Source organism: Nicotiana sylvestris, chromosome 1 (genome assembly GCF_000393655.2).
Source record: "Nicotiana sylvestris chromosome 1, ASM39365v2, whole genome shotgun sequence".
Classification (NCBI taxonomy): domain Eukaryota; kingdom Viridiplantae; phylum Streptophyta; class Magnoliopsida; order Solanales; family Solanaceae; genus Nicotiana; species Nicotiana sylvestris.
The window spans coordinates 179,502,548-179,565,826 of record NC_091057.1 but is presented as its reverse complement, the minus strand read 5'-3'; the positions used below and the strand labels follow the sequence as shown (position 1 = coordinate 179,565,826).

At 38.5% G+C, this 63,279-nt stretch overlaps 5 protein-coding genes across 5 annotated transcripts; 1 reads left to right on the top strand and 4 right to left on the bottom strand.

Moving 5' to 3' along the window:
* Positions 1-18,734: 18,734 nt before the first annotated feature.
* On the bottom strand, positions 18,735-22,926 carry LOC104220213 (B3 domain-containing transcription factor VRN1-like). Its single transcript, XM_009771040.2, has 4 exons — positions 22,774-22,926; positions 19,742-20,674; positions 19,196-19,599; positions 18,735-19,114 (listed from the first exon to the last, which is right to left on the bottom strand). The coding sequence occupies exons 1-4, from the start codon at positions 22,921-22,923 to the stop codon at positions 19,051-19,053; spliced, it is 1,551 nt and encodes a 516-aa protein (XP_009769342.1). The 5' UTR covers positions 22,924-22,926; the 3' UTR covers positions 18,735-19,050.
* A 2,375-nt stretch (positions 22,927-25,301) lies between these two features.
* On the top strand, positions 25,302-25,889 carry LOC138877462 (uncharacterized). Its single transcript, XM_070157075.1, has one exon. It carries the CDS (start codon positions 25,302-25,304, stop codon positions 25,887-25,889), a length of 588 nt encoding a protein of 195 aa, XP_070013176.1.
* A 9,345-nt stretch (positions 25,890-35,234) lies between these two features.
* Positions 35,235-37,593, bottom strand: LOC104220217 (B3 domain-containing protein Os01g0723500-like). Its single transcript, XM_009771043.1, has 2 exons — positions 37,504-37,593; positions 35,235-35,486 (listed from the first exon to the last, which is right to left on the bottom strand). The coding sequence occupies exons 1-2, from the start codon at positions 37,591-37,593 to the stop codon at positions 35,235-35,237; spliced, it is 342 nt and encodes a 113-aa protein (XP_009769345.1).
* Positions 37,594-38,513: 920 nt separating this feature from the next.
* On the bottom strand, positions 38,514-44,377 carry LOC104220218 (B3 domain-containing protein Os03g0212300-like). The gene is made up of 7 exons (XM_070157060.1): positions 44,228-44,377; positions 43,101-43,104; positions 42,915-42,941; positions 42,704-42,777; positions 41,677-42,040; positions 41,472-41,590; positions 38,514-38,907 (listed from the first exon to the last, which is right to left on the bottom strand). Exons 1-7 carry the CDS (start codon positions 44,375-44,377, stop codon positions 38,641-38,643), a joined length of 1,005 nt encoding a protein of 334 aa, XP_070013161.1. The 3' UTR covers positions 38,514-38,640.
* Positions 44,378-45,106: 729 nt separating this feature from the next.
* LOC104220214 (uncharacterized) lies at positions 45,107-56,421 on the bottom strand. The gene is made up of 15 exons (XM_009771041.2): positions 55,955-56,421; positions 54,131-54,533; positions 53,415-53,592; positions 53,193-53,332; positions 50,825-51,698; positions 50,535-50,635; positions 50,197-50,341; positions 50,048-50,116; positions 49,906-49,951; positions 48,431-48,882; positions 48,205-48,284; positions 47,393-47,528; positions 46,280-46,460; positions 45,759-45,841; positions 45,107-45,674 (listed from the first exon to the last, which is right to left on the bottom strand). Exons 1-15 carry the CDS (start codon positions 56,052-56,054, stop codon positions 45,552-45,554), a joined length of 3,111 nt encoding a protein of 1,036 aa, XP_009769343.1. The 5' UTR covers positions 56,055-56,421; the 3' UTR covers positions 45,107-45,551.
* Between the last annotated feature and the right edge of the window lie 6,858 nt (positions 56,422-63,279).

Here is a 63,279-nt window from a genome sequence, read left to right as displayed (position 1 = left end):
AACTCAGGACCTAGACCAAGTGAGGTGCATAAAAGATGATGAAGGCAAAGTTTTGATGGGAGATGACCAGATTAAGAGGAGGTGGCAGACCTACTTTCATAAACTTTTAAGTGAAGAAGGGAATTAGGATATTATACTTGGGGAATTGAGGAATGCCGACAGTCACCATGAATTAAGTAATTGTAGGGACATTGAGATCGATGAAGTCATGGAGGCAATGCGTAAGATGAGAAGGGGCAGAGCTACCGGGCCAGACGAAATTCCGGTTGAACTGTGGAGGTGTGTGGGTAGAGCAGGCTTGGAATGGCTTACTGCATTGTTTAGTGTTATATTCAAGACTAATAGGATGCCTGAAGAGTGGAGGTGGAGTACAATGGTCCCGTTGTATAAGAACAAAGGTGATGTCCAGAGCTGTAACAACTATAGGGGCATCAAATTACTAAGTCATACCATGAAAGTTTGGGAGAGAGTGGTAGAAATGAGAGTGCGAAGGACGGTGTCTATTTCAGACAACCAGTTCGGGTTCATGCCGGGGCGATCTACCATAGAAGCTATCCACCTTATTAGGAGGATGGTGGAACAGTACAGGGATAGGAAGAAGGATCTCCACATGGTGTTTATTGATCTGGAGAAAGCGTACGATAGGGTTCCTAGGAAGGTCTTATAGAGCTTCTTAGAGGATAAAGCGGTCCCGGTTAACTATATTAGGGTGATTAAAGACATGTATGCTGGAGCTAAGACTCGGGTTAGGACAGTAGGAGGCGACTCTGAACACTTTCCAGTTATTACGGGGTTGCACCAAGGGTCTGCGCTCAGCCCATTCCTATTTGCCCTGGTGATGGATGCACTGACTCATCATATTCAAGGGGAGGTGCCATGGTGCATGCTATTTGCTGATGACATTATTCTAATTGACGAGACACGAGGCGGCGTCAACGAGAGGCTAGAGATTTGGAGACATGCTCTTGAGTCTAAAGGTTTCAAGTTGAGCAGGACGAAGACGGAATACCTCGAGTGCAAATTTGGAGTTGAGCCGACGGAAGCGGGAGTTGAAGTGAGGCTTGACTCTCAAGTCATTCCCAAGAGGGGTAGTTTCAAGTACCTTGGATCGGTTATTCAGGGGATCGGGGAGATTGACGAGGATGTCACACACCGTATAGGGGTGGGGTGGATGAAGTGGAGGTTAGCGTCGGGAGTCTTGTGTGACAAGAAAGTGCCACCGTTACTAAAAGGTAAGTTTTATAGAGCAGTGGTTAGGCCTGCCATGTTATATGGAACTGAATGTTGGCCGGTAAAGAACTCACACATCCAGAAGATGAAAGTAGCAGAGATGAGGATGTTGAGGTGGATGTGCGGGCATACAAGGATGGATAAGATTAGGAATGAAGATATTCGAGAGAAGGTGGGTGTGGCCCCCATGGAGGACAAGATGCGGGAAGTAAGACTCAGATGGTTCGGGCACATTCAGAGGAGGAGCACTGATGCACCGGTGAGGAGGTGTGAGCGACTGGCTGTAGTGGGCACGCGGAGAGGTAGAGGGCGACCTAAGAAGTATTGGGGAGAGGTGATCAGACAGGACATGGCGCGACTTAGGATTACTGAGGACATGGCCCTTGACAGGGAATTATGGAGGTCGAGCATTAAGGTTGTAGGTTAGGGGAAAGTTGTGAATATTTCTACAGCACAATAGAGTGAGACTAGCCAGTTAGGAGTTAGACTAAGAATGTCATTGGTCATCTATTGATGCAAGGCTTTACCTGCTAGTTTTACTATACCAGCCATTTATTTCGCATTTCGTATGGTACTAATATATCGGCTCCTGTTGCTTTTTTTTGAGCTGAGGGCCTCCTGGAAACATCCTCTCTACCCTTCAAGGGTAGGGGTAAGGTATGCATACATATTACCCTCCCCAGACCCCACTTGTGGGATTATACTGGGTCGTTGTTGTTGTTGTTATTGTTATAAATTACTTCGAAAAGAATTTTATTCAGAAAATTATAAAGTCTAGTTATTAAATGTTTTATGCAGCTGATAATTTAAAAGTTAAAAGCTGAAAGATAAGCATCCACAAATCACAGGGATTAGTCGTCCTGAATTAGATAAGTCATGACCAGAAGAATTATGCGAAATAAGTGAATATATCAGACGACATATTCTTGATTGATTTAAGAAAAATAATTCCCTCAATACAACTTAATTCCGTCAAGTATGTACGAGGAAGTATAGAGAACCTTGGTTGGTTGTTGACTAACGGAAAGAATGAGAGAAAAAAGATGCACAAACAAAAAGGGGAAGAAAGAACATCAAGAAAATAACCTCTGGATTTCTATTATGGACATGTCAACAACCAGATTTATAAGGCTACAATTGGAAAAAAGAGGAAGAAGACCATAAACAGAAATGACAGATAGAGAGTATTTGTTTAGATAGCTACAAGTGTGTCAATTTGTTGATATTTCTTCCGCGTAGCACGAAATTTATGCACCTTCAACATAAGTTCATCTGCCTGAATGCCATTGATCAACCCAAAGTGTGACGACCCAAAGGGTCATCACCGTAATTCTTCCTTGTTCCATGCTTCTGAGGCCTTGAAAACCTCGCTTTTAGTTGCCTCGATATTTCTTGCACAGTCCGGGTGCGTAGCCGGAAAGCTTATATGTTAGAATATGTAAATTATGTGAAAAATTTGATGGATTTTGATATTAATACGCATAATATTGACTTCGGTCAACATTTTGGGTAAACAGACACGAACCTGGGATTCGACGGTCCCGAAGGGTCCGTAGAAAAATATGGAACTTGAGCGTGTGCCCGAAATTAAATTCTGAGGTCCCAAGCCCGAGAAATGAATTTTTGTGTGAAATTGTTTTCTGAAATTAATTAAGGAAAATGAAGAAGAAAATTGATCGGAAAACTGTGGTATCGGGTTCGTATTTTGGTTCCGACGCCCGATACGAGTCTTAAATATCTTTTAAGCATTATCTGTAAAGTTTGGCTAAAAACGGACGTCATATGACGTGTTTCGGACTTAAAATGGGGAATTTGAGTTTTTATGAAAGTTGAAAGAAAATCATGTATTTTGAGGCTTGATCCTATGTATATAATGTTATCTTGGCGATTTGATCGTACGAGTAAGTCCGTAAGATATTTTAAGGTTGTGTGCATGTTTGGTTTGGAGCCCGAGGGCTCGGGTGAGTTTCGAGTGGGGCCCGGGAGCTCTTAAACTTAAAAAAATGCAGGTTCATGTGTTGCAGGTCCGGCGCGGCCGCGACCATTTCCGCGCGGTCCGCGCTGGCAGTAACGCGGCCGCGGCACTTTTCTATATGGTCCGCGTGGTGGGGTTCAGAGGGGGGTGGTCAGGCCGACCAGCGCGGCCGCGCACCAAATCAGTGCGGTCCGTGCTGGGTGGGTTCAGAGAGAGCCCACTTCTTCCCTCCCTCGGCGCGGCCACGGTACATTTCCGCGTAGTCAGCGCTGGCAGCCACGCGGCCGTGGTGCATTTCTGCGCGGTCCGCGCCAGCCCCCAGCATATGTATAAATTCAGGATTTTCAGTCATTTTTCCACTTTTCAAAAACCAAAAACCTAAGAGGCAGGCGATTTTCCAAACAACATTTCTTCTCCAAAACGATTGGTAAGTGATTTCTAACTTAATTTCTTTATTCCTTAACGTCTTTTAACATAATTTCAACTTCAAATCAAAGATTTTCATGGGTGAAATTGAGTGTTTTGTGTAGAACCTAGGTTTTCTACAAATTAAGGAGTTGGACCTCAATTTGGGGTCCGATTTCAAAACAAAGCATTTATTTGGATTCGTGGGAGAATGGGTAACCGGGTTTTGGTCTGAACCTCGAGTTTCGACCACGTGGGTCCGGGGGTGTTTTTGACCTTTTTGGGAAAAACCTTGTAAAAATTATTTTCATGTATTGGGATTGATCCATTTAGTAATTATTAATGTGATTGAGTAACTTATGACTAGATTCGAGCGGATTGGTGGTGGAATCAAGAGGTAAAACTATAATTGAGACTTGAGTGGTGTTCAAGGCATCGAGGTAAGTGTTTGTTCTAACTTTGGATTGAGGGAATAAGGATTAGGATGTTATTTGCTACTTGCTAATGTGGAGTACAGTGTATAGGCATGGTGACGGTTATCTATGCACCGGAGTCTAGCATGACCGTGAGTCTTAACTGCTTTTAACTCGAATAATATGACACAATTTCCTTGTTTGCTTGATGAGTTTCATATAATGTGAGTGATTGAGGTAGAAATTGTGATTGGTGTACTTTTGGAGCGTTAGCTCGAACCTGAATGTGTTAGTTGAGGAAGAAGTGATTTAAAAAGAGAATGTGTTGTGAGTACTCCCTTGTCGGGATGTGTAGACTGATATATACTCTCCCTTGTCGGGATATTTTGGGCTGTTAGCTGTACCCTTGTCGAGTTAAATGTATTGAGTTGTTATCCGTCCCTGAAGGGGTCTACTACATGAAGTCATATATTATATACTATATTATGGGATCATGTGGTACGCCGTCCACTTATATATGATATTATGGGATCGTGTGGCACGCCGTCCACTTATATATGATATTATGGGATCGTGTGGCACGCCGTCCACTTATATATGATATTATGGGATCGTGTGGCACGCCATCCACTATATATATATATATATTATGGAAACCGAAGTTTCTTCTGTTTATTTCCGATATTTCATTTTTATCTATTACTCCTCGATAGCATGTCCCCTCCCAGCTTTACTTTGTATTATCTTGTTATTGTTTTCTTGCACTCGTTATATATATATATATATATATATATATATATATATATATATATATATATATATATATATATATATATACTGTACAGGTTAATTGTGGTAGGTTCTATCTAGCCTCGTCACTACTTCGCCGGGGTTAGGCCAGGCACTTACCAGCACATGTGGTCGGTTGTGCTGATGCTATACTCTGTGCATTTTTGTGCACAGATCAGGGAGCAGCTTTCGGACTGCAGCAGTAGGACTTTTGGGAGCTATCTTCAGTCCAGGGACTCTCGAGGTAGCCTAGCTGGCGTTCGCAGGCCAAAATCCCTTTCCATGTTTCTCGTTTGTTTATCTTGTATCAGACAAACATGATGTATTTTCCTTTCAGACATTGTTTGTAGCATTCTGTAGTAGTCCGTGAGCTAGTGACACCAAACTCTGGGTAGCATTTTGGTTCAAACTTCCGCACTTTTGGTTTTTAGTTGCTTTAGATTTAAAGTCTTCCGCTTAGATTTTGTCTCGTTTATTATATTGTTTGAAAGAAAGCAGGAAAGGTGTTTTAAATATTTGGCTTGCCTAGCTCCGATAGTAGGCGCCATCACGACACCCGATGGTGGGAAATCCGGGTCGTGACAAGTTGGTATCAGAGCACTAGGTTACTTAGGTCTCACAACTCACGGACAAGCTCAGTAGAGTCTGAGGGATCGGTACGGAGACGTCTGTATTTATCCTGTAGAGGCTTCTGAGTTAGGAAAACTTCACCTTGTTCATTCTTGTCGTGCGATTCTGTTTCTCAAGTACTGATTGTCTTTCCACTCTTTTCTTTTGCAGATGGCGAGGACACGTGCTTCCTCTTCTACCGCGCAGCAGCCCGAGCCCCCAGCAGTAGCTCCTATCAGGGGCAGGGGGCGAGGCCGAGGCAGTGCCAAAGGCGGAGGCCGGGGTAGAGCTCAGCCCCGAGCGGCAGTCCCAGAGGTGGAGCCTCATGTTGACTACGACGAAGAGGTTCCAGCTCCAGCTGTTCCAGTGGGCCCAGCTGAGGTCCCAGTGGGTTTCATAGCTACTCCAGTGCTTCAGGACGCTTTGGTCCGACTAGTAGGCTTTATGGAGGGCATTTCCAGAGCGGGTTTGCTTCTTGTAGATACAGCCACATCTCAGGATGGGGGAGGAGTTCAGACTCCCGATACTCATACTCCAGAGCCGGTAGCTCCTCAGGCTCAGGTTCCAGCAGTTCAGCCAGCCGTGGCAGTTTAGCCAGCTGTGGCAGCCCAACCAGGAATTGCGGCTCAGTCTAGTGATGGTGCGGCTATGTCTGCGGATGCTTTGTGGAGGCTTGATCGTTTCACCAAGCTCTTCACTACTACATGTAGTGGCACTCCCTCAGAGGATGCTCAGGATTTCATCTTCAGCTGTCATAAGGTTCTACGGACTATGGGCATTGTAGAGACCAATGTGGTCGACTTCGCTACTTTTCGCCTGGCAGGATCCGCTAAGACTTGGTGGAGGGATTTCTGTGTAGCCAGGCCAGCAGGGTCACCATCATTGACCTGGGATTAGTTTTCAGAGTTATTTCTGGGGAAGTTTCTTCCAGTTACTCAGTGAGATGCTCTTCGCAGGTAGTTTGAGCGTCTCCAATAGGGTCCTATGACGGTTACCCAATATGAGACCCAGTTCATTGATCTCGCTCGTCATGCCATTGTGATACTCCCCACCGAGAGAGAGAAGGTGCGGAGGTTTGTCGATGGGTTGGTTCAGCCGATCCGTGTTCAGATGGCCATGAGTGCCGGTAGTGAGATTTCATTTCAAGAGGCGGCAGATGGTGCCCGCCAGATAGAGATGGCACTTTCTCAGGGAGGTGGTCATGGGTCTGATAAGAGGCCCCGTTATTCTGGTAGATTCAGTGGTACCTCGTCTGGAGGTAGGGATTCTTATGGTAGAGGCCATCCTTCGAGGCCCTTTCAGTTAGCTCTCCAAGCTTCTCATGGTACACTAGGTGGTCGTGGTTCTTAGCCGCAGTATTCTAACCAGCAGCTCTTCAGTTCACTATCAGCACCTATTAGTGCACCACCACTTCGTTATTCTCAGCAGCCGAGGGCTTGTTATACTTGTGGCGATGTGAGTCACATTGGCAGATATTTCCCTCGAGCTTCCAGCAGCTCGCAGCAGCAGCGTCCTCGCCCGATAATTCAGGCACCAATTGCCCCACAGCTTGCCCAGTCAGCTAGAGGCGGGGGTAGAGGACATAGAGGTGGAGGTAGAGGCCTTAGAGGTGGAGCTCAGACTGCTAGAGGTAGGGGTCAGCCAGCAGCAGATCGTCCCAGGGATATGATTCAGGGAGGTGGGGCCCAACCCCGTTGTTATGCCTTGCCAGCCAGGCCAGAAGCTGAGTCATCAGATGCTCTGATTACAGGTACTATTCTGGTCTGTGATAGGGATGCTTCTGTGCTATTCGATCCCGGATCTACGTATTCATATGTATCGTCCTATTTTGCACCCTATTTGGTTATGCCTAGTGAGGCCTTGAGTATTCCTGTAACGTGTCTACACCAGTGAGGGATTCTGTAGTGGTGGACCGGGTTCATCGTTCCTGTGTTGTGGTATTGAGGGGTCTTGAGACCCATGTTAACTTGTTGCTCTTGGATATGGTGGATTTCGATGTCATATTAAGGATGAATTGGTTGTCCCCGTATCATGTGATCCTGGCTTGCCATGCCAAGACCGTGACCTTGGCGTTGCCAGATTTGCCCCGACTAGAGTGGAGAGGGACTCCTGGTCATTCTACTCGCATCGTTATTTCTTATGTGAAGTCTCGACGCATGGTCGAGAAGGGGTGCCTAGCTTATCTGGCCTATGTTCGCGACTCCAGCGCTGAGGTCCCGTCTATTGATTTTGTTCCTATTGTTTGGGAGTTTCTCGAGGTCTTCCCTTCAGACCTGCCGGGCATGCCGCCCGACAGGGATATTGCTTTTTGTATTGATCTGGCTCCGGGCACTCAGCCCATTTCCATTCCGACGTATCATATGGCGCCGCCAGAATTGAAAGAGTTAAAGGATCAGCTTTAGGATTTACTTGAGAAGGGTTTCATTAGACCCAGTGTTTCGCCTTGGGCGCACCGATGCTATTTGTGAAGAAAAAGGATAGTTCGATGAGGATGTGCATTGATTACCGGTAATTGAACAAGGTGACAATTAAGAACAAGTACCCACTTCCGAGGATCGACGACTTATTCGACCAGCTTCAGGGTGCGAGGGTGTTTTCAAAGATAGATTTAAGATCTGGCTACCACCAGCTGAGGATTAGGGCGTCTGATGTCCCTAAGACTGCATTTCGCACTCGGTATGGGTACTATGAATTTTTGGTCATGTCATTCGGATTGACTAATGCCCCAGCAACGTTCATGGAGTTGATAAACCGAATGTTCAGACCTTATTTGGACTTATCCGTCATAGTCTTCATTGACGATATTCTTATATACTCCCGCAGTCAGGAGGAGCATGAGCAGCACCTCAGAGCGGTTCTTCAGACCCTGAAGGATAGTCAGTTGTATGCTAAGTTCTCGAAGTGCGAGTTTTGGTTGAGTTAAGTCGCCTTCCTGGGTCATATCGTATCAGCAGCAGGTATTCAGGTAGACCCGAAGAAGATAGAGGCAGTCAAGAACTGGCCTCGACCAGCTTCAACTACGGAGATTCGGAGTTTCCTGGGGTTAGCAGGTTACTACCGTCGGTTCGTGGAGGGGTTTTCATCCATTGCCGCCCCTATGACCAGATTGACCCAGAAGGGTGCCCAGTCCAGGTGGTCGGACGAGTGTGAGGCGAGCTTTCAGAAGCTCAAGACGGCTCTGACTATGGCACCGGTATTGGTTTTGCCCACAAGTTCAGGGCCATATACGGTCTATTGTGATGCGTCCCGTATTGGGCTTGGTGCAATATTGATGTAGGAAGGCAAAGTCATTGCCTATACTTCGAGGCAGTTGAAGATCCACGAGAAGAATTATCCGGTTCATGATCTCAAGTTGGCAACCATTGTTCATGCCTTGAAGATCTGGAGGCATTACTTATATGGCGTGACGTGTGAGGTTTACACTGATCACAAGAGTCTTCAGTATCTGTTCAAGAAGAAAGAGTTGAATCTGAGGCAGAGGAGGTGGTTAGAGTTGCTGAAGGATTATGATGTTACTATCTTATATCACCCGGGAAAGGCCAATGTGGTAGCCGATGCATTGAGCAGGAAGTCCGCCAGCATGGGTAGTCTTGCGTATATTCCAGTTAGCCAGAGATCGCTTGCTTTGGGCGTTCAGGCTTTGGCCAATCAGTTTGTGAGGTTGGACATTTTTTAGCCTAGTCGAGTATTAGCTTGCACGGTCGCTCGTTCTTCGTTATTGGAGCGTATCCGTGATTGGCAGTTTGATGATCCCCATTTGTGTGTCTTGAGGGACACGGTGCAGCGTGGAGGTGCCAAGAAAGTGACCTTAGATGAGGATGGTGTATTGAGATTGCAGGGGCGAGTTTGTGTGCCCAATGTTGATGGGATTCGAGAGTTGATCTTAGTGGAGGCCCACAGTTCTCGGTATTCTATTCATCCGGGCACTGCGAAGATGTATCAGGATTTGAGGTAGCACTATTGGTGGCATAGAATGAAGAAAGACATTGTTGCATATGTGGCTCGTTGTTTGAACTGTCAGCAGGTTAAGTACGAGCATCAGAGGCCCGGTGGTTTATTTCAGAGGATTGAGCTTCCCGAGTGGAAGTGGGAGAGGATTACTATGGAATTTGTTACTGGACTTCCGATGACTAGGAAGAAGTTTGATGCAGTTTGGGTTATTGTTGATAGGCTGACCAAGTCAGCGCATTTTGTTCATGTTGCATCCACTTATTCGTCTGAAAGGTTAGCCGAGATTTATATCAGGGAGATTGTTCTCCTTCATGGGGTGCCGCTATCTATCATTTCGGATCGGGGTACGTAGTTTACCTCGCACTTCTGGAGAGCAGTTCAGTGAGAGTTAGGCACCCAGGTGCAATTGAGCACAACATTTCATCCCCAGACGGACGGTCAGTCCGAGAGGACTATTCAGATCCTTGAGGACATGCTCCGAGCCTGTGTCATTGATTTTGGAGGCTCGTGGGACCAGTTTTTGCCTTTAGCAGAGTTTGCCTACAACAACAGCTACCAGTCCAACATTCAGATGGCTCCGTATGAGGCGTTGTATGGTAGGCGATGTCGGTCTATAGTTGGATGGTTTGAGCCGGGAGAGGCTCGATTATTGGGTACGGATCTGGTTCAGGAGGCCTTGGACAAGGTCAGGATTATTCAGGATAGACTTCGTACAGCTCAGTCCAGACAGAAGAGTTATGCAGACCGCAAGGTCAGAGATGTTGCTTTCATGGTTGGTGAGCGGGTATTGCTCCGTGTATCGCCTATGAAGGGCGTGATGAGATTTGGGAAGAAGGGCAAGCTCAGCCCTAGGTTCATCGGTCCATTTGAGATTCTTGATCGTGTGGGAGAGGTGGCTTATAGACTTGCCTTGCCACCTAGCTTGTCAGTTGTGCATCCCGTGTTTCATGTATCTATGCTCTGGAAGTATCGCGGAGATCCATCGTACGTGTTAGATTTCAACACTGTCCAATTGGACAAAGATCTGTTATATGAAGAGGAGCCAGTGGCTATTCTAGATCGGCAAGTTCGACAGTTGAGGTCGAAGAGTTTTCTTTCGGTGCGTGTTCAGTGGAGAGGTCAGCCTCTTGAGGCATCGACCTGGGAGTTCGAATCCGATATGCGAGGCCATTATCCTCATTTATTTCCCGACTCAGGTACTTCTTTCTTTTGTCAGTTCGAGGACGAACGGTTATTTTAGAGGTGGAGAATGTGACGACCCAAAGGGTCATCACCGTAATTCTTCCTTGTTCCGTGCTTCCGAGGCCTTGAAAACCTCGCTTTTAGTTGCTTCGATATTTCGTGCGCAGTCCGGGCGCGTAGCCGGAAAGCTTTTATGTTAGAATATGTGAAAAATTTGATGGATTTTGATATTAATATGTATAATATTGACTTCGGTCAATATTTTGGGTAAACGGATACGGACCTGTGATTCGACGGTCCCGGAGGGTCCGTAGAAAAATATGCGACTTGAGCGTGTGCCCGAAATTAAATTCCAAGGTCCCAATCCCAAGAAATGAATTTATGTGTGAAATTGTTTTCTAAAATTAATTAAGGAAAATGAAGAAGAAAATTGATTGGAAAACTGTGGTATCGGGCTCGTATTTTGGTTCCGACGCCCGGTACGAGTCTTAAATATGTTTTAACCACTATCTGTAAAGTTTGGCTAAAAACGGACGTCATATGACGTGTTTCGGACTTAAAATGGGGAATTTGAGTTTTTATGAAAGTTGAAAAAAATCATGTATTTTGAGGCTTGATCCTATGCATATAATGTTATCTTGGCGATTTAATCGCACGAGTAAGTCCGTAAGATGTTTTAAGGTTGTGTGCATGTTTGGTTTGGAGCCCTAGGGCTCGGGTGAGTTTCGAGTGGGGCCCGGGAGGTCTTAAACTTAAAAAAATGCAGGTTCAGGTGTTGCAGGTCCGGCGCGGCCATTTCAGCGCGGTCCGCGCTGGCAGCCACGCGGCCGTGGCACGTTTCTGTGCGGTCCGCGTGGTGGGGTTCAGAGTGGGGTGGCCAGGCCGACCAGCGTGGCCGCGCACCAAATCAGTATGGTCCGCGCTGGGTGGGTTCAGAGAGAGCCCATTTCTTCCCTCCCTCGGCGCGGCCGCGGTACATTTCTGCGCGGTCCACGCTGGCAACACGCGGCCGTGGTGCATTTCTGCGCGGTCCGCGCCAGCCCTCAGCATATGTATAAATTCCGGATTTTCAGTCATTTTTCCACTTTTCAAATACCCAAAACCTAAGAGGCGATTTTCCAAACAACATTTCTTCTCCAAAATGATTGGTAAGTGATTTCTAACTTAATTTCTTTATTCCTTAACGTCTTTTAACATAATTTCAACTTCAAATCAAAGATTTTCATCGGTGAAATTGGGTGTTTTGGGTAGAACCTAGGTTTTCTACAAATTGAGGAGTTGGACCTCAATTTGGGGTCCGATTTCAAAACAAAGCATGTATTTGGATTCGTGGGAGAATGGGTAACCGGGTTTTGGTCCGAACCTCGAGTTTCGACCACGTGGGTTCGGGGGTGTTTTTGACCTTTTTGGGAAAAACCTTGTAAAAATTATTTTCATGCATTGGGATTGATCCATTTAGTAATTACTAATGTGATTGAGTAACTTATGACTAGATTCGAGCGGATTGGTGGTGGAATCAAGAGGTAAAGCTATAATTGAGACTTGAGTGGTGTTCAAGGCATCGAGGTAAGTGTTTGTTCTAACTTTGGATTGAGGGAATAAGGATTAGGATATTATTTGTCACTTGCTAATGTGGAGTACGGTGTATAGGCATGGTGACAGTTATCTATGCACCGGAGTCTAGCATGACCGTGAGTCTTAACTGCTTTTAATTCGAATAATGTGACACAATCTCCTTGTTTGCTTGATGAGTTTCATATAATGTGAGCGATTGAGGTAGAAATTGTGGTTTGTGTACTTTTGGAGCGTTAGCTCGAACATGAATGTGTTAGTTGAGGAAGAAGTGATTTAAAAAGAGAATATGTTGTGAGTACTCCCTTGCCGGGATGTGTAGACTGATATATACTCTCCCTTGTTGGGATATTTTGGGCTGTTAGTTGTACCCTTGTCGGGTTAAAGGTATTGAGTTGTTATCCTCCCCTGAAGGGGTCTACTACATGAAGTCAGATATTATATACTATATTATGGGATCGTGTGGTACGCCGTCCACTTATATATGATATTATTGGATCGTGTGGTACGCCGTCTACTTATATATGATATTATGGGATCGTGTGGCACGTCGTCCACTTATATATGATATTATGGGATTTTGTGGCACACCGTCCACTTATATATGATATCATGGGATCGTGTGGCACGCCGTCCACTTATACATGATATTATGGGATCGTGTGGCACGTCATCCACTTATATGTGATATTATGGGATCGTGTGGCACGTCGTCCACTTATATATGATATTATGGGATCGTGTGGCACGCCGTCCACTATATATATAAATATATATATTTATATATTATGGAAATATATATATATATATATATATATAATATGGAAACCGGAGTTTCTTCTGTTTATTTCCGATATTTCATTTTTATCTGTTACTCCCCGATAGCATGTCCCCTCCCAGCTTTACTTTGTATTATCTTGTTATTGTTTTCTTGCACTCGTTATATATATATCTGTACAAGTTAATTGTGGTAGGTTCTATCTAGCTTCGTCACTACTTCGCTAGGGTTAGGCCAGGCACTTATCAACACATAGGGTCGGTTGTGCTGATGCTACACTCTGTGCATTTTTGTGCACAGATCAGGGAGCAGCTTTCGGACTGCAACAGTAGGACTTTTGGGAGCTATCTTCAGTACAGGGACTCTCGAGGTAGCCTAGCTGGCATTCGCAGGCCAAAGTCCCTTTCCATGTTTCTCGTTTGTTTATCTTGTATCAGACAAACATGATGTATTTTACTTTCAGACATTGTTTGTAGCATTCTGTAGTAGTCTGTAAGCTAGTGACACCAAACTCTGGGTAGTATTTTGGTTCAAACTTCCGCACTTTTGGTTTTCAGTTGTTTTAAATTTAAAGTCTTCCGCATAGATTTTGTCTCACTTATTATATTGTTGAAAGAAAGCAGGAAAGGTGTTTTAAACTTTTGGCTTGCCTAGCTCCGATAGTAGGCACCATCACGACACCCGATGATGGGAAATCCGGGTTGTGACACAAAGACACAAGTATCTCCTACTAGTAAATCATTATCCTTAACAAATTTCACCCATCCTTTGCTTAGAAACATCAAAGTTTTCTTCCTAATGCAATGTGTATTCCACTTATTGCCATCAGAATCTTGAAGTTCAACTGGTACTGAAGTCTTTGGCATATAATCTTGAACAAATTCAGGTGGTATATACTGCAGAATAGGACAAATTGCAAAGTAAGAACATATTGAGATATAAAAGCAGTTTAAGGCAAAAAAAAGTGAGACCTTTAGTTTAATGTATAGGTAGAAAGGCTCACCAGAATATAGTTCTGTACTACATTATGTTGCGGAAGCCAAATATATATAGTGTGAATAAGTCAAAACTACTATACCAAAAATTATGACAGCTACCAAATAATAAATAAGACAATAAAACAACAATAAATGGAACACCAGAATTTATGAGGTTCGGCTAATTTTGCCTACTCCTCGGACACAACCAATATTTTATTCCACTCCAAAAATACAAGTGAAATAATACAAAAAAGAGAAGATACAAATGCCTTAAACAGATGAGAAGGCAAATGAGAGGTGTGTTTAAATCCTAAACATTAGGCCTTCTTTTATAGGGGGAAAAGTCCCCCCAACTCTTCTCCCAACCGATGTGGGACTTTGGCATTTTGCCAAACTTCAACAAATCTCCACCTTGGCAAAATTCCACATATTCAATTCTCTCTCAATAACAAATTTTGGTTGTGTCTTCATCTTCAATCTTCAGTGTTCAACAATGTTGATCTAATCCAAACAATGTTGAAACTTGATCGTAGTCACCACTTTTGTCAGCATATCAGCAGGATTCTCTGTAGTATGAATTTTCTTCATCGTGACTCCTCCTCCTTCTATGATTTCTCGTACGAAATGATACCGAACATCAATGTGCTTCGTCCTTGTATGATAAACTTGGTTCTTCGCTAATTGAATAGCACTTTGACTATCACAAAAAATTGTGATACCTTTTTGTTCAACACCAAGCTCTTTTAGCAATCCTTGAAGCCAAATTGCCTCCTTCACAGCCTTTGTAATAGCCATGTACTCTGCCTCTATTGTAGACAAAGCAACTGTTGACTGCAAAGTAGACTTCCAACTAACTGGTGCCTTTGCAAAAGTAAATACATAACCAGTAGTTGATCTTCGTTTGTCCAGATCACCCGCAAAATCTGAGTCACAATATCCAACTACAAACTGATTGTATTCCTTCTCAAAAACTAACCCGACATCTACAGTATTATGAATATACCGTAGAATCCACTTCACAGCTTGCCAATGCTCCTTCCCTGGATTGTGCATATATCTGCTAATAACTCCAACAGCTTGTGAAATGTCAGGCCTTGTGCAAACCATTGCATACATCAAGCTACCAACAACATTTGCGTATGGTACCTTTGACATATACTCTCGTTCAGCTTCATCCATTGGCGACATATTAGTACTTAGCTTAAAATGGGGAGCAAGTGGAGTACTAACTGGCTTAGTCTTGTCATCTATGCCAAAACGTTGTAGTACTCTTTTCAAATATTCTTTCTGAGATAAACAGAGTTTCTTTGAACGTCTATCTCTTATTATCTCCATGCCAAGAATTTTCTTTGCCTCACCCAAATCCTTCATCTCGAACTCCTTCTTCAGTTGAATTTTCAACTTATCAATTTCTTCCGAATTCTTGGAAGCTATCAACATATCATCAACATATAGGAGAAGATATACAAAGGAACCATCTTTAAGCTTGTGCAAATACACACAATGATCGTATTTGCTTCTCTTGTACCCTTGCCGCAACATAAACTCATCAAATCGCTTGTACCATTGTCTAGAAGATTGTTTCAATCCGTACAACGATTTTTCAAGTTTGCACACCATATTTTCTTTTCCAGCAACTTTGAATCCTTCTGGCTGAGTCATGTAGATTTCCTCCTCCAAGTTTCCATGTAAAAACGCAGTTTTTACATCCATCTGAACTAGTTCCAAATCCAATTGTGCTACCAAAGCCAACATAATTCTAATGGAGGAATGTTTTACAACTGGAGAAAACACTTCATTGTAATCAATTCCCTCCTTTTGAGCATATCCTTTGGCCACCAATCTTGCTTTGTAGCGAACATCTACTTGGTTAGGAAATCCTTCCTTCTTTGCAAATACCCATTTGCACCCAATTGCTTTCTTTCCCTTCGGGAGATTGGCCAATCTCCATGTATGATTCTGATGAAGGGACTGTATTTCATCATTCATGGCAATCCTCCACTTATCTTCTTCTGAACTTTGGACTGCGTCTTTATAAGTGGTAGGAACATCATCAGCTACAATTGAGGTTGCACAAGCAACCGTTTCTATGAGACGAACAGGTTTTGTTATTGTTCTTTTTGACCTACTGGTTGCTATTGATTCAAGTTGTTGTTGAGGTTCCTGAGTTGGAATCTCCTCTACTGGCTCTCCTTCCAGAGGGTAATCTTCATTTGTTTCCTCCTCTGCTTCTTGTGTAGGAAAAATAAATTTTCCCTCAAACTCCACCTGCTTAGAAGCACCTTCATTTTGTTTGGTATCTTCTGTTACCTTATTTACCATAGCAGATTCATCAAAGGTAACATCCCTGCTGAATATTACTTTCTTTGTCATAGGACACCATAAGCGATATCCTTTGACTCCAGAAGTAATTCCCATAAAAATAGCCTTCTTTGCCCTTGGATCCAATTTTGACTCTGTCACATGATAATATGCAGTTGAGCCAAACACGTGCAAAGAGTCATAATCTACAGCAGGCTTTCCATACCATTTTTCAAATGGTGTCTTGCCATCAATAGCAGCAGATGGTAGACGATTAATGAGGTGGCATGCATATGTAATTGCCTCAGCCCAAAATTCTTTGCCCAAGCCAGCATTGGACAACATACACCGTACCTTCTCCAGCAAGGTCCGGTTCATACGTTCTGCCACTCCATTTTGTTGTGGTGTATGTCTAACAGTGAAGTGTCGGATGATGCCATCATTTTCACATACCTTATTGAAATGATCATTTTTGTATTCACCTTCATTGTCTGTGCGAATACACTTGATCCTCCTGCCTGTTTGATTCTCCACCATCGTCTTCCATTTGAGAAAAATTCTCAGCACTTCATCTTTGCTTTTCATTGTATACACCCACACTCTTCGGGAAAAATCATCAACAAAGGTTACAAAATAGTGCTTCCCACCCAATGAAGGTGTTTTGGAAGGACCCCAAACATCAGAGTGTACATAATCCAAAATGCCTTTAGTATTATGGATCGCTGTACCAAATTTAACCCTTGTCTGTTTCCCTTTGACACAATGCTCACAAAACTCCAAGTTGCAAGCCTTTACTCCTTTTAACAATCCTTGATCTGATAGAGTTTTCAAGGATTTTCCTCCAGCATGTCCCAAGCGCATGTGCCATAGCTTGGTTGCTTCTGCCTCTTTGTCGTCACTGGATGTCACTGTCGCTGTCCCAATAACTGTACTGCCACGATAGCGGTACATATTATTATTCTTCCGATTAGCCTTCATTACCACTAGTGCACCGGAGCATACTCTCATCACTCCATTTTCTGCAATGATTTTGAACCCTTTTGATTCTAGGGCTCCTACAGAGATGAGATTCTTCTTCAAATCCGGTACAAATCGAACATCTGTTAATGTTCTGATCATTCCATCATGGTTCCTTAATCGTATTAAACCAATGTCATATGAGGTAAGAGGGCTGTTATCCGCTGTGTGGATGACTCCATATTCTCCTTCTTGAAATTCCACAAACCAGTCCCTGTTGGGACACATATGATAGCTACAAGCCGAGTCCATCAACCATATGTCTGATGATGTTGATGACTCTGTTGTAACTAATGAGAAGTCTGAATCATCACAATCAGCTACATTTGAATCCATAATGGCCTTTCCATTGTTATGTTTGGCCTTATTCTTCAACTTCGGACAGTCTTTCTTCCAGTGCCCCTTTTCTCGACAAAAGGCACATTCATCTTTGCTGGGTCTGGATCTTGACTTGGATCTTCCCTTCTTTGTCCTCGTTTGATTTTGAGGACGACCCCTCACAAATAGTGCTTCTCCTTCTCCGCCCTTCTGTTTTTCTCGCTTTCTTTGTTCATAGCTGTACAAAGCCGAACAAACTTCTCTGAGAGAAACTTCGTCATTTCCATGGAGTAGAGTAGTTTCAAGGTGCTCGTACTCATCAGGAAGTGACGCCAACAACATCAAGGCCAAGTCACCATCATCATAAGTTGTATCCATATTTTGCAAATCTGTGACCAACTTATTGAAACTGGTGATATGTTCATTCATCGTGGTACCAGGAACATAGGTGAAGTGAAACAGTCTCTTCTTCATGTACAATTTATTTTGACTATTTTTCTTCAAAAATTTATCCTCCAGTGCTTTCCATAATTTACTTGCAGAAGTTTCCTTTGTGTATGGATATTTCTGCTCTCTAGCAAGGAAGGATCGAATGGTACCGCAAGCAACACGGTTGATAATTTTCCAATCTTCTTCTCCAATAACATCTGGTCTCTTTTCTTCAATGTCAAGATCTAGCCCTTGTTGAAAAAGGACATCTAGAACCTCGCCTTGCCACATCCCAAAATGTCCGGACCCGTCAAAAATTTCTACCGCAAATTTCGCATTTGACACAATTCTTGTCATAAGCGAAGATGCCAATGATGACGTATTGTTGACACTTGATGTAGATTCTTCTTGTTTATTGTCTCCCATATTTGACACAAATATTATTTAATAGCTGACGACACAAATCAAGATTATTTCCTTTCTGATGTAGAAGATCAGACTAAGCTGCAACCACAGAGCATACTTAGACAGAACCTTGACTCAGTTACCAAGATAAATCTTTTCTGATGTGGAAGATCAGACTATGCTGCAACCACAGAGCATACTTAGACAGTATCTTGGCTCTGATACCAATTGTTGCGAAAGCCAAATGTATATAGTGTGAATAAGTCACAACTACTATACCAAAAATTATGACAGCCACCAAATAATAAATAAGACAATAAAGCAACAATAAATGGAACACCAGAATTTACGAGGTTCGACTAATTTTGCCTACTCCTCGGATACAACCAATATTTTATTTCACTCCAAAAATACAAGTGAAATAATACTAAAAAGAGAAGATACAAATGCCTTAAACAGATGAGAAGACAAATGAGGGGTGTGTTTAAATCCTAAATATTAGGCCTTCTTTTATAGGGGGAAAAATCCCCCAACTCTTCTCCCAACATATGTGGGACTTTGGCATTTTGCCAAACTTCTAACAAATTATATACTCCAAGAATTGTCATGAAGTAAGGATTTGCTGGCATTAACATTTTGGCAGCATTAATGGTCATGTTCGCTTCTGCAGCCTTTGGTCGCCCTCTTTTGCGAGGATTATAAGGCCTTCCCTGCCCTACAGATTTCTCCTGTTGCTGGCCGGTGAATGATTTCTTTGTATCTGCAATTCATCAAATTAATTCTCAATGTGATACGAGTGAGTTTTCAAGCCTACAATCTTCTGTCGGAAAAAGAAACCAACCGTTCTTGCAATTGCTTTCTATTTGAAGATACAGGTCCGAATGCATCTGAAGTCTCCGTATGCTTACTTTCGTTGAACTGAAGACAGTTTTTTCCAATAGAAAGTGTTGGTTCAGATACGCTACAAGTTTGTAAGTTTGTTGACTTTTCTTCCACCCTAGAGCGAAATATGTGCACCTTCAGCATAAGCTCATCAGTCTTAAGGTCCTTGATCAACTCAAAGACACAAGCATCTCCTACCAATAAACCATTATCCCTAACAAATTTAAACCATCCTTCGCTTAAAAACAGATGCATTTTCCTCCTAATGCAACGAGCTTTCCACTTATTTCCAGCAGAATCTTGAAGTTCAATTAGTTCTAAAGTCTTTGGCATATACTCTCGGACAAAATTAGCTGGTATATTCTGCAGATTATGACAACTTGCTAAGATTGTGTCAAGAAGAATGTGAGATTAATATACATGAGTTTGAAGATATTGAGATACAAAGCAGTTTACAATGAATAAAATGACACCTTTAGTTTAATGTATAGGTACAAATGCTCACCAGAATACGGTTCCGTACTACGTTATATTCTACAAGAATCTGCATGAAGTAAGGATTTTCCGGCTTGAACATTTTGGCGGCATTAATGGCCCTGTTTGTTTCTGTTGCTTTAGCTCGTCCTCGTTTGTGAGGCCTTCCACGCCTTACAGACTTCTCCCATTGCTGGCCAGTGAATGATTTCCTTGTATCTGCAATTGGTTCTATTTGAATATATTGGTCCAAGTGTATCTTATGCTTACTTTCATTGAGCTGAAGTATATCGTTTTCACTTCCCACTTGTGCATTATCTTGATTAGTCACACCTCCAGTTACCACTGCAGAATATATAGGAGTATCCATATTTTGCTGAACTAATTTTCCCACAAGTGGCTTAGTTAAATTGCTACCGCCCAATATGTTTAAATTCTTTTCACTTAATACCCGTCCCTCGTCATGCAATTTGTTTGTTCTGCTTCTTGTATCATAGAAATGCCAAAATTTACTCCTAGGTAAAATTTTACATCTTTTGGCTCTAGATGACTTAGCTGAACTCTCTGGTCCTTGCTCAGTTTCCAAGGGATCCACAATTTCAACAGAGCTTTCGTCATCTTTATCATCACCAACACAGCAGATTATTTCCTTCCCGTAAGACAGGCTCTGACTAATGGCACCTAATTTAGCATTACCATGATCCTTACATTGATAATCAATCTCAGTAGCGTTGAGGTCAAATATGTGAACATTGAAATGTGAGTTCTTCCCATATTTGAAGAGTAAAAAGTACCAACACCCGATAGAATGATGTTCCATAAATTCTCGCCAACCATCATGAAGCCAAATCATTTTACCAACCTTCTTCACATTCACACACCAAAAATCATCAGTCGGAACAATAAGCTTGACAGTTTCAAGGAGTTCATCTCCATGTTCCTGGACAAAGGGATCTGGCATGCGCTGCACAGAGAAATAATTACAAACATAGATTTGTATAAGGTAAGAAAAGAATGAAGTACTAACAACTTATGGCACAAAATGGTGGTGTAGCAATTGTAATCTTAATTAATATAGAATAGAAAACTCATACATCAAATTTTTCTAAGTTTCAAATGGAGCGATTATCCACCAGCAAGCAGAAAAAACATTCTTACCAGAAAGCAGGAGAAGAGAGACTAGAAGAGCAATGACTGACAATCTCGAGGATGTAAAAATTTGAGTGCAACAGTGGAATGAAAAGCCAAAGAATGGCAGATTTGCTATAGATACTGAAGTATCAATATATGAAATGATGCCACGAGTATCTCTAGTTTCTATTTTTTTATGAACTATAGATTATCCATCTTTTCTTTGCCGGAAAAAAGGTAGAAGTACGCAATTCAATATAACTTAAGGAAAGGTCGAACAACTCCTTGATGAAGTACTGACAACGTTACTTGCAGCATCAAATTCTGTCACTAGAATGACATTTTGTACATAAAATTTTCATCATTGCGAAAATAAACAAAGCCCTTTGTGCAGTGTTATATAAAATGTAAGAAGAAAATTCAAAATGTCCAATGACCTATGCTAGGCGATCGTTACAGAGGCAATCTTAGAGAAAGGATGACAGCGATGATACAGAGCGGTCAGTGCTCACGCTCATACATGTTATCTGACCCTTCTACGTGATAACATGAGTGACTCAAACTATCATAAAAGAGAATTTCTTCAACCACGGTTTCACGATAAAGATTTGCTTAGGGGTCATAAAAAACTAGAAAAATTATGTTCGGGTTATTCTCTACATAGCCTAATCAGCTTGCTTTTTCTGGCACAAAATTACAAAATTTCCATCAATCACCATACTCTAAGTTGTCACAACCTAATACTAATCTCACTACAACCAAGTAAGCAAATAAGAAAAGAAAAAAGTTGGAAAAATACAAATCAAGGAACTTTTCTGCCAGCAAAATATAGGAGTACAGACATGTTTCCACTCGTTCCCGAACTTGCCTTCATTTACACTATTGAATAAGGCAAAAAGGGATGACCAATTGAACATCATCAATTCTCATTTAGGTGCAGGACATGAATTCAAGAACCAGGATATATACACTGCAAAAGCTGAAGATTTAATGTTTAAAGGTCTTTTATATAACATTGTCAGAGCCAAACACCACCTTAGTACTCCGATGTACACATCGCCACAGTGAATTCAAAATGTACAGTGCAATTTCTTATGAATCACCATGATAAATGTTAGTATAACCATCCGTCAGCCCATGAATTTTCTTATGTAGGATCATTGTTTCACTTATGTACACAAACTGAAAACATTTTGCTATTTCTAATTAGAATCATCGCAATGTATGTGCAGCCAATGCAAATGCACCTATGATTTTTGGTTGACCTCATACATAGTTGAAGTATATATTTATGCTTCATTCCTACTGATTGTGCATGCACTAATTTCTGACTTTCAAATTTTGGGTTCACCTCTGAGAATCATTGGCTTACACGTGGAGTATAGTAGTTTCAAACCATCTAAATATTCTACTGATCAAGACACACAACTAGAGGCGGAGCCAGGATTTGAAGTATTCTAATTTTTTTAAGTGATTGGGCTCTAATTTAATAATTTGTACATAACTTAACGATTTTTTAAGACAAGTAAAGGATTTGCACAAAAGTTATTAGGTTCAGCCGAACCCGTATTCAAAGGGCTAGCCCCTGCACACAACCTAAACAAGACATCAAGATTCTAAGCTAATTGTATCGATCGAGATTGTTCATGGGTTTTCAAAAGACGTCCTTTTGTTCATATATTAGTTTATGAGTTCAAATTCTTTGCAATAAAATCTTAAATTTTCTACGATAAAAGATAACTTGTAATTCTTCATGATAAATGAAATTAGTAACTAGTAAAATAAGACGCTCAACCAACCTGCTACTTCAACAAATTAACTTACCCTATGTATATAACTTAAATCCTTTTGTTTATTTGATTGAATTAATTGAGATTGGTTTTGAGTGGCAAATTAAAGGGGGCGGAGTAGTAGTATTGAGTAAGAACTTACAAGTTGGCCGTCATCAATGACGGAAGGCTCAACGATCACGTAGAAACTGGCGGACGAGTAGGAGTAGGTTCTGGGTTCCATCCTCACGGCGTTTGCACTAATTGACGATTTTCCGGTTGAGAAATTGGCAGAGAAAAGAGCATTGACCATGCAGGCAAGTGTCAATGTTATAACTTTATTGTAGGGTAGCAAACTTTTCGGCTTCGTAGAATATATTTCCCATAAATAACAAAAAATTATTCTAAATACTTATGATACTAATGTTATTTAGGAAATTACATGATTTTTCTTTGACTAAGAGTATTTTTTTTTCAAGTCTTTAAAATTAAGATAACGCTTAATTGTTTGTGAATTATGATGCTTTCAGTTATGTAAATTTAATACATAATTACCCCTGCAGTTATGTAAATTTAATACATAATTCTTCTTTTCTTTTATTCTCTTTCCTGTTTACTTCTCCCTCATTACTCCATCCACCATTTTCACACCCCCAGCTAGCTTCTTCCATTTTCTTTTCTTTCTTTTTTTCTACCATTTTTTCTATTCTTTCTTAATTAATGCCTTAACTTTTTTTTATTTTTTTATATTTTTTTTTTCTATTTGTCTTCTTCCTTGTAGTATTTCGCAGGATAAGTTAATGATTTTGGCGAGAAGCAAATTTTGTTTTGCAATTATGTTTTTTCCTTTTCATTTTACTTTTTTTTCTTTTACATTTTTCTTTTCTTTTTTCTTTCTTTTTTTTCCTTTGCAATGTTTCTCACCGAAAAAATAGTGATTCGGCGACATCATTTTACTGCCAAGTTATCTCCACCATATATTGTCCTATTTTCTATAAATTTAGAAGATTATTTTTACGCTATTCAAAAGGCCTCACAATTTTATCATTTCTATTATCTCCGACAACCTTTTGATTTAATATAAGAGTTTTTCAGCGGGTGATGCATGATGGTTGACAACGAGGAACACAGAGGGGGAGGTTATGAGTACAAGAGGGATCAGAAATGGTGAAGAAAGAGATATAGAGAAAAAAATGTAAAAGAAAAAGAATAAAATAAGATTAAAAAGACAAATAAAAAGTTAAACCGAAAAATATTAAAAACAAAATTAATTTGACTTGTGGCACGGAAAGAATGGTGCGTGATTTGGACTTCTTCTTTTGAAACTGGGGATGGCTTGGAAAGGTGGTAGTTATTACACTTATAACAAGTATCGGGGGTCACAAGAGTATAAGGGTGCAACTGGTAAAGTGAAACAATCTCAGGGGATAATTATATATTATCCCCATAATTATACATATATAATACATAAGTTATGCATATATTATATCTCAATCGGCTATTTCTAGTTTAAATGGTTGAGTGCGCAGCTATTTGGGTTCAATTTTAAGTATGTACTAGGAGTCAGTGTGATAGGTTTTCAATGTCTTTGCCTTATGTTTTGATGATCTAACAAACTTACTGTTAAGGACCAGATAAGGAACCTGACACACTTGGACTATACTGCAAGTTAACAGATTCCAGCTAAATATGAACTGCTATAGCTTCAGGAGATAGGAAACCAAACAAGGACTCGATACCCTTGTGGTTCCCTCATAGCAGTACAAAGTCAATTGGACACAGCTGGAAGCGACGTGACCGCCTGCACTGTTTCTTCCTGCACTGCACTGTTTCCAATGCCCACTTATTCCTTGACCAACTAAAGTGCTTACATCATTTCAAGTGATGTCATCAAGGTGTATCAACAATGAGTTTATATCAAAACATCACTTGAACATTTCTGTTTCTCATTCAAGCCTTTTGCAAAATAGAGAAATTAATTCTCACGAGCTTGAAGAACAAAGTTAAACGCTACTATGGACCGGTTCCTAAAGTTAGTATTTTGTTGTCCTTAGTTGAGTTGTAACTTTGTGATTGTTTTTATTGTATCTCCTAAACTACTTAGCCAAAAGCGTTGATTAGGAACCCTCTTGTAAAATCCGTAAACTCTCTGAATTTATGTTGTGACTAGGTTTAGTCATAAGTTAAAGTCTTTGTAACTAGAAAGTGACAAAGTGGCTTGTGATAAGAGTATCACAAGTTAGTTAAAGTCTTTGTAAGTAGAGAGTGACAAAGTGGCTTGTGGTGAGAGTACCACGGGTTAGTTGAGTTGAATTCTTTGTAATGGAGTCATTACAAAGTGGCTTGTAATAGGTGTATACAAGTTAGTGAAGTTGAAAGCCTACAGGTATAGGTCGTGGTTTTGTCTCCTTGAGTTGGGATTTTTTCACGTAAAAATCATGTGTCTTATTTACTTACAACTTTATTAGCATTCTCAACATAACCTCATAGAGTACCATGTACTTTACTGATTGGTGGACTCATACAAACTAACAATTGGTATCAGAGTGGGTTCCTCCTATCAGGCTAACACCTAGGAAGGATCCTTATGGTTGTTCACCAAATTTTGAAGAAGTTCAATCTACATACCGACCACTCAGGTTCAATGGACAATATTATGGGTGGTGGAAAACAAGAATGCATGATTTTATCATGGCTGAGGATTCTGAGTTATGGAATGTCATATGTGATGGTCCTTATGTTCCAACAAAGGTACTGGAAAAACTTCTATTTTTAATGTCAAAAACCAGTAAAGAATACACCGACGCAGATAGGAAAGTCGTGGACAAGAATTTTCGTGCCAAGAAGATTCTGATGTGTGGAATAGGACCTGAAGAATATAATAGAATCTCCGCTTGCGACGCTGCTAAGGAGATATGGGAAGCTTTGCAAACAGCTCATGAGGGAACCACCCAAGTAAAACAGTTTAAGATCAATATGCTCACTACCAAGTTTGAACTCTTCAGGATGAAGGACGATGAATCTATTCAAGATATGCACACAAGATTCACTTCCATCATAAATGAGTTACACTCACTTGGTGAAACCATTCCTAGAAATAAACTAGTGGGAAAAATCCTCAGTATTCTGCCTAGCCCTCGGGAAAGCAAGGTGAATGCTATTACTGAATCAAAGGACTTGCATGAGCTGACCATAGGAGAGCTGGTTGGAAATATGAATACCTACGAGATGAAGAGGAAGATAGACCGTGAAAAAAGAGAACCAAATAAAGAAAAATAACTTGGTACTCAAAGCTGATAGCAATGACTCAAGTGAGGAAGACAGTGACATGGCTAACTTAACCAAAAGATTTCAGAAGATGGTCAGAAGAAATAGAGAAATGCTAAAAAGGGGCAACTCTAGCAAACCAAAAAACTATAATCTCTGTCATAAGTGTGTAAAGCATGGACACTTCATCAAAAACTGTCCTCTCTTGAAGCAAGAATTCTCTAAGAACAACCCTAAAAAAGCAGCTAAGAGGAACCCGGTTCCTTTTAAGAACTTTAAAAGAAAGAGATCAACTAACAATATGGTGAAACATGCTCTTGCAGCATGGGGAGATTCCTCTGGTGAGTCTGAAGATGAAACTGATGCTGGGATAGTTCCATGATAGCAGTTGAAGGCGAGGAAAATGAATATGACTCAACTTTTGCTTTGATGGCCCAAAGATGATGATGAAGATAATGACAACAAGGAGGTAAATTTCAGGGATGTTCAGAGAAATCTGAAATCCTACTCTCCTAAGAAACTCATGTCTTTAGCTAGTGTATTGATTGATGCCTGCCATAGTCTTGTGGAGGATAGGGATTCCTTGACCTTAAAATTATGAGAAGCTGAACAAACTAGAGATGACTTGGTGGCTGTAGTTATTAACCATAAGGAAACCATTGAAAACTTCAAAGAAGAAAGAAATGATCTCTTGGCAGTAATTACAGACCTAAGGAAAACAATAGAGAGACCAGGGACTAAGTCAGAACCTGGAAATTCTGGAAAAGGAAAAGAGGTAGCTAGTGATGAACACATTAGGCTTGAAAATGAGTTGAAAGCTGTGAGAACTAGGATGTGTGTTGAAACTAAGAAAAACAAGCACCTCCAAATTGATCTGGAAAGAGTAAAAAATAATCTTGAAAAGTTCCCAAAGTGGACCTGGTCCTTAGAAGCTATCACTGACATGTACACTAATAATAGTGGAAACAGGCAGGGAATAGGGTTCCAAAGGGATAAAACTCCTTACAACCCTCACAGTAAGTACGTCATTTTTTCTGATAACTGGTTTTGTACCCACTATGGGAACAATGGGTACTTCAAAGAAAATTGACAGGCCAGGGTTCAATCTGTTCAGAAAAACTAAGTGTTTGCTAAAAAGTAACTACAAAAGAGGGACTAGTTTCCACTCACAAAAGGCACACATTACCTGCATGGACTAAGAGAGCTCTTATTCATCCTCTTGCCTACTACAAGGGACCCAAACTTGCTTGGTTCCTAAAATTAACTCTTGATCTTCTTGTGCAGGGAACAGTGAAAGGAAGCGGTCAATAATGGTTCATAGATAGTGGATGTTCAAAGCACATGGTTGGGAATACCATGGAATTTCTTTCACTAAAAGCCATGCAAGGAGGGAGTGTATCCTTTGGCAATGGGAAAAAGGGGTACATTCTTGGAGTTGAAAAAGTCGGGAAGTCACTCACTCATTCTATTGAAAATGTGTACTATGTCAATAGCCTTAAGTACAGTCTCTTAAGTGTCTCGCAGATCTGTGATAAAGGAAACAAGGTGGAATTCTTGTACAAGATATGTACAATTACTAATCTGGTAACTGGTGAAGTGGTACTTGTGGCCAAGAGATATAAGAACATCTATGTTGCTGATTTTGAGTCCGTACAAAGTGGTGATCAGAGTTGTCTGAAAGTTATTGATGATAATGTTGAACTGTGGCACAGAAGATTAGGGTATGCAAGCTTTTCTCTTCTGAACAAACTAATTCAGAAGGACCTGGTCCATGGTCTGCCCATGTCAAAGTTCAAGGTGCAAAAAATTTGTGATGCCTGTGCTAGAGGAAAACATGTGAAGTCCTCTTTTAAGTCTAAAAGGGATGTGAGCACCTCAAAGCCACTAGAGCTTTTGCATATGGACCTATGTGGTCCTATGAGAGTGCAAAACAGAGGAGGTAAAAGATACATTTTTTTGATAGTGGATGACTACTCCAGATTCACATGGACTATTTCTTAGAACTAAAGATGAAACCTTTGAGGTGTTTGTGGCTTTTGTGAAGAAAATCCAGGTGAGGATGGAGCCTAGAGTCACATGCATTAGGTCAGATCATGGAATAGAAAAAGACAATGCCAGATTTGATGAGTTCTGCAATGAAAATAGCATCACCCACAACTTTTCAGCTCCCAGAACTCCCCTGCAAAATGGAGTAGTAGAAAGGAAGAACAGAACTCTGGAAGAGATGGCAAGAACAATGTTAATCGATAGTGGAATTGCAAAGAACTTTTGGGCTGAAGCGGTCAACACAACATGCTACTTGGTGAACAGGTGCATGATCAGATCCCTCTTGAACAAAACCCCCATATGAGTTGCTGAATGGAAGGAAATCCAAGCTGACTCACCTAAGAACATTTGGGTGCAAATGTTATGTTCTCAATAATGGAAAGGATCAGCTTGGTAAATTTAATGCCAAGAGTGATGAAGGAATATTTCTGGGTTACTCTTCTTAAAGAAAAACGTACAAGATATATAATAAGCGGACTCAATGTGTTGAGGAAAGTGTTCATGTTATTTTTGATGAGTCTCATCCATCCTGTGAGAAGAGTGCTGAAGAAGATCAAGATGGAGAACCTTTAATAGTCCCTGGTGAAGTCATTGACATGACAAATAGAAAGGCAGATATGATGAGCCAAGTAAAAAAGCTGAGTGAAGACAATATTGCCTCATCTTCAATGGAACCAGGTACTTTAATTACAACCACTGAAGCTGAAGAAAGAGTGGTTGATGCAGTTCAGGGTACTCCACTAGCACCTGAGAGAAGAACACAGGAAAACCTGTCAAATGTACCCACATTCTCTCTAAATAAACCTCAGACGTCTAACTGGAGATACAAAAGCTCTCATCCTCTTGACAACATAATCACCCCTCTAGATTCCGGAGTACAAACCAGGTCAAAATCTAGAAATTCACTTGCCTTCTCAGCCTTTCTCTCCCAAATATAACCCAAGAATATAAGGAAGCCTTGAAAGATGCAGATTGGATTACAGCCATGCAAGACTAGTTACATCAATTTGAAAGGAACAATGTCTGGCACATGGTACCTAGACCTTCAGATCGAACCATTATAGGAACCAGGTGGGTATTCAGGAACAAGCTTGATGGATATGGAAATACCACAAGGAACAAGGTCAGGCTAGTAGTTCAAGGCTACAATTAGGAGGAAGGGATTAACTATGATGAAACGTTTGCTCCGGTCGCTCGCATGGAAGCTATTAGAATTCTAATCGCTTTTGCATCTCATATGGAATTCACCTTGTTCCAAATGGATGTCAAAAGTGCATTTTCTGAATGGACTTCTTAAGGAAGAAGTCTATGTGAAGCTTCCTCCAGGGTTTGAATGTCATGAACACCCTGAATATGCGTTTAAACTGTACAAAGCATTGTACGGGCTGAAGCAGGCTCCTAGAGCTTGGTATGAAAGGCTGTCAAAGTTCCTTTTGGAAAATGGCTTTAAAAGAGGAAAAATTGACAACACCCTGTTCCTAAAGAAACAGGGAAGAGTCTGCTCATTGTTTAAGTCTATGTTGATGATATCATTTTTGGGGCAACAACTGATTTTCTATGTGAAGAATTTGCAAAACTCATGGGAAGTGAGTTTGAAATGAGTATGATGGGGGAACTGAACTTCTTCTTGGGTCTTCAAGTAAAACAGTCCCCAAAGGGTACATTCATTTGTCAGCAAAAATACATCAGGGAGCTCTTGAAGAGGTTTGACATGGAAACATCAAAGGTGATAGACACTCCCATTTCTACGGCCACTCGACTGAACATGGATGAAACTGGGCCTCCTGTGAATCAAACCATGTAAAGAGGCATTATTGGGTCTCTTCTCTATCTTACTGCTAGTAGACCTGATATTTTCTTCAGTGTGGGTCTATGTGCAAGGTTTCAATCAAATTCCAAGGAATCTCATTTGAAGACAGCCAAAAGAATTCTGAGATATCTTAAAAGAACACAGGACCTGGTCCTTTATTATCCCTCAGATGATATTTTTAATCTCATTGGATATGCTGATGCAGACTATGCAAGTTATCTTATGGACATGAAAAGCACTTATAAAATGGCTCACTTCCTAGATTCATGTCTCATCTCTTGGGGCACAAGGAAGCAAAACTCAGTGGCTCTTTCAATAGCTGAAGTAGAATATGTAGCCGCAGCATTCTGCAGTGCACAACTTTTATGTATTAAGCAACAACTGGAGAACTTTGGGGTACTCACTGAGAGTGTGCCTCTTCTATGTGATAATACCAGTGCACTCAACATGGACAAGAATCCAGTTCAACACAAAAGGACCAAGCATATTAATGTGAGGCATCACTTTCTGAGGGACAATGTGGAGAAAAGGTTGATATGTATGAAGTTCTGTAGCACAGAAGACCAAATTGCAGACATCTTCACCAAGGCATTAAGTAGGGAATATTTTGAAATAAACAAAGTAAATTTGGAGCTTTTAAAGCCCAATTGAGAACTTGATTCCTTATTATTTGGCTATGAAAATCACCTTCAGGAAAAACTAGCTAAAAGTGTTCTCTGGTCATGTCTAACTCACTTCAATACCGTTGTAGGTAAACACGCATGATAAGTATAAAAGCTGTAAAATATAGTGCATGGATGATAAAATAGGATTAATACTTTCAAATAACTGGTCAATAGCCTGGTTCTTGTACCAAAGGTTAGTAGTTCTGTACATTCTTTAATACACGTCTTAAAAAAAGGTACAAAACACAACTGTCATGTCATCCAACTTTTCAGACTCTGTTTTCACGTCTCTTCACTTCAAATCATTCTATCTCCCGCTGAAACATTGCACTTCTCCACGTCTAACCGCCGTTTCAGAACCGGTCCCTATCTCTCTCTCACTCTCTCTTCATAATTATCCATTCTTAATAAAAAAAACTCTGTTCTCCACAAACCATAAGTCCTCTATTAGAACTTCCCAAAGCACCTTCACTCCATCTTTTCATGGCTAATACAAACTCCGACCTCCCTGCCTCAGTCATACCTATTACTGAAAAACCTATGGAGTCCTCTGTCCCTTCAGAGTCTTTTATAACCACTCCTACTCTCCCTGCTGAAATCACACCTCACCAAAATTCTCCGTCTCTTTTCATTTCAGAAACCCCTAAAAATACTTATCCGTCCTCTCTATCTTCTGAGATACCCACCAATCAATGAACATATGGAGAATAAAGTCAAAGGCATGAGGCCGCAGAGGATTCCGCCGTTGTTCCTGCAGATTCCGTGGTGGCAGTAGTGCCGATTGAGAAAGACAATGTTGTAACTATCTTTGTGGTATCTGTTGACGGTGTCCTTCAGGAGATAATTACTCAGAAAAACACAGTACAAGGTATGGGGAAAAAGAGCTATAGTGCCAGTTGAGGACGTTGCACTAGCAGAAACTACTGGGCTCTCACATGAGGAACCCGATCCCTCTCCGGAGGACCCAGGTCAGGGTTCTCATTTCCATGACAGTTCTGCTCTTGCATTTGATGTTGTACCTCTGGACATTTAAGCTCTTGATATGAGGTCCAGTGATGAGGAGGATCTAGATAAGCTGGCTCTCGATGCGTTCATAGTTAAGTGGAGGGTTGTGTCCACTTATGAGTCTTCCTCCAAACAACCTCCTACCAGGTTGCAAGCTAAGGTGGCCTACGACTTTGCCCTTCAAAAGAGCAAAAAAAGTAGTAAGAAGCAAAAGAGGAAGTTGGTGAAAGAAAGTGTGTCCGTAAGTGATAAGGCGATCCATGTGGTAGAGGTGGAAGAGGAAACACCAGATGAACCTGGTTCACTAGTTAGACAGTCTCAGAAAAAGAAGCAGCCTGCTTCAGTAGAGAAGTTTTCAACCTCTAGATCCAAGTTGAAGGATGTTGTGAGTGAGTTCTCGATGTCTTATGAGGATATGTTAGTCAAATCCAAGGGAAAAGAGAAATCAAGTGGTGGAAAGTCCGGCAAATGAAAGTCTGAAATTGTTCAGGAACCTGGTTCTGTGAAGAGGATGAGAAGTGAAGTCAGCCTTGGTTCAGAACGCCTGAGGCACCAAAAGTATCTGCTGGATCGTACGTTTGACCCAGCAATCTCTGAGATGGCTGGTATGCGACAAATTTTTGAAATGGTTGAGTTTCAACGATGGGGGCACCTATTCCAAATAGATGCACCTAAGGCATATGCGGATAAGGTACAAAGCTTCTTTGCTAGCCTCTTTCCCATTGAGACTGACCACATTTGTGCTTTGGTGAATGAAGTAAATATCGTGTTCGATGTAAAGTTTCTTGGAAAATTCTTAAAGTTCCTACAGTTGTTGTGTCCAGTGTAAAGGATGTGTGTCAGTTTAACTTCAGAAATGTCGTAGTAAAAGACAATGCAAACCAAAAGGGGGTCCAGATTCATAAGAAGGCGTTACTCCATGTCTATCAACTGCTTTTCGAATTGGTAAACAAAGTTCTATTGCCTCGAGCTGAGAGGAGGTTCGTGACTTCTAAGTCTGACATGTTCTTAATGGAGCAACTGGATAGCTTTACTCCTGTAAACCTGCTTGCTATTATGATTGAACATATGCAAAAGGTAGCCAACTTCAAAGATGGTAATCATGGCCTTTCCTACGGGTTTTTGCTTACGCGAGTGTTTATGTTCTTTGAGATGCCACTGGGGCAAGGCAAGGTGGGAACTAAGAAGCAGACTTTCTCACAGACAATATTGGAAGAATGGGAGTGCATAGAAAAGAATGGGGGGAGGGGGTAGGAAGTACATCAACCGTTTCGCACCTCATTAATGCTCAGAATAGTGCAACTGAGGAGATTCGTCGGTTGAAGGCTAGAAATGCTATCCTGGAAGGTCAGCAAGCCCAAGGGGTTCCAGCGTCAAATGATGAAGTAGCTCGTTTAACAAAAGAGAATGCTGATTTCGGGGCAAAAGTAAAGAACCTGAAAGCATAACTGCTCAATGAGCAAAGTCGGCCAATACCCGAATAGACCTTGTTCTCCAAACATTTGTTGCAGCTTCCAAGCCCTCTACTCCTAGTGCTCCCTAAGTACCCCTTCAGTGACCAGTTTCTGGAAATGTCCTTTAAGTTTTTTTTTTGGCAGATATTTTGTTTTCTTTTTTTGATGTGGTTGGAATGAAATAGTACTGCTCCCGTCTTAACAGTCCAATTTTGCCTTTGCTTTTTAAGCAAAGGCATATTAAATTTTATTAATATAAAATCTATCCTCTTTAATTATCTCACTGCTTAAATTCTATGTTTCTTTTCTCTATCATGTTGTGCGCACATATGTGGCATGAGTTAGCTCGGCTAGACTTCTTTATGTTGTTTATCTGTTTGTGTCTTTTTAATAATGCCAAAAAGGGGGAATAAATAAGTGTAGATATAATGAGAAATAAGGAAGGCTTAAAGTGAGGGGGAACTTGTGGAACTTGTGTTCTCCTGTTACTTAATCTGGTTCTCCTTGCTCTAAATCCACGTTATCAATGTTAAGTTTGTCATGATCAAAAAGGAAAAATAATAGGTTTTCAATGTCTTTGCCTTATGTTTGATCTAAAAAACTTACTGTCAAGGACCAGATAGGGAACCTGACACATTTGGACTATACTGCAAGTTAACGGATTCCAGCTAAATGTGAACTGCTATAGTTTCAGGAGATAGGAGACCAAACAAGGACCCGATACCCTTGTGGTTCCCTTATAGCAGTACAAAGTCAATTGGACACAGCTGGAAGCGACGTGACCGCCTGCACTATTTTTGCCTGCACTGCACTATTTCTAGTGCCCACTTATTCCTTGACCAACTAAAGTTCTTACATCATTTCAAGTGATGTCATCAAGGTGTATCAACAATGAGCTTATATCAAAACATCACTTGAACATTTCTGTTTCTCATTCAAGCCTTTTGCAAAACAGAGAAATTAATTCTTACGATCTTGAAGAACAAAGTTAACCGCTACTACGGACCAGTTCCTAAAGTTAGTATTTTGTTGTCCTTAGTTGAGTTGTAACTTTGTGATTGTTCTTATTGTATCTCCTAATCTGCTTAGCCAGGAACCCACTTGTAAAATCTGTAAACTCTTTGAGTTTATGTTGTGACTAGGTTTAGTCATAAGTTAAAGTCTTTGTAACTAGAGAGCGACAAAGTGGCTTGTGATAAAAGTATCACAAGTTAGTTAAACTCTTTGTAACTATAGAGTGACAAAGTGACTTGTGTGAGAGTACAACAAGTTAGTTGAGTTGAATTCTTTGTAATGGAACCATTACAAAGTGGCTTGTAATAGGTGTTTACAGTTAGTGAAGTTGAAAGCCTACAGGTATAGGTCGTGATTTTTGTCCCCTTGAGTTGAGATTTTTCCACGTAAAAATCTTGTGTCTCATTTACGTATAGCTCTCTACTGATTGGTGGACTCATACAAACTAACACAGTGGCGGACCCAGGATTTTATGCAAGCGGGTTCAATCTTAATAGTACATAACTTTAGTTGTAAAATAGTATTTGTCAAGTGGGTTCAAATAAAATATTTATACAAAATTTATGCAACTTTAATCGTAATTTATACATATATATACACAGTGTTATTTTTTAATGAAGCGGGTTCAGTTGAACCCGCTTGTCACCATGTGCGTCCGCCACTGCTAGGAGTATATGTTAGAATTAAGAAATTAATTGTTGAATTATCACCAAAAAATAAAAATGCAAATACTATATCATAAGCAAAAATAATTGATATTCTACCATAGAATGTCTGAATCCGCCTTTTTTTTTTTAGGGATGGAGGAAATAAAAGCTAACAATACCTCAATTTGAAATTATAAGCTTTTTATATTGATTTCTTCATTCATTACAATGAATAAATGCTTGGGTACGAAGAAACTTTCTAACTCATAATATTTCTAAAATATGAGTGCACCACAAAAGAAAGGAAGAAAAAATTGCAAGTGGGAATTAATTCATGTTTCTTTGATAAATAACTCAGTATTGAATCAGGTGCACCATTCAGCCTTTGTGGAGCATGCATGCCAACAGATAATATTAGACTAATTTTAAAAAATACATACATAAAATTCCTAATTTAACTGAAAGATCATGAGTTCATGTGCCCAGTAAAGCACCCAATAAATCTGCCCCTGTATTTACACCAATTCAATAAAAATATAAGGGAATTGCTTATGTTGTGCTGCTAGAAACATGTCTTCAAAAACCATATCCTAACATGTAATAATTATATATTAATATTAAAGAAAAAGGAAAAACTAGGAGAAGGTCTTATAAATTCAGTCCACAAGTTTTTTTTTTTTTTTCCTTTCACTATAGTGAACTTTTGAATATATGAATCATCTCTCTAAACCATTCTTATTAAAAATGCGTACATGGAATGTGATCTTCCCATCATATTGAAAAAGTAGGAAATCACCCTCCTCCAACTGTTGCTCTCTTGCAAATTTGTTCCATCCACCTGCATTGAAGAACAGCCCTTCTTCATCCTCTCTTAATTTCATGTTCCAATATTTGCCAGATGGCCCTTTTAGAATTGTTGTTTCTGTTGCTTCTTTTGTTATATACTTCACAAATTCTGATGGAATTCTCTACAACACAGGGAAAAGAAAAAGAATTCATAATCCGGCTTTTTTAAGCTTTTAGATGAAAAGGTTCGTACACTTTAATTTATAAATAAAAATGTTTACTCATAGCAATATAAGTTGAATTCAAGTTTCACTTCACCATATTTTCACATGTGTAACTAGCGGTGTACATAGGTCGGGTTGGTTGGAATTTTGTAATTACCAAACCAAATCAATTGTGTCGGGTTATTAAATTTAAATACCAAACCAAACCAATAAAATTCGAATTTTTCAATCTCGGGTTTTCGGGTTATTCGAATTTTTCCCAGTAAAATCTTCATAGCACAAAACATATAACTTGTGCTCAAAATATTTTTTTAATCCTAGTAAGATACAACTATATAAAGTATTTTCCAAGAAAATAATACAAAATATGAGATGTGTCATGGCATTATCCTAAAATATTCAACAATAAAGACAATAAAATTATGTAATGTAAATATTGCTAATTAAAAAACATAATAAAAATAAGAATAATCTAAAAGTGCTAAGTCATGCTAAAATAAGTAGACTAATAAGGGGGTATTAATTACATGACTAAACGCTAAAGAAAAAATAAAATTAGATTATGCATTTTTATCTAAATTATTGCAGAAAAAAAAATAGATATTCAATACATTGACGTTCGTAGTATTGAATTGAATGTCTTTTGTTTACATTAATATTGATTTGATTTTGGTTTGGACTTTTGTTAGCATTATTTAAGTTACTAATATTATATAATGGCTATAAAACTTATTGGAAGTTTGGAACTTTCAAAAGTTCTAAGTCCATCCTTGAAATAATACCTTAAAAGATAAAATTATGAAAAAGTTTAAGAAATATTTATAAATTACATCACAATAAGTATATTTATATATTAAATATACCTTAAAAGATAAAATTACGAAAAAGTTTAAGAAATATTTATAAATTACATCACAATAAGTATATTTATATATTAAATATATCTAAAAAATTTATATATGTAATGTCGGGTTGGTTTGGTTTTGGTTTGACTTTCTTTAGTTAAACCAAACCAAACCAATTATGGTCGTATTTCTTTTTTCCAACACCAAACCATAATCGGATTTTTTTTCCGATTTGACTCGAATTATCGAATTGGTGCGGTTTGACTGTTTTCTTTGTACACCCCTATGTGTAACCCACGAGTAAGATCAAACAAGCACGTGAGAAGCACATATGGATCCAAATAAATAAACAAAAGTATTTACCCTCTAACAACTTAAATTTATGAATAAGATTTGTAGATTTGAGATTAATAAATAAAGGTGCTCATCTCTCAAATTTATGAGGTTTTGAATTTGAACAAGATTTTAAGTTTTTAAATAAGATGGTTCATACAATTTAATTTATATAAGATGAAACGGAGATGATCTTGAGTTTGAATTTCATATATTGCCATCTATTAAATATATATATATATATATATATATATATATATATATATATATATATATATTTGCACACGCTTCATCCTAGACAAACAATCAAATTGCGCATGATAGACCTAAAATTGATATATATATATATATATATATATATATATATATATATATATATACATATTTGCACACGCTTCATCCTAGACAAACAATCAAATTGCGCATGATAGACCTAAAATTGATATATTTCTACGTGCTAAACCTAAAATCAATAATAAAAGTGTATACTCATTGCAATTTAAGTTGAATTCAAGTGCCACCTCCGCCCATGAGTAAGATCAAACAAGTACGTGAGAAGCACGTTGTATGGATCTAAATAAAGTGTTTACTCTCTAACAGTTTAAATATATGAATAAGATTTGTAGATCCGAAATAATAAATAAAAGTGTTCATCTCTCTAATTTATGAGTTTTTGGACTTAAATAAGATTTTAAAGCTCTTAAGCCACTAGATCTCTTAAACTCAAGTGATATATGTAAAACAAAAAGAAGATTTAATAGCAAGTAGTCTGTATTAATTAAAGGATCCAACTTTACCAGTTCTTCAACGTGAGGATTGAAAATAACCTTGTAAAAGCAAGGGCTATCATCTCTAGGAATGCTACTGCTACTACTTTTTCTCACCATTTCCTCTGTCAGTTTTTAATACTGGTGGGTGAACTTTAAGGTGACAAATAACTTATTATAATTCACATCTTAATAGCATGGTGTACCTTTGACTATAGCTTCAATCGGGATTGATAAAATTTGCTTATTTAGTAATGCAATTAACTTGACAGATTATGGTCCAGATTTCATACATATGCTTTCTGGATTTCATCATTTAATGACAGGATTGCTTTTTCTACTTCTTCATTTTATTCTCCTATGGTTGCTGCTATAATTTGTGAAATTTTAAAGCAAATGATTTGCATTCTTATTCAATCAATCAACTAAGCCTCAGTTCCAGAGTAGTCTTGTTGGCTGTATCGCTTGCCAATCAGGATATAAATTTGATGGGTTCAAAGTTCACGTTTTACCCTTGAACCCATTACACGTTTGAAATTCTGGGTTCAAAATTTAATATTTCTTGAAATTATAGTGATTTTCTTATAAATTTATCATATATCTATACTTTGTATATAAAATGCTGGATTTAGTTGAACCCGTGACTATATGCTACATCCATTACTGCCTATATGAGACAATAGTAATATATCCAGAGGCGGGCCTATGTGTTATAGTGAGGGGTCACGAGACCCCATAAGCTTCGGCAAAAATCCTGTATATGTATATTTATATATCTGGAAAATGGTTAGTTTAAAGAACTTGGCACCCTGAACACTACAAGCCTGGGACACTAGTGAGCAGAATACTATCCCCATCGGCCGTCGTATAAAAATCCCGGGTCTGCCTCTGAATAGATTAATTGGTATTGCACCATAGAACTCTAGGTGAATCTGCTCTCTGGAATAGATCTATACATTTTATGCATCATTTTCAGAAATACAATCGACATTACCAGATCTCTGATGATTGAACATACAAAATTACTGAATTCTAAGAAGTTAAAGAACTCTGATCACTCATATACATAAAAAGGAAAATGGGAACAATATAGTTAATGTTAAGCAGCTACAGAGTTCAGATTCCAAAACATTTGCATCAAATTAATATTTACATTCTTGCACATCTTTATGCAGCAACTTTCAACAAAGATTCAGGAGGATTGTCGAAAACGGAGACCTTCAGTTCATTTGTATTGACAAGCTGAAAAACACAGACATCTCCTTCCTTAAGCTTGTTATCTTTCACAAACTGTTTCCACCCTCCACAAAAAGCATGGTATCCTTTTCGTAATACAAAATTCACTTTCCACTTATTTCCCTCTGAATTACTGAGTATTGCTGTTGTCTTATTGGCTAATTCTGAAAGTTGTTCACAGAAGGACTTTGGAACATACTGCATTAGAATAACTTGGTTAATAAATAATACGGAAAAGGGTCGGATATACCCCTCTATTATCAAATATTGTTATAAATCTATCCCCCGTATTTTTCGTTCACATATACCCTTGTTGTCCATCAAAGTTTTAAATATACCCCTAATTTAACAGCCATGAGACGTGGCGGCCTCTAATAAAATTTTTCAATCCGGAAACAAACAAAAAAAAAAAGAGGAATTTACATAGAATACATCCCTTTAAAACTTATTTATATTCCCTATAACTGCTTTTACAAAATTACTTTTAGTACAACTTATTTTAAAATTTTACCTTTTAATTAAATTATGTACAACTTTTCATATTCTAAAATCTCTCCCTTGAGATTCTCTCTCACTTAAAAATATCTCTTTCTCTCACACCTAACGTTAACTATCACTATTAATTTCTCCCCCAATTTCTCAAGTAAAAGATATTCTAGTATATCACAAGCATCTATCCCCCTTTTCTTCCTCCCATATATTCAGTATAGGTCAAAATACATAAAAAAAAATTCATTGCTCAGAAAATCATGGACAATGGTGTTAGAGACAATATTTGGATCGAAGAAATTTCAGAATCATCTATTGAAAGAACTAATTTTTTGTCAATATTTTATAGTTATGGTGCACCAACATCGCATGCCAGCCATCACCCTCATTCTAATTATCAACAAATTACATCTGGAAAAAAGGAAGATAAAAGGATTTATGGAAAACAGCACGCCAGTGATGAATATGTGAAGAAAAATTGATCTTTTGGTTTCACACCCATGGTATTCTTTTTCTTCATCATTTTTTCCCCTTTTATTTTCTAGTAAATTCAATCAATTGTTAAATAGATAAGTTGACATTTTTGAATTTATTTTTCTGAGAAGTTAGAATGGTTCAACATTTTTAAATGTTGAATCATGTGGTATTAAGGATTAACGACAAAATACCAAAATATTTATGTATGAATTTGGTATAATATATGTAGATATTTTTTATATGCTTACAATATACCAAGAAAAACCAAATATTGGTGCAATATTCCTTTACATTTACTATAATATACATACATACATACATACATACATACATACATACATACATACATATATATATATATATATATATATATAATCACATTTACGAGGACTATATATTAAGTACCATAATATGCATATACTATATATGAATATATTATTTGTATACAAATATACGTATTTACATAATATCTTTAAGAGCTCTATTATCTATAAACAATATAAAGAATATTGGATTTAAGAGGACAATATATAGTATATAGTATATAATATATTTATACTATGTATAATATATAACTTCTTTAAGTATGTTGCATATTTCAGGTAGAAAGTATGTTGTTTTATTTATATATGTTATTTAACCATTATTTCATATATATATATATATATATATATATATATATATATATATATATATATATATATATATATATATAAAGTATATATTATATTCTATTATTTATTAATACATTTAAATATATACCTTATACAACATATTACAATATATCTATATCACTATATAAATAGTATACAATATACCATATATCAGTTACATGCAATAGTGCAAAAAGATAGTATATTATTACTCAATGAACATAAACATATGGTGTAATCTCTCACCTAATTAATGAAAGCAAAAAGGCATCTTTTAAGAGATGATTCATTGTATTTGAGTTGTAGTAAATTTTATTAGGCTAAATTTGAGGGATTTACAGATTTTTTAAAATAATTAGGTTTTGTCAATTCAGTTAAGCTTAAATTTAGGGAATGATGAAGATCTCATTAAATTTGCTAAATTTTTTAGATTCTTATTAAATGATTTTCGAAGAGAGAGAAGAGATTTTTTAAGCTGAATAATTATTAATTGTATAAAATATTGTACAGAACGGGGTGAGTTCGAGTCTCCCCAAGAGCAAGGTGGGAAGTTCTTGGAGGGAAGGATGTCGGGGGTCTATTTGGAAACAGTCTCTCTATCCCAGGGTAGGGGTAAGGTCTGCATACACACTACCCTCCCCAGACCTCACTAAATGGGATTATACTGGGTTGTTGTTGTTCTTGTTGTATTGTACAGAACGTGAATCAAATAATAGTTGTAGATGATGTAATAGAAGTTGTATTTATGAAAATTTCCCCCAAAAAAAGACTAAAATCCATGACTGACCGACCCGTTTTCCCTCTTAAAACCTGTCTGGTTGGGTTTTTTTGTTTTTGAGTTGGAAAATTTGATTAGAGGCCACCACGTGTCATGTCCGTTAAAATAGGGCTATATTTAAAACTTTGATGGATGGCAGGGGTATATGTGAACAGAAAGTATAACGGGGATAGATTTAAATAATATTTAAAATTTTGATGAACGACGGGGTATATGTAAACGGAAAGTATAACGGGGATATATTTAAACAATATTTAAAACTTTGATAAACGACATGGGTATATGTTATACATTTCATATAGCTTACTGGTCACAAAAATCAATAAAGCATGGAATTAATTAAATTAGTTTTAGAAAGTACTTACTATGAAACAGGACTTGTTCACATTGTAGCTTTTCAAACATTTCACAAATTGAGGAGTATCTGAAGTTAGAAAGAGCTTCGCTTTCTCAGCTGCAACTTTTTTTCTTGGAGTTTCATGTTCTGAAGAAAACACAAGATAGCACATTGAGTTAATTCAACTTAATAGGCTTTAATTAATCATAAAATTACAAATTAAATCATCACACCTGTGCCATTTTCAACGTCCATAGGGTTGTAAGGGTATTTTGGTGGCCTTTTCTGGTTCTTGAACGTATCAGATATTGAAGCTTTTTGATTTTTGTCCATGGTTATTGACTTCGCTTCTCTTTCCAGTCCATTTTTGCTGAAAATTCTTACTGTAAATTGTAGATCCCCGTCGTACCTAAACACGAGAAACTCCCCATCTTCTATATGGTTATCTTTGTGGAATTTCTCCCAACCTTGGTGTATAAGCAAGCCATCTTCATCAATGTGTAATTTTACATTCCAAATGCCTCCAGAAAGACATTTCAGAGTTGCTTTATCAGGTGAATCTTCTGAAATATGCCTAAGAAAATGGGCTGGTATTCTCTGCAAATTAAGAGAGTCGTCAAAAGAGAAACATTGGATGTGTTTGTGGTATGACGGAAAATATTTTGCAAAAATGTTCTCTAAAATACATTCTTAGGGAACATGGTTTCCCTCACTTTCGAGGTAATCATTTTCCTTCACAATTATCTCAACTTTTAACTTTATGTTACAGCTTTAACCCACACTTAATCATTCTTACTCAAAAATATTTATCACAATACTATACAGTTTGCTAATTGTATTATCAATCTTTTATACTGTTTTTTGGGAAAGTAGTTTTCACCTTCTAGCCAAGCACCAAAAATCATTTTTCAGGAGATTTTTTTGAAAAATGACTTTCTTGACATACTAAAAACTCCCCAAGTAGCAGCTCATATAAAGATCCGCAGAAAGAAGGTACGGAACATACTAAAGCAGAAAAACAAAGAGAAAGTAGACATATGCTTGTAAAATGATGAATAGGGAGCCCAGTGCACTAAACTCACGCCATGTGGCGGATTCGGGGAAGGGCCGGACCACAAGGGGTCTATTGTACGCAGCCTTACCCTGCATTTCTGCAAGAGATTGTTTCTACGGCTCAAACCCGTGACCTCCTGATCACATGGTAGCAACTTTACCGGTTACGCCAAGACTTATACAATGATGAATAAAAGAGAATATTACCAGTTCACTCTTGACAGTAGGATTAAAAATCTTGAAGAAGATTGCTCTTCTATCTATCTTCTTTGAGGCGTTTTCTGTCATCACAAAAGCAGTTGCACTGGTCTTTTAACAACAAGTTTTTAGAGCTAGAATTAATTTGCAAGAGCTACAGTCTTTATATGAAAAGGAAATTAAAAGAGTGCAATAATGTCCTTTAAACGTTCAGTCCTACCTGCATTATTGTTGGAATTCAGATTTCCTTATTAGGTTATCATGGAGCAATGAAGAATGAAGATAAAATGCAAAACCAAATACCAAGAGAAGTATGGCAAATTTTCCCAAAAGGAAATTAAAGAAAAAGTACTAGAAGTGGTTGTTGATAGTGATCTGATTCACATAATTGGAGGGTAGGACCCACCCAACTAGAAAAATATAGAAAGTTGCTAAAAATAGTGTCTGCAATACATGAAAGGATGGGAGGATTCAGGAACTATACAGAGCAAACTGATGGTATGACAGTTGACACCAACATCTTTTATGGCGTTTATAGTTTGAAGCAATCCGGCTCTTTCCCGGACCACGTGCATAACTGAAGCTTAGTACACCAGGCTACCCTTTATAGTTGGGAGTGGAAGTAGGAGCCAAGGCATGCTATATTCTAAAGAGGATGTTCACATGCAAGCCACAAGTAATATTTTACCTTATTCAAAGTCTATTTTTAATCCGTAACAAGTAATATTTTATCTTATACGTAGTTTGATTTTTCGACGAAGGGTATTCAGTTGACCACCCTTGGATCAAAGTAGCTTCGCCCCTGGCCATATAGCGTCTGCAACTAGTATAAACTTTTTGGATTTACTGGATTTAACTATTATACCTTGTGATTGGCTTTTAAGCGACAGTAATAAAATTCTTTATATAGAGTTAGTATATAAAAATTAAATTCTTAAATCTTTATCCATTGACAATTGGTGAATATTTACACATCAAGTCACTTAAAAAATCAATCCCAAGTACATGTCTACATTAAGTATAGATTAATTGTATGAAAAAAAAAATGACTGGAGCCAATCAAATTGCATATAAACTTACTTTCCTCTTTCTTAGCTTTAAATTTTATACAGTAACGGTAAAGGATTTTTACAGAATATTGCATAATTTTTTTACATAATCAGGCAACTATTAATATTGAATGTGAGCAACATCTAAGAATGTATGTAGCATGCTTCAATCGGCCAAAACTATAGACTTCTGCTAAAAATTTATACGCCTAAAATGAACTAAAATCAATTCCTTCATCCTTCCATTCCGGGAGAAATTCAAAAATAGCCACAGTTTCAAAAGTAATCAAAATTTAGCCAATTTTCATGTAAAAATATATTTGAACAAAAACACTGTTCAAATCCGGAAAATACTCCAGCATAATATACCGGAGTTCTAGCATAAGTATACTGGAACTCTAGCATATTATAATGGAGTTCCAGCATAAGTATACTGAAACTCTAGCATAATATACTGGAGTTCCACTGTTCCAGTATAACATACCGGTCCAGCATAATATGCTGGAAGTTCATACACTGGTGCTCCAATCTCCAGTATATTATGTTGGAATTTTCCGCGTGTTGGAGTTCCAGCATAATACGCTGGAGGAATTTTCCGCGTGTTGGAGTTCCAGCATAATACGCTGAAAGTCATACACAGGTGCACCGATCTCCAGTATATTATGCTGGACCGGTCCCTATTACAGTAAAATAGTGGTTATTTTTCAATGACTTTGCAAACACTAACTATTTTGAATGACCAGTCCAAAAACTGGCTAGCCCGTGCTATTTTTACTTCCACTCCTGCAGGTGTAATTACAGCATCCGTTGAATTGTTACTGCGCAGTCATACCAATTAGTTGGAATATTTCAGAAAGTAATCGAAAGGCCCAAGCCTGTTACAGTTGAATGTAGAGCCAAAAGCCCAGTAGTATAATTTTCCCGGGAAAAAATCAGGAATATTCTTATTTACAACTTCAAAAGCAATCGAAATTTAATCACTTTTCAATGAAAGACAAAATCTGAACAAAAGAACCTTTAAAAACCTGAAAAAATTACAGCATAACATGTTGGAGGTAGAATTTTTAACATATGAGATTTTAGCATAATATGCTTGAATTTCATAATGTGCTTGAATTCCAACATAATATGCTGAAAGTTTACACACATGAGCTCCATACTAGAATTTTCCGTGTTTCAACTAGGATATTTTTGTCCAGATTTTATCTCCACATAAGATAGTGACTATTTTACAGTGACTCTGCAAATGCTAGCTATTTTTAGATTACCAGTCCGAAAACTAGTCATGCTTTTTTCACAATTTTCGTGTCACAATAAGAGTTTAGCCCCACTAGATCAAAGGAAAGGTCAAGGAGCCAGCAGCAAAAAAACAAGAGATGATATTAATGCAAAATTTGGATTCATCATGAAGTGAATTTAATATGGCTAGCATCAGCCCGACTAGTTATATCATCCAATTGAGGTAGTTCCAAATGAATATACAAGACTGCACACCAAAACTGACTACTGTACAGATTCTAATGCACACTTTGTACAGTAAGAAGCAAAAGTAGAGCATTTGCTCCTACTTTTGGCATCCCATAAAAGAATTTCCTGCAGTCCAAGATCCTAGACTGAAAAAAAAAAAATTAATTTGACAAAATCAAGTCACTAAGTTTCCATACCCCTGCCTAGATCCGCTCTCCTTCCCAGCTTTACAGGAGGATTTGGAATCTATAGCCAGAGAGTCGAGTTAAATGAGCTCATTAACTTTTCTTTAATCACGTAGCGCATTAATGGAGTTACTGAGAAAGAAAAAGTGTCACAGCCTATACAGGTTGAGCTTGTGCCTTTTCATGGATATCCTTCACAACATCCCTCAGCTCAGGGAAGACCGATATGAGTACAAGTTCGAGGACACCATATGTAAGCTGCTTTAAACAGATGGAAGACTGCACATTCAATTCATTTGTCATTGTTAGTTCAGCGGAAAACATGTAAATAGGAAACCAATGTTCTCGCAGTGAGGTATTTACCTGAAGGAAATAATACAAATCTCTAGCACAACGTCTGTACTGCTTGTGCCCAATTAAGCTGACCAATGTGGCGGGAGCACCATCTAAGAATTTAAAGAGGAACTAGTTAACAATTTATCCCTGGCCCTCTCAAGGCTGGGCAGCTAAAAACCCTGTCTGTCTGTGCAGCCCATTGTGCCCCTCCCCCCCCCCCCCAAAAAAAAAAAATATAGAGTTGCAGGGCAACAAGCTTTGGTGAAATTGAACAGATAACCCCAACCTAAGTGAACATGAACCACCCAGTGGAAGTAAGGAATTGCGTGAATCAATGTTGAGCAAGACATCTACTACTTGCTAGCTGAAGGAAGAGTATTACAGTTTGAAAACAATTTAAAAAGAAGCAACAATGGGAGACGTTTTTTTTACTTCTGCACAGTCAATTACATAAAAGAATAGAAAATGGCATTTTTAAGGAACTTCCATTCATACAATAGGTAAGAAAGTAATGTTGGCAATTCATGCACAATCAAGAGCACACTTACCATAGAGCATCTTTTTCACATCACTTGCTCTACGAGTAGCCTCAAGCTGTTCCTCAAAAGATCCTGCCTTAGAGGCCTTACTTCCTACAGGTTGTCTCGTGGTTCCTTGATTTGGTTCGCGATTGTTGATTTCAACTGGATTTCTTAATTTTATGAAGAAAATGCCATTCGGCCAGAGAACCTAGGAACCAAATCAACAACAGACCCAAAAAGTCACTACCAAATGATCCTTCTACATAACTTCCTCATTTTATAATCTTAAAGTAGCACAATGATGACACAAGTGAAAGTCGAGAAAAAAGCCAATAAGCAAAGAAATTAAGATGATATAGCCAAGTTCCATACATTATGAGTATAGCATGCTCCATTATTTTAGTTGACTGAACCACATTATAAATCTTAGTCTTAAAAAAAGCATTATAACCCTTACAAACAAATATAAAGGTGCATACTTCTCAACATTTTATGTTGCAGCACAGGGTAAAAATTCATTCCCTTGACATTGATTTCCAAATACTGTTCTCTTTCCATCAGATAGCTATTTTCACATATGCCACATCAAGTTCAAAATAAGTATTGCAGTAAGACATACTATTTTACAGAAGTTGCAGCAAATATAGATGGCAGACTTTGAAATCTAATAACGAAAAGACTTAGCTGTAAGTGTCATGCTAAATGATTCAAATACAACATTAAATACATTAAAATAATAACACCAATACTATTACCATTTTCAAAAGAAATAAAATAACTAAGTTTATGATACCAATGATCAAAGATCGAATTATCAAATATTGACGAATTGCCACATCCATTTATTTTATAAAAAACTCTCAAAGAGGAAATCCATGGGCGTAAAAAGATTTGAGGCATAACATGTCAAAACTCCCAAAAGGGAACCTGCACTAAGGTTGCTAAAAAGGGACTCTGCACCATTGTCATTTTTGGAATTCCAAACTATGTCTCTTCACCAATCAACAGTATTTTCCATTTGTCATTTAGTTAATGCAATCTGTAAATAATGTAACTTCAGAAGCAGAAGCCAAAAAGAATTTGGCTTCAGATGTAAGCAATTAAGGCGGAAAAGTTACAACCAGAAAACTAAATGCTTACATCTTTAATCCATCCGATTCCCTGAGCAATAACATCCTCTCTCCGTAGCCAATGGATTTGCCTTAACAGCCAATCATCAATAGCGTCCTCCATCATTAACTGCATTATTTCCTTTGATATCCAAAATACTTGTCTTCTGCAAGAACAATAATGGCTATGTTAGATGTTCTTTAATGATGGCATATCAAGGAAATAATATGAATACAAGATATCTTTCATGCAGTGTCGGCAGTTTTAAACTTGCAATAAAGTTGACACCAAGCAGAGCAATAATGCAGAGACAAGAAAAATGGGGAATGTAGTTGACGGACATACAATCCCCTATATTTAATGTGCTGGCAGCCAGACAGGGATATTTTAATAAAAAAGCAGGGTTATTTTGGAGAAACAAAAAGTAGATACATTGCTAACCTTCTACATGAACCTACTACCTTCATGTCGTAGGTAAGGAAAACATAAATATTAAAAATGTATAGATGTTCATTGAAACCATGTCAAAATCTGTGAAGTCCTGGATCATCTCCTTCTCTCCTTCATGTATTCCATTAGAAATATTGTGCATGCTTCAGTAGTTCAGCTTATCAGGATGGAAGATTGTAGTTTTGGCATAATTATAAATCAAATGGTATATTTGACCCTTCTAAGTCATTTTTAGGAACCAAATTAAGCATGAAGATATTAAAGATGGATGATGAAACCGGTTCAATAGTTAAACTATTAAAGAGAAGTTAAATGTAGGAAAACAGTTCTCAATTTGATACCAGGAGGGAATGAAATAGGAATTAGAGAAGTACAAAACATGTTGTTGTCACCTTAGCCAGCCTCTTCTATTCAGCTGAAAAATCTTGTCCACCAAATTCAAGATAGGTACACTTAAATTGGGCGGTGTCCACTGAAAGAAAAAAAACACCCATGAAAATGAATGAGTAAAACTGAAGCATGTGAAGCACCCCTCGGCTGGAAGGAGAAATATATCAGATGAAATACTGTTGATATCATTTGATCAGAAGGTTGACAAGAATAAGAAGATGGATATACCTCTGGTGGCACTCCAGCTGGATCCTCTTGTTGACTGGGAACTACTGCCAAACTTGTGTCTGGAAATCCTCCAGAACCGTACTTCGAGTCAGCCGCTGAGCTTCTCAGCTCTTCGTTACATTTAACCACCCGAGGGGGGAATCCTTTTGAATTCAACTCATTGTCCGAATGCCACCCATTAGCTTCTGAACTAGGTCCTACTTCCTCCTGCCCGTGGCTTCCATCCTTATCACCATCATCATTGTCAGAAAAGCTATTAAGTGACTCGGAGGTACTTTGTGTTAAAGCCAGTTTATTCATTTCCTCCACATTCCAGGACAAATTTCTGTCTGAAGTAGAGGTAGTAGGTTCATAAGAAGAAGATGAAGGAGAGCCAACAACTTTACGCATCAAACCATCAGAAACGCCTTTGAATTGACGCACAATATCATCCACAGCATCATCCACGTTAACTGTAGTCACAAAGGATAAGTTCAGTCAGATTTTAACAAATTAAGTAACTACCATACACTAGGTAACTCACTCATTATGTTCATGCTTAAGCAATCAGAGAAAGAGAAAGAAGTATATATTTAGGTAAAAGAACAGTCATCATTAGTAGTTATTCACTTAGCTGACGGATTGAATGAGACATTAAAGCTTCTTAAGCATTGGTACACCACAAAGGTTTCGTTAGTGAACATTTTAACAATTGCTCACTTAAATCCCTACACAGAACAGCCAAAAACCTTTCATAATAGATAGCCTAAAAATAATCCATCCTCCACCTTATTTTTTATGCATGAAAATGAAGTTGCCAAAGACCTTATAAACCTAATTGGATTTCACCATATACTCGACATGTGTAACCGACTCTAAGGTTCACTCATGTATTTGAATGTGGACTTACAAGTGCGAGAATGACCTACAAAGGTATGCTCAAATATCATGTGAGAGAATGATAAAAGAGAAAGATAAATTGATAGCTTGACAATTCAGTGAATAGAAGACACTCCTATTTAAAGGTGTCAAACATAATATACATGGTGTACTTGTCCTACACGGGGAAATATCTAACTTAAGAACTTAACTCTTTTCTAACACAATTCAATAAGCAACTACTTCAGGTTCACAACTGGAGATGCTATAATGCGAAGAAAAGTATCACAATGTTTTGCCTCACATTGCGATTTGATTTGTACATCACTCTGTTCAAACTAGTTTTACAATTTAGCAAAACGGACTCCCCAACTCACTACAAGAATATTGCATTTTTTGCAGTTGGAATCAGACATCCACACTGTATCCTATGTGAAGAAACATGGTACAAGTTATTCTGGCCTTCACTGGAGATTTATTATTGCAATCATCAACAGGAATACCCACAGCATTCCATGTCTACGAGTATATAGATGTCAAAATATCCAAATGGAAACACCACTCATCATCACATAAATAAAGAACACAAACATGTTGGTTGAGAGAAATTGAAGTACCTGCCAGTGTTCTCATCACTGAAGAAGATTTTCCAAAGGAGTAGTTCTTCATAGACACATATCAGGTATTAGTTTGGGTTAAAACAGCGTAGATCTGTAGGAAATAATGGTAAAAGACCTAACAAACTCCAAGAAAACATACCTTGGAAGAGGCACTGAGAAAATCCCACACTTCATGTTGCTCAGCCACATTGGCAATTGACAAGAGATCCTGTTGGAGAAAAGAACATCTAAAGCAACCAGAAGGCACAAAATATTCCAAATCGATATAAAAGCAGTGCAGAACCATACTTGCAGATATTTGTCAAGCTGAATGCAACGATGATGAACGAATGCATCTTCTGTACTCGATGAAAATATCCTCTTAGGAGGCAAATGTAATGTGTAATTAGGAATATCCTTCAGGTGTCTATGCAATCTCTCGAAGTTCCTGTATCTGTTTAAACGGCACCCCAATAGGATGATATCAGCTAAACAAAGCCAGAGCGAAAGTTGAGAAAAGAACTTGTTCAGTGCTTAAAGGAACTTCTTTAAATGCAATAAAAATCCTAACACAATAACATGAATGAAGATGTTTTTAGATGACAAGGCACCATTAAGTAGTTACAGTATGACCATAGAAACAATACCTTCTCTTTACGAACCAAGTGTTATTATTGGCATCAGTAACCGCAATGGAATATACAGCAAAAGATTTTGAGGCCAGCTTCTCAAAATATGCACCCAAAACCTAGGGGAGGAGGAAACAGTAGTGAACGACGAGAATCTTAAAAGGAAGAAGTCAAAGGTAAGGATTTGAGGCATAGCTCACGAAGTTAATTATACAACACCACACAAGTTTTTAATTTCTTATGAGCCAGCTTGACCTCTTGGGACATATGTTGGAGTATGAGGAAAATATTGAGGAGAATGCACATACCCTGCACTTCAGCTTTGGACGATGATGTCCCTCACCACGAATCACCATGTCTGAAGCACTCATAGTGCTGGGTACTGCATTGTTTCTCCTATATTCTGCACTATAGAATTCTGATATAATGGATCCACCACCTTTGCTCATAAGCAAATCTTCAGTATTTGATTGGATAACTAAATCAGATGTACTATTTGATCTCTTCAGCCTAGTCTTAGTCTCATATGCAACAATGGCAGAAGCATTGTCAACATCATAGGAAATTCCTCCCTTGGATGGCACTTCCTTTTTTAGCTCTTGAGACAAATGCAGGGCATGACTTCTCTGATTATGTGGTTGATTTGGATCGTGTTGTTTATCTACCATTTTCATGACTACCTCAGACTTCTGAGTTGGTAATTCTTTCCCCTCATCTTTTCCACTGCTTACAGTAACCTTTACTCCAGGAGCCTGAATTCCTCCCGAGGCAGAATACTTTTGGATTTTTTTCTTATAGTTTCTGCCGATTGCCCACATGTTTTCAAGATTTTCAGGCATCAGAACTTCTGTTCTTCTCTGGGTAGCTGCTTCAAGGACACGAGCCCAGTCAGCAGGCCTTGGATGATTAGCCTCATCTTGAATCGAACTAGAAATTGAACTTCCTGCATTAGCTGATGATTGCTCTCTTCGATGGTCATATTGGCAGATCGAGGCATCAGTCCCTTGATTCTTGGTAGGTTCTTTCTGTTTATAATCAGTTTCTGAACATTTTACAGTGTCTGAGGAAGCACCCTGATTGCGATTGTGGCTTTCTGCTTTAGTCGATTTACCATCGCCGGACTGCTTACACCCCTCATCATTATATGCAAGGAAAATGTATTCAATCAATTCATTAATATACCTGCAAGAAAATACATCAAGTCCAACAGCAAATCAGTGATAAGTTGATAAGGAACCGGTAATTGAAATGGAACAAGCTAGATTGATCAACCAAAACACAAGAAACTTAATGAACTGCAAGAAACTTCCCGTTGCACAAAGCAAGGCAGTGTTTTATATTTAGAGGGGGAAATGCAGCTAGGATAAGATGTCCTCGATTCACATTATCAAGAGAATCGAATACCAATGCGATCATAACTTTTTATTGAACATATTCAACATGTACGTGGCATTATAAAGGATAAACTAAAAGTATCATTTCTTACTGAGATCTGAAAGGGATATTCGTTTGTCTTTCAGATTGATTAGAAAGTCGTATCAGGACAAAGATATGCGTTTGAAATGTCCTTGAGGCAATAGTTCCCTAGATAGACAAAGTTACTGGTTAAGTAACCACTATCCACTAGACCTTTCAAGTTCTCATTTCCAAGAGGATAACATAAAAGGCTCTGTAAATTGTACTAGTTCTTTGAGCTTCATCCAATTGTTTCAATTCAAATAACTTATCTCTGTACGCTGAAAACATATACTGTGTGCCTCTGACCTAAATCTTCCTCCTCCTCAAACTCCAATGCACTAACAAAGAACGGAAGAAGAAAAGAAAACGAAACAGAAGCTAAACCCAAAAATATGCTGAGGCAGGAGGGTGAAAGGTGAGTAGAAGAAAAGACTTGACTTTCCTTGGTGTAAGCATCCATCTATCTATAGAAGTAAGTCATTTCATCTCTCTCCCAGCCTCTTCCTTTTTTCTTTTGTGTGTGTTCGGCAAACAGCCTCTCTACCTCCACGAGGTAGGGGTAAGGTCTGCGTATACACTACACTCCCCAGACCCCACTTGTGGGATTTCACTGGGTATGTTGTTATTGTTGTTGTTTGGGTGGAGCGGATCAAGATCCTCTCTCTTGTTTTTTTTCCAATCATCTCAGTACTCAAAAAGAAATAACATATAGAATAGTAATAGAGCAAAAAAGAATTATCAAGTAATTTCTTAACCATAAAGAATGACCAAGAACAATCCAACCTTTGGACTAACTGACTTAGTCATTCAAGTATAATATATTGATGACATTCTAAACATAAATACTCAAATTTCATAGCTATGCAAACCCTGATATAATGACCAACAACCACTCTGAATCTAATATATTCCACATGAAAAACATAAAAAATATTCAGATACCCCTAATTGTGGAGGTAGCCCAATGCATCTTAGCTCTCACTGGTAGCATTTAGTCATTTACTGTACAAGGGACTAATCAGCAACTTTAGATCTTACAACCAATTAGCAGCTATAAGCCTCCTCCCTCTCTAAGTAATGCAAAATATACATATAACCTTCTATTTTGCATGGTATAAACCTAGACAACTGAAAGCATAACAGATATACATTAGACAAAGTTTTGTATACTGAGAACATTGAATTTTGATGATAAACATTCGTAAGAGATTAACTCACCCGGGGCTTGCAAGATTCAGAAGAGGCTGTACCACTAAAGAAGTTAATAGTTCTCTGGCAATACACCGAACTAAGGGGCTTTGTGCTTCCCTGGGTCTTAGCACAACAGCTAAGATTCCACCAATGAGCCGTTGAAGTACCTATAAAAGAAGCATTAGATAGCATGCCAAGTATGCCAACTGAGAAAGAGACAATTTTTCCATCAGAACACTCCACTCACACCTTGTACTCACTCTCAGCTGATATCAAAGCAGGGTGAAGTTCTTTAGAGGCCAACAGATGGTGCTTCAATCTTTCATCCCTTTCTTCCGAAGACAATGTACCCATGACATCCACGCCAATAGCTGTCTGGTTCCTGCGGAAAAGGTCTAGGTGATCTCCTATCAGGTCCACCACATCCCTAAAGAATTAGATAACTTGGTTCAATTACTGGTGACTCAAAATCAGTCCAGCAGTCACGAGTTTGAGAAACAACAAATAGAATAAAGGAAGAATTATGTTAAAGAATGGCAATGGGAGCAACAAATCAAGGAAATGCCCCACCCTGCCCGTAGAGGAGTGGAAGAGAGGGGGTATTAAGTGGGAAAATGGGCACAAATGAGGGACTGTATTCTTTCATGACTAAGTTATTGCCAGTGTAAAATATAGTTCACAAAAAGGATAACAAGTGAATAGTGAGAATAGTTAGCGCAAAAGCATCTCGTCTTAAACCACTTCATATATTTTTTGTAAATTCTTTGGCTATGTAAGATGACTTTTTTCTTTAAATTCAATTCTCTCAAGCGTTACAACAGCAATTAAAATCTGAGAAAAAGTTCCCTGTTCGCAAAACTAGTAACCTTTAAGGAAGAGAGGGGATGGGCCGGTCATGGGGATAGGTGTTCCCTGCCCCATTGCCATCTCTATTTGAGTCAGAGAAATGACAGGGAAATAAATACCTTGTCAACAGTTCTACAAGGTTAATTCCTTTCACTCTTCCAGATATTTCACCAAGGACATCCATGATTATTTCATGTATCAGCTCTGGTGCCTCCCTGTCAGGTGTAATATCCGAGTACCACAAATCAATCACAAAATCATGCAAAACCTTGTCAATGAACCCCTCTGCTGCTGCCTCTACAAGTGGAGAACCAATTTTCCTCTTCCATTTCAGTGTGGGTGGTGAGGTAGAAAGTCGACTATCATTCACAGATAGCTGCTTCTTTTCTAAGTGTGCCAAGTATGTTGGTGGCCGCACATTCCGAACTTTCCAACGGAAGTCCACTTCATTAAACAATATCCGTAATCCAAAAACCAACAGTACAGCTATAGGTAGATTCATCCACATCGATGTACTGGTGTCTGCAATCAAGAGTTGAATCCAAAAACAATCATAATGCAACAATAGAGAGCAAATTGATGGTTGTGGCAAACAATTTACCAGAAACATTGCACGGAGGCTCAGAATTAAGTATGATAATTCGGTAAAGAGACTCAAAGAAAGATTGGAACAAACTTGCAAATTCATCCACCTTATTTCCCTTTTCCTTATCCCCTTTTTCATGAAAAATTTGATGAAAGCTACCAAATCTATGACCCATCTGGCCATCTCCAATTATGCAGCTAATATTGGGTTCACATTTTATGACAACCTCTATGTTCTAAGTCTTATGATTTGATACTAGAATGAGACTTTTAACCACGGTCACAACAAACATCTTTATAGTCTAGCTTTTTTTGTGTTTTCAAAGTCATCTGCTAGACAAGCAACAGTCTTCCGTGAATAACTCTCTTTGTTAGCCCTTTTTTTATCAAGTAAGGAGCGTTAGCCCTTTTTTTAATAAGTAACTTCATGAATAACTCTCTTTTGGCCCAGGAAGTAAGATCAAATATATCATATATATGTAAACCAGACACGAAATAGACTAGACTTCAAGTGACAATAAGGGTGCCTTAGTGCGAGGCGGGCTGTTCACAAGAAGCCATTACAAGTTCTCCCTTCTAACATCTCACTAAAGGTAACTCACTCAGTAGCAGGTAGATTAAATAACTTCTTTAAGTCCCAAATGTAATTCCTTTGCTGAAAAATGAAAAACAAATTTGAAGTAGCTGAAGTGGTCAATAGAACCACACACCAGAAGACTAAACATATCATATTAAAACAAAAAGGACGAAGAATCAATAATTTGAGAGTTTTTCTTTTAAATTCAATATTGAGTTCACTTTTAAGCATTTTCACTACAGTGCCATAGCCAGCCCAATGTAAAGCTCCAACAAACTTAGTAAGCAATGTCTTAATCTTCAGTCATAAAACATTACTCGAGAACACCACAAAAGAACATAATAAAAGAGAGGTTAAGTTATATATACCATCATTGTAAGCAATTGTTTACACTATCACGTCATCCAAATGATATCTACAGGTCTCCTTAAAATGTAAAATTTGTAATCTTGAAAAATAAGAAAAGTTACCTCTACAAGACCTGATGGTGTAAAAATTGCTTCCAAGTATACAAGTCAAACTCAATTAGAAAAAGAGTCTTTTCACGGCCATTGATCAAAGGAACGCTAAAACACGTATGAAATTATTGTGATCAAAATAGTGAAAGTAATCCCATAATTTTATAGAAAACTATAGTTACACAGGCAACAAATTATCAGAAATTAGATGGGCAAAAATTGAAAAATAACGGAGTACCCAGAAAGACCCTAATGGGCAGTGTATTTTCCTACTAAGAAGATACATCATGTGAAGAAAAAAGAGATAATTGAAAAGAACTTACGTGTTAAAAAGTAACAGACAGCAAATATACACAAACCCCACCAAACCGTTCGAACTTTTACTTCTTCAATCAGATCTTGCAAGGTCTCCATGGCCTTCATTGTGTCTCAAACCCTAGAATTCTTCCAAGAATTTGAAACCCAATAAAATCCCTAAAGATTAAAAAAATGAAATTGGAATCTACCGCATCAAAATCGATTGATTTAATAAGGACACAAGAATCTGATCCTAGTCAATTTTTCCCCAGTCGAAAAGCTTTGAGACCAAGGAGGAGAAGATTCTGGGATCCTATGGTTTTCGGTTCTGTAGTTGGTTGGGCTGCGGTGGAAGAGAGAGAAAAATACGTGGGAAAAGGAGAGGTGAAATCGTCATTACCAGTTGGAGAAACACGTTAGCCAACCTTTGTTTTGAGCTGGCCAACCTTTTGTATTGATGTTGGATTCTTAATTCTACCACTGTCCGCAATGTTAGTTTGATGAAATTTCCCCTCTATGCTCATTTATTATAGTATCGTTATTTGACATTGTCTAACTTGTACAAAGCAATATTTATAAATTTTAAGCTTTAAAACTTCCACGTGACTATTATATTTTTATTTTGTAATTTTTAAGAGGTTGTAACAACTCTAACATACAGATCACATTGGTAGTATTATATTGATGGTACTAACTAACAATGGTAGTAACTAACGATTACATCTCAAGAAAGTAGAACAACATTAAGGAAAATACAAAATGCGAAGCTAAGAAAGGAGAGAATCAAGAAGGGGAGGAGAAGCTAAACTCAAAATTGATAATGAGAGTATTTATTTCAACAATACCCATAGTTCTTTTAACTAGTTGTTAATTGGGCTTGGATCCCAGTTAAAATCTTCAATATTTTGCTAGGCACAATAATCCCAACTGGACTAGTCTCATTCACTATTTCTAGCCTGTGGGTTCTTACAAAGTCAATTTGATTCACAACAATACTTCCGCCCTAACATGAACTCTAATGCTTCTATAGAAAAATTCTTTCTGGATAGACAGAGAATTTGCAATCACACTAGGAAGTGGATGCTCTATTTCTGTCACATTTGATGAATAACTAGGCAGGTCTGATGTGGTCACAACCTGAATCGAATAGTCAATAGCAACTGAAATCGAGTTCCTAAACTGATTGTGGTTGAAGTGTGCCACCAAAATTTCATGTTTATCATCCAAATATTCAGCATTATAGCAGTAATGAAAAGCTGGAGACCCAATAATTGCCCCTGTCAAATCAAATTGCAAAATATAAGAATGCAAACACTACTGTTGTCTGGAATCCCACGCTTTAGCCATATGGTTAGAATACATGATGAAGTAAAATTTGCCAGTATATCTCAATAATAATATTGCCTCAATGGTCAATGTCTAACTTGTTAGAGACATAGAACTTATTCCTGGATCCTATACGCAAATATTTATCTTAGGTTGCTGAGCCAATATATATCAATGAGTTTTTCGTGGATGTTGAAACATAATATTTCTACAAGTTGAAATAGACAAGTCAGGAAAAATGAGGTCATGTTCGAATCTAGTTATATTTTGTGCAGTTCCACTACAACAGTGACTCATCCAATAAAAAAGACTTTGATCTTCACTCAACTTACACAAAGCACAATAATCCAAGATTGCTAAGCCCAAATAAGGCCAAAGCTTTCTAATTAGATGCATAAGTATCATGTTCTATGAGTGACCTGATAATATAAATCAGAAGCAAAATCTACAACTAGTGCTAAAGAGTCAAGATCTAATTCAATTAATAAAAATTAGCCGCGGTGATTCGCAATAACACAACTGGCAGACAAATGCCAATAGCACTAATATTCTTTATTGCTCCAAATATAAATTCTCCCACTCTAAAATACCGAGAGCATATGTAAGAAATATTTGGTTCTCTTTTACCCAGAGTTGTAACATGTCTCCAGCGCATAAATTAACCAGGGGAACAGGGAAATTCACCAAAAGAATGTGATGCTTAAAGTCTTAATATGCAGATAATGTGATGAGTAGGACAATAATCAAAAAATCGTGAACATATTACCACCAAGATCAAAGGGGAATTGATTCAAATGCATGGATCATTGGAGGTTGAACCAGTATAATACTCAAATATCCTAAGAATCTACTTGAAATCATCTGTAATCATGACTACACAATATCTTACACCTCCAATAAATGTGATAAACAAACTAGAACCAGGATCAAATAGGATGCCTAATCTGAATTTATTAAGTGGAAATCGATGCAAGGATAATATAAGTTTAGCATGATCGAGTTCACTAAGGTGAGAAAATGTATCATAATAAAGATAAGAGCCAGGATCAAAGGCAATAGATGACAAAGTAGACCTTGTGTTATGAATTATTCCAAGCATAACAAGCAAGAGTGTAACAACTCGATTAACAAGTTTTGATGACTGGCTGGAGTGACTTTCAGCAAAGGCCTAGAGAACTCCATGTATTTTCTCCTCCCCAGAACGTATGCTCGAGTGAGACAACAAGAATCGTGCATGCCCAATATCAACCCAATTGCATTTGTGTAAGCCAAAGTCAAGGTAAAACGACACTTTATTTTGTTTACCCATGAATTTCTTCAAGAGAATTATCCAAACATAAAATTGTGTGAAGCCATAAGTCACTATCAAATAGATAATATTTGATTTCAGCAATTCGCACGCTCACATTCGACTTTGCAGTTCCTTGGATAGCAAAAAGAACCAGAAAACTAGATCTATCTTTTTTAGGAGATTTGTCAAAGAAAGCTACATTATCTTTTGAATTTTCCTCATCCTCGGTATTAGATTCTTTTGTATCATCTAATACCGCAATGGGTACCTTTGTTTGCGAACTGACATCTCCGCAAAAGCTATTGTCGTACACCATGGTTAGTGTAGTTGCAGAGTATTCTCTCTCATGGACAATAGCGTTAAGATCATGAATTGCGAAGCTCATTGCTGTGTGTGAAATTTCGTCGAACACCTCAACTTATGTAATAGAAGAATGTGCACGTACCAAATTTGCTACCTTTACTGATTTTGCATTCCCAAGTTGAGGTATTTTCATGTCTTAAAGAGTTTCAATCTCAATATTGTTCCTAGTAATCAATGCCAAAGGAGTTGCATACGTATACTTCTCTGGATACCGAACACATGTACCACTTTTAGCTTCGTAGAATGCAGAAGACTTCAAAAAGTAACTCGAAGCAGGAAGAGAGAATGTCGGAGATGATTGTGTAATTATAAGGACAAAATTAATGTAGTAGTTAAAACGAATCAGAAAGGAACTAGCTAGATGCCCCATGGATCTGTGTTGGTTTGATGTCGAAAATACTGAGCAAATTTTGCCATGAAATATTTCCAATCGAAAAATTCTTGTTCCAAAACAACCAATTGAACCAAGTAAGACCTTTACCATCAAGGTAAAAGGAAGGAAGAGGTAAACAATCCTTCTTGGTGAAGCCAAGATAGGTGAAGTAGCCCAAAAAAGCCAGCTCTCTGGGTTGTTGTTGCCGCTGAATCGATATAGTATTGCTATTAGAGTTCAATAGATGAAAGCACCAATGTAACAACTCCAAAATAAATATTGTATTAATGATAGTAACTAATGATTACAACTCAACGAAGTAGAATAACATTAATGAAAATACAAAATGCAAAAGCTAATCAAGATATGAGAAAAAGCCAAATACATACGTGGCCCCTTAAAATTATTGCTAGTTTTCATGTACACCTTAACTAAGGTTTGTTCCTATTAGAAACTCCAAGAACATATAATATGTGGCAATTAAGTCACATTATATGCTCTTCCTTTTAAAGAATCTAGTTTGATTTATTTGTAGGCAAAATACATAAGTTGTCCCCTCAACTATGGACCAAAACCCTATTACACACTTTCTGACGACGAAAATAATGTTACACACTCAATCATTCAAAGTGTTTCTAACATACACCTTCTTTAACCAGTACAAGTAAAATGTATACCAGTGTAATGCACGCGTTTGACTTTAGTCCATTTATAATTATTAAACCCGACCTACTCGTTTTTAACTTAACCCTTATTTACTGCCCCACCCGACCCATACATCTCTTATCTTCCCCATACCACACATCCTTTTCCCTCACTGTTTACCCTAAAAATGATAACAATTGAATTTATATTGTGGTTTTAAGGATACGTGATTTTACTTAGTGCAAACTGAGCAAAACATAGATTGATTTTAAAATTGACAGTAAATATGAATTAAAGCAAACCAATTGAATCAAGTAGCCTTGGCCTTCGAATTTGATCACCCTTGAGCCAAGTAAAGATTCAATTGACACAAGAACAAAGTAGCACAATGCTGAAAGATTAAGAGAGAAGTAGTATATAGCTTTATGTAACGTGAATATGATGATCCTTTACAAATGATTAGACCCCCTTTATATAGTAGAGGAGTCCTACTCTTGGTAGAATTCTAAATACACTAAGAAACGCTATGATTGGCTAATTAATCAGCCTCTTCTTGATACATGCTGAGATTTTCGTCGTGATCCTCGCCCGATCGCGGATATCTCGGCTTTTCCATTATTTGACTCGGCAGGTTCCCCTCGATCTTGCTCGATCTTTACCCGGCTCGGTCTTGATCTAGGCTGGTTTTGATCTCGATTGGTCCCTGAGTCTTGTCCATCTACTTCGTGTCTCGATCCGATATGGTATGGGGTCGAACCCTAGCCTGTCCCCCCCCCGGTATCGATTAATCATAAAAAGGGGCAAGCCCAATTTTGACCGTATATAGATAGTCCCCTCATTTTTTGGAGTAATGACAAAAAATGACTTGAGCCCTCAATCTTCACTGTGATGTAAGCAATAGAGATAACCGAAATGTCTCGTCGATACAGTTTCTCAAGCATTTAATGTGTGTCAGCCGGCAGTCGAACACTACTGAATTGAACCATCATCTCAAACCTATAAATGTATCCTTCTTCTTTTTCCCAAACTTTACTTTCAAATTTTCTTTGCTCTCACCCTCAAAATCCTTTTGCCTTCCTCAAAACTTTATATTCTCAAATCTCTGGTGTTTCTTCGCCCGTTTCATCCCAAAATACCAAGTGTTTCTTCCCAGTTTCCACTTTTCTTCATTTGTAAAAGTAAAAATGGCTAAGACTTCAAAAACCATTCCACAAAAGGAAATCGCTACTTCATCAAGGCTCGTCGGCGATGGAGCCGTGGCGGAACCTCCCCTAGAGGACTTCGTTGCGACAAAGTGCCCCACTGCTATTGATTTTAAGGTAGAGAATACACCACCGGTACCGAGTCGATGCGAACCGATGTCGAGGTACATATGTACAATTACCGACGATCTCCTCGACCAAGTTAAATAGGACTGCAAATGGGTTGACAAGCACGTGGTGGTGCCCTCGCTTGAGGAATCAACCACTACCCATGTGGAAGGGTTCCTAAGTGTTTACACTTATCCTTTCACATTGGGTCCTTCAGACCCCATCATTATTTCCTTCTGCAAGAGGTACGATGTGACCCTAGGCCAGATTCATCTATCATTCTGGAGGATCATGATTCTTCTCCAATTTTTTGTAAACAAGATCGAGGGGCATCCTTTTACCCTTGATCACCTTATGCATCTCTATAATCACCGGCTTTATCGAGGAGGATTGATCAAGCTTTACCACCGAGCCACCAAACCCCTGTTCTCGAGCATAGATGAGACCCGAGATCGAGGTTGTATGGGCTGATTTGTCTGAATAAAGACTTTAGACCTAATCCCTACCGAAGACATGTCGTTTCCTAAAATATGGAACATGAATCGTAAGTATTGCTTTGCCTTGAATATCTAACTTTGTCATTTTACTTCTCATCTTCTTTCCTCATCTATGTTTTTTGTGTTGTAACTATGGCCCATGTGTCGGAAGTAATCCCTGATCTCAGGCAATGGGTTGAGGGCCTAGTGTCGCAGAAGTCTTACTCCGAGCGTGCTTGGACGGAGTTATCAAAGGGTCAATGGGAGGCCCGTAACCACGGTAATTTTCTTTCTTAGAACGGTTATCGTTCGGGTCTCGTATCGATCTTACTCATCTTTTTCCTTTTGTAGGCCTCGAGAAGAACGTAGCAATGAGGCCCCCATCTAGTGATGAAGAAATTCTTCCCCCACCATCTATCTCGAAGCCGGTGAAGGAGGAGAAAAGGAAAAGGGCTTCGAGGTCCACGAACTCTGAGGGGCAAAAACCCTAAAATAAAATGGCCCGTCAACTCAAGGGGAACGCCATCCCTCTAACTTTGTAGTCAGTCCAACGGCTAAAGATGAGGTCGAAGAAGAGGAAGACTCCGGGTTGGTGGCCCGTGTGCGAGCTGGCACCGAGATTCAAGGAACTACTGGGTTGGCGGGAGCTGAAACTGCTCTGCCTCCATTTGACGAAGTCCCCGAGCCAGAAGGAGCTGAAGACACTTTACCTCGAGGTGAGAAGGCTATCGAGGAGGCAGTCGATATTGGTGTAGAAACCATGCTCGAGGTTTCCCAAGATGAAGGCGGTGCCCTAAAAGATTTACTTGGGGTGGTAGATATTGAATATTCCCCCTTGTTTCCTCCATTCACTGAGTCGATGATGCATGAAGCTCAGGCAGTGGAGAATTGCCACGGGGAAGGGGTCCATGGAGCAGAAGACCCTTTTTGTGGCTATTTTGTTGGAGTGGAAAATGTCACCGGCCTGGGTGACTTGGATGTACCGAGGAAGAGCTCGACTGAGGCTTCCTCAAGCTTTAAAATGACCAATTAGTTTCCGGCTCCCAGTGTCGATTCCGAGCATAAGTGATCAATTATCATCTTGGACCAGGAGGATGCTCGGGTTCTTTATGCTCCCGTAGGGGTGGCTAGCTATCTCCGATGCTTGGTCACTGAAGAAGACCAAGGCAAGATGGATGAGGTGGAAGTTTCTTGTTTGTTCAACGAGGCCCATCACGCTCTGAATCGGGTAAGTTCGAGGGCCATTCCATTATCTTTTTAAAACTTTAAATTATAGATAATTCTAACATATTCTTCCCTACTTGTAGGCTTCGGTATTGCATCATGAGGCCTTCCTTCGAATCTGAGAGGAGCGCAAGGCTGAGGTTCGGAGCCTTCTTATAAGCCTCTCAGTGAGAAGCTCCATGCAGATATGGTGACGGCTCGAGATGAGCATGCTGAGATGGCCAAGCAGGTATTCCGAGTGCTTCATGATAGTGAAGATAAGTTGGAGATAACAACTAATGATCCAATTCTACAGGTTCGATAGAGGCTCGAACAGATCAAGGACCTTCAGATATAAATAGAC

What these genes read in the sequence shown, in the direction of transcription:
- LOC104220213 (XM_009771040.2), bottom strand. Translation starts at nt 22,923, where the DNA reads ATGGTCAATGCTCTTTTCTCTGCCAATTTCTCAACCGGAAAATCGTCA. An exon ending in TCATTGATGACGGCCAACTT is followed by an intron (nt 20,675 to 22,773) that starts GTAAGTTCTTAC and finishes TTCTCTGTGCAG; the next exon opens with CGCATGCCAGATCCCTTTGT. An exon ending in AGAAAGCAATTGCAAGAACG is followed by an intron (nt 19,115 to 19,195) that starts GTTGGTTTCTTT and finishes GATGAATTGCAG; the next exon opens with ATACAAAGAAATCATTCACC.
- LOC104220214 (XM_009771041.2), bottom strand. Translation starts at nt 56,054, where the DNA reads ATGAAGGCCATGGAGACCTTGCAAGATCTGATTGAAGAAGTAAAAGTT. An exon ending in CAGCTGGAGTGCCACCAGAG is followed by an intron (nt 48,285 to 48,430) that starts GTATATCCATCT and finishes TTTTTCTTTCAG; the next exon opens with TGGACACCGCCCAATTTAAG. An exon ending in GAATCGGATGGATTAAAGAT is followed by an intron (nt 46,461 to 47,392) that starts GTAAGCATTTAG and finishes TTTGGTTCCTAG; the next exon opens with GTTCTCTGGCCGAATGGCAT.
- LOC138877462 (XM_070157075.1), top strand. Translation starts at nt 25,302, where the DNA reads ATGGCTGAGGATTCTGAGTTATGGAATGTCATATGTGATGGTCCTTAT.
- LOC104220217 (XM_009771043.1), bottom strand. Translation starts at nt 37,593, where the DNA reads ATGGTGAGAAAAAGTAGTAGCAGTAGCATTCCTAGAGATGATAGCCCT. An exon ending in ATCCTCACGTTGAAGAACTG is followed by an intron (nt 35,487 to 37,503) that starts GTAAAGTTGGAT and finishes CCTGTGTTGTAG; the next exon opens with AGAATTCCATCAGAATTTGT.
- LOC104220218 (XM_070157060.1), bottom strand. Translation starts at nt 44,377, where the DNA reads ATGACTTTCAGCGTATTATGCTGGAACTCCAACACGCGGAAAATTCCT. An exon ending in GAATTCCAACAATAATGCAG is followed by an intron (nt 42,778 to 42,914) that starts GTAGGACTGAAC and finishes TTGTGATGACAG; the next exon opens with AAAACGCCTCAAAGAAGATA. An exon ending in CTACTGTCAAGAGTGAACTG is followed by an intron (nt 42,041 to 42,703) that starts GTAATATTCTCT and finishes CTTAATTTGCAG; the next exon opens with AGAATACCAGCCCATTTTCT.